Source organism: Sarcophilus harrisii, chromosome 2, assembly GCF_902635505.1.
Source record: "Sarcophilus harrisii chromosome 2, mSarHar1.11, whole genome shotgun sequence".
NCBI lineage: Eukaryota > Metazoa > Chordata > Mammalia > Dasyuromorphia > Dasyuridae > Sarcophilus > Sarcophilus harrisii.
This window is the reverse complement of record NC_045427.1, coordinates 661896120-661968208: the sequence shown is the minus strand read 5'-3', so window position 1 is coordinate 661968208 and position 72089 is coordinate 661896120. Positions and strand designations below refer to the sequence as shown.

Here is a 72089-nt window from a genome sequence, read left to right as displayed (position 1 = left end):
TAATAGTTTTAGGTACATTTATAGTACATTCCTTTGCATTTTTTTTTCATTAATTCCCTTGATATTTGTGACTTTTCGTTCTTCCAGATGAATTTTGTTAGTATTTTTTCATCTCTATAAAGTAATTTCTTGGCAGTTTGATTGGTATGGCACTGAATAAGTAGATTGATTTTAGATAGAATTATTGTTTTTATTATACACGTTGGCTACCCATGAGCACTTGACACTCTTCCAATTTCTTATATATAATTATATTTCTGTGAAAAGTATTTTTTAATTGTGTGGATATAATTCCTGGATTTGTCTTGGCAGGGAGACACCCAAATATTTTATATTGTCTCCAGGAATTTTGAATAGGATTCTCTTTCTAGTTCTTTCTGCTGATGATTTATATCGGTTTATTTTATGTCCTTCCATTATGCTAAAGTTGTTAAGTGTTTCTTGTAGTTTTTCAGTTGATTCTCTAGAATTCTGTAGGTCAGCATATCATCTTCAAAGCATGGTAGTTTTGTTTCCTAGTTGTTTTCTCTAATTACTTCAATTTCTTTTCTTTTTACTAAAGCTATCATTTTTAGTACAATGTTGCATTATAGTGATGAAAATGGCAACATTGTTTCACCCCTGATCTTTTTTTTTTTTTTTTTTTATTTAATAGCCTTTTATTTACAGGACACATACATGGGTAACTTTACAGCATTAACAATTGCCAAACCTCTTGTTCCAATTTTTCACCTCTTACCCCCACCTCCCTAGATGGCAGGATGACCAGTAGATGTTAAATATATTAAAATATAACTTAGATACACAATAAGTATACATGACCAAAACATTATTTTGCTGTACAAAAAGAATCAGACTCTGAATTATTGTACAATTAGCTTGTGAAGGAAATCAAAAATGCATGTGTGCATAAATATAGGGATTGGGAATTCAATGTAATGGTTTTAGTCATCTCCCAGCGTTCTTTCTCTGGGCGTAGCTAGTTCAGTTCATTACTGCTCCATTAGAAATGATTTGATTGATCTCGTTGCTGAGGATGGCCTGATCCATCAGAACTGGTCATCATCTAGTATTGTTGTTGAAGTATATAATGATCTCCTGGTCCTGCTCATTTCACTCAGCATCAGTTCGTGTAAGTCTCTCCAGGCCTTTCTGAAATCATCCTGTTGGTCATTTCTTACAGAACAGCAATATTCCATAATTTTCATATACCACAATTTATTCAGCCATTCTCCAACTGATGGGCATCCATTCAGTTTCCAGTTTCTAGCCACTACAAAGAGGGCTGCCACAAACATTCGTGCACATACAGGTCCCTTTCCCTTCTTTATAATCTCTTTGGGATATAATCCCAGTAGTAACACTGCTGGATCAAAGGGTATGCACAGTTTGATAACTTTTTGAGCATAGTTCCAAACTACTCTCCAAAATTCACCCCTGATCTTAATGGGAATTAGGCTATCTTAATAACCCAGGCAGAGGTGATCTAGACCATAGAAACACTAAGGAACTACCAATTGTATATAGCCCCCAAAAAATTCTGAAGGAAGTATATGTGATTGTTATTTATATACCTTCTTCCAGGACTCATGGAAATTGTTAGGATTCTTACAAAGTGATAAGTTGCTTGTCTAATTTAGCATGGTACTTAATAAGTTTTGTAGCTCACTAATGTATTCAGCATCTTTGGAGTTCACACTTTTGGGAGATTCACAAGTTCAGTGGAGGAGATTCATAACCCACAATCCCACTCTCTTGGAGGAGGAATCAACCTTTGAGTTCACACCTCTAAAGAGCATATAAAAGGACAAGCACTAGAGCTCTTGAGGAGATTAAGAAAGCAGGAATCAGAGGAGGAGATAGAAAAAGCAGGAGTCAGTAGATGAGATTGAGAGCCAGAAATCAGTTGGGAGATTCAGAGCCAGGATTCAGAGGGAGTTGGAGACTGAAGCTGGCATAGGTAAAGGACTAGCAATAAGAGCTCTCGGAACCTAAGAAAACTTACCAGGCTATTTTAAAGGAGACAATAAAGGACTGAACTTTTAACACCTGGCTGCATTTTGAGGTGATTATTACATGGAACCGAAACTAAGGCTGCCTCCAGAAGCCCCTTCCCCTCCCCCCGAGAAATGTGCTCCCAGAGAACAGTTATATTTTAGAAAAGAACACTACAGGAAATCTTTTACATTACTACTTGCTTGTGTTCCCATGCTATTGGATTTATGTATACTTGTTTCTTTTTTTTTTTTTTAAATTTAATAGCCTTTTATTTACAGGATATATGCATGGGTAACTTTACAGCATTAACAATTGCCAAACCTCTTGTTCCAATTTTTCACCTCTTACCCCCCCCCCCTCCCCTAGATGGCAGGATGACCAGTAGATGTTAAATATATTAAAATATAAATTAGATACACAATAAGTATGTATACCTGTTTCAACTAAAACAAAAGAAAGGGGGAGATGTAGAGGGCCACAGATAGTGGGGGAACTCTGGGTAAGGTATAAGATCCTTTAGCACAGAGGGAACCCACTGATAGTGTCTGGTTTGGTTCCCCACCTTCTTTTGCTATTCTCACCCTTCCTGAGAAGTGAAGGAAGGCTTGACCACCTGTGTTCTGAAATAAGGGATATTTACAATGAGAGGCATATATATTACATATATTGTATTTAACATGTACTTTAACATACTTAACATGTATGGGACTGCCTGCCATCCAAGGGAGGAGGTGGAGGGAAGGAGGAGAAAAGTTGAAACAGAGGTTTTTGCAAGGGTCAATATTGAAAAATTACCAATGCATATGTTTTGTATATAAAAAGGTATAATTTTTTAAAAAGGAGACATTTTCATACCAATAGCAGGGTGCTTATAGTTAGCACTTGCACTGTGTGCTGTGGTGATGTAATGGTTCTCTAGTTGGTTGGCACATGCTGAGTGTGCTATAATGATGTAATCATACTTAGGTATTTAAGGGCTGAGAGGAGTTGAAATAAGAGAACTCCATGTTTGACCATCCTGGTGGGTCTCCTGCCTTCTACACTCCTCCACTAAACCCAAAGACTCGCCTGGTCCCAAGATCCTCCAGAGAGATAGTCCGGATGGTGTATTTTGTCACCCCACTGTGGGGGCTCTGAGATGCATAGTATATTTTGGTACAACAATTTGGGGGCTCTAGAAAGCACAGCAGAGGCTCTGACCTACGTTATTCAGACCTTTAGTAGCTGGTCCTTTTGTGGGGCCATAAAGGCTGGAGACAGCAGGACTCTGGGATAGATAGAGACGAGGAGCCAGTCAGAGCAACTTTACAACATGGAGTCACCTTGATTAATTTTCTGTGTACAGAGAGAACCTGGAGCCAGAGAGAATGAACCCTGGGAGCCTGAGACCTGGTAAGGTGAGTGCCCTCCATCCAGACCTGACTCATATCAGCAATCAAAATCACCATCCCTGAAGTCAGGAGGACCTGAGTTCAAATCTGACCTCAGACACTTAACACTTCTTATCTGTGTAACCCTAGGCAAGTCCCTTAACCCCAATTGCCTCAGCAAAAGAGAAAAAAAAAATGTATGGAAGGATTTTATTTATTTTTTCTTTTTGAAGCTTTTTATTTTGAAAACATTCAAAGGTAAATTTTCACACTAACCAATAGAAAGCTTTGTGTTGCAATTTTCCATCCTTTTCTCCTCACCTTCTCCCCTAGATAGGAAGTAATCAATATATGTTAAATCATATATTTATTGCAATAAACCTAAATAAAATAAAATATTTTTGCAAATATTATTGCAAATATTAAATAAAATAAATTTATTGTAATAAACCATACATATTTATACCATTATCGTTCTGCACAAGAAAAGTCAGATCATAAAGGGAAAAAAAAGAGAAAAGAAAATGAAGTTCAAGCAAACACCAACAAAAGAGAAAATGCTATGGCATAATCCGCACTCGGTCCCCATGCTCTTTTCCCTGGGTGTAGACTTCTCTCTCCATCACAAGATCACTGGAACTGGCCTGAATCACCTCATTATCGAAAAGAGCCACATCCATTGAGAATTCATCTTCTTATAATTTTGCTTGTTTCTATGTACAATGATGTCCTGGTTTCTGCTCCTTTTACTCAGCATCAGTTCATGAAAGACTCTTCAGGCCTTTCTGAAATTGTCCTGCTGATTGTTTCTTACAGATTGTTTCTTCCATCACCTTCATGTACCATTACTTGTCCAGTGTTCTCCAATTGATGGACATCCCCTCAGTTCCCAGTTTCTTGAACTGCAACGGCTGCCACAAACATTTTTGCACATGTGGGACTTTTGCATCCTTTAATATAAGATAGCTGCTTTTATGTGGAAAGGATGTTCTTTTGACTGTGTAAGGTTGTGATTGGAACCCCGGAAAGCACATTTGTTGGGAACAACTCAGGGTCTGTCTCATCAGAGTGACCTGTGGTTTCTTTATTTCTCCTTAAACATTTCTTGAAATCTTGCATCTATGCTGCTGTTGTTGGTATTCTGATAGTCTGGTGATACCTGTAATACAACTTTTGCCTTGCTCTCTTTTCTGTCTGATTTGTTTCTGATGTCTTACATTCACTCCCCTTTTTTAAGTCTCCTGCATTGGCTTTAATATTTGCCATTTCCTTGTGGCTTCGATTTGGTCTGTACAAATGTTGAGAGAATTGGTTGTGTAGGCAAGGTATTTAATGACTCTTGATTCTTTCTGCCACTGCCCTTTTTCTTCTCCATTGAGTTTTGCCTAGAGGATCTCATTCATTAGTGCGTCTACCTCTTGCTCTTCGTTTTCCCAGAATCCTGCTTGGATTTGTGCGCAAAGACCCCAGCTGAGGCAGTGCTTGGAGACAGGAGACACTCTTCGGCCTGGCTGCCCTGAGTGTCTCAGATGAGGATATTGCTTATTTTAGGGAGGGCCTGTTTTGTTTGTCTGTCCAGCAGACTTCCTGAGTTCACACCTAAAGACAGAGCTGGGCTCTGCAGCCCTCCTGGAGGGAAGGTATGGGCTGGTCCTGTTGCTGCTTTCCTGGTGATATGGATTGTTTTACTCCAGCATCTCAGGGGCAGGAAAGGGGCCTGTGCTGAAAGTGGTCTCATCCTGGGCCTCCTGCTAAGAGCTCTGTGAGTTTCTGGATGTGAGTGTGTAGCATTTGGCTCTGTTTTTCTTTTCCAGGTTGGGTTGGGTTTTTCTGTGGGCGACTAAGGGATTCTTTCCATTGGATTTTCATTTTCTCTGTACAGACCATTTCCTTTACGATGGTGCCCATTTTTTAAACTAGTGTTCATTCCATGACATCTCCCATCATTATTAGCTTGTCTATGTTCAAGCTGTGATTGCCATCAATATACTTCCCTTCAGCAAGGGCAGATGTTTTTCACTGTTAATTGTTGTTTACTTCATTTCCTCTGGGCTCTCCTTCACTTTTGTATATTTTTATTCCCTGTCTCTTCTTTGTTTTGTTTCTTTGGGAAGAATTACCATGGCAGAATTTAATTTCTGCATTTTGGCAATGATCAAAAGAAATCCCGAGGTCCAAGAAATATGGAAAGAGGTCTGGGTGGGAAGGAGCCACTGATTCAGGGACTTGTGGAGAGCCCAGTCAGAAAAGTCCCAAAGGAGGAAAGCCAGTGAATGATGAGGAGTAGCTGGGCTTTCTCTTTAAGAGAAGGTTTGAATGCATTAACACCCCCCACTCATGTTGGTAAAGGCGGGTTGTGGGAGGCTTGGGAAGGAAAGATTTGCAATATCTTCTCCTGGGTGTGAGTTAAGGAATCAATCAGAGATGAGTCTTCCATCAGGAAAAGGACTATCTGCCTTTACTGAGAATGGAGGAAGAAGGAACCAAGGGACCCAAGAGAAAAGGAAAGATTTAGTAATCCATGGGAATCTCAAAATTGTAAAAGAGCAATAAATTCCTCAGTTGTTCAGAAGTGAAAAAAAGAAAAAAGAAATGAAAAGATGAAATGTGCATTACACAAAGGCAATAAGGAGGTCAGGGTTAGAAACCTAGAAACAAACATGTCCCAAGTTCACAAAGGCCATTCTCTTTGCCCAAAGGTAGGTTTATTTAGAAGAGGCTGAGAGAAAATGAAGAGATAAAATAAGAACTTGCAGGGGAGACTACCGAAAAAGCAATAGGGTTACCAGGAGAAGAATTTGTAAGAATCCATTAAAGCAACATTGAATGGCAGCCTAGAAGCATAATAAAGTTTAACAAACTAACCAGAGTTACTTATACTTGGCTATACTATCTACTATATATAACCGTATAGGGTTAGCTATCATAAGGACAAAGTCACAGTAAATTGAAGGCACTATGAAAACAGTGGGAGAGAGTACTCCTAGTGGGTTTTATCCTGAAAAGGACTCAGCAAAGCTTTTGACCATGGGGACATCTTTGATGGGTGAGATACAAGGTTGGAGGTTTCTTAGGGCAGGATGGGGAAGTACCAGGCAAGCATTTGGGAGCTCACAGGGAGGGATTAAAGAGAAACCGATTGGATCCACCTGGCAAACCGGTTCACATACCCAAAACATGGTAATCAGAATCTCAAATGTTGTTCACAGATGCCCAGAAGTTTGAGGGATAGATTTCCATTCTCCCAGTCACTCTATGCTGACAGGCTAGTTGTGACTTGGTTATACCTGATAATGGCAGGTTGGGTTCTTGCTGACAAAGGGAATGAAAAAGCTCAAAGTTCACATCAGAACAAAAACAAATGTTTCAAAGAAGAAATCTAAAATGATGTACTTGTAGCAGATGGGAAATAGAGAAGGCCCTTCCCAAGTATAGGGTATTCCCACTCCTGGCCACTTTCTCCTATATAGGGTCCATCTATTGGCTTTAAATTTTATGATTCCTATTCTCCCCAGTTTGTACTTTGCCAGGCATTTTGTAAAGCATTTATTTCTCATTAAAAAAATGGCAATATTTTCTCTATGAATTTTTCTAATTAATGAAGGAAGCCTCTTTTCTAGTTTCTTTTGTTTCCCTGTAATGAAATATAAAAACTGAGGAATATTTGCCTTTAAACAAAAGGAAAGCAATGGCCAATAAAGGCATGAGTTGTTTTGCCTATACCAACATCCTCCCCAGGAGGACCTCACAGAAGAAATAACACTTTTTCCCCAGAGCATGCTGTACTTGCTAACTTCTCAGACTCTTTACAGAATTGGCTTTAGAATACATTACTTAAATCACTTCTGCTGAGGAAATATTTCCCATCACTCTCTTGTCTCCACAGATCCATCTACTTCACAAATAAAACACAAACTCTTCCTCATTCCACAAGGAAATGCATTCAATAATAAGACATTTCTCGCTTTACTCCAGCAGATTCTATAAAATGCTTTTCCTCAAAATTCAATAAGACTCTTAATGACCATTCTTGCAGGAGCTGACTGACACTCACAAATGGCATGAGCTTTGAGCAAATCCTTTCTCTGCTTGACTTTCCTCCTGTAAATTGGGGAGGGTTGGTTGGATTCTTGAATTCTGAAGTGACTTTCAGCTCTATGTCTCATGACTTTGATGCTTTAGGACTTGGTGACATTCAAGGATGTGGCTGTGGACTTCACCCAGGAGGAGTGGGGCCTCTTGGATCCTCCACAGAGGGAGTTGTACAAGGAGGTCATGGTGGAGAATGCCTGGAACCTGCTGTCCCTGGGTAAGGACATTTCCTGGTTAACTCTGAATCTGCAATCTAGGGATGGATCATCATTTCCTCAAATACAAGGTTGGGGGGTATACCAATGGGAAAGCAGAAAGTTCTTGTCTGCTGTGTCCAAGCACCAGAGTCCTCTTGTATAAATTTGGCTGGTATCATAGAAAACTGAGGGTGTCCTTTGTTGTTCCTGAAACTGTCACTTAATAGTTCTAGGTAGCTTCAAGTCAGAGATCAAACCAGTGTGGAAGCATCTCACACAAGAATCTAATAAGCTGATTTTGGCTGACCTCTACCTGGACACAGACTGGTCTACCAAAGTTCTGAAAATTGCTCCGAAAGATCTATTGGTTATAACCTGTCCCTCTTTGGCACGGGGCTAGGATTGGGAATACTCTTATTTTCAGCAAGCATTACTTCGTTACCCAAAGCCCATGGTTGTTTCTAATATAGGAAATGTGTTGTGAAGCTTCTTTCCTCTTGCTTTCAAATTTCAGCACCAGTGGTGGGAAAGGAAGGGAAGGGAATGAGCATTCATTTTCATCTACTGTTTCCCATGGGCTTTGCCTTATGCCTTCTTTACAATACATTAGGAACAACATTCTTGAGGAAAAATTTCTGGCAATTAAGTTACTTTGATTATTTTAAATACCCAAATTAAGAAAAAGCTGAAATGAAGAAACATGTGACTTGCATCCAGATAAAGAACTAATAGAAATATGTACAGAATAATTTTACAATTACACTTTTTATCCAGGAATGGGGTTAGAAGTTTCTTCCATAAACGAAGCTAATAATAGGTGGGGAAGGGGAGAAGATGATTTGACTCTTATCTGCAAATAAAAGTTGTACAACAGGATGATGTCACCAACCCCATTATGACTTTCTTGCATGACAAGCACTAGTGGGTGACTATAGGCTCATGTGTTTAAATATAATGGGCTGAATCTCAAAGGGCAGCTCTGTATTTTCACCCCATTCCCTAAATAGAACTAAATTTCAAGCTTCTCTCCTTGATACCTACCTTATTTCCATACTCAGGCATTCCAGTTCCCAGAGACGATGTGATCTCTTATTTTAAGCAAAAGCAAGCACCCTGGGTGCTGGACCAAGAAGCCCTGAGGAGCTGCTTCCAAGTGAGTGAGGTGAAAGCAGGGATGTGAGAGTTGTGGTTTAAGGGGCTCCTGGGAGCTACCATGAAGTAAATGCTCGGTTCTGGGGGAAAGACCAGCCTTGGAATTCTTTCTCAGATACTTTTTAGGCAGATCTCTTTTTTCATTATTCCTGGTCCAGTCACTGAATCTCAAGTCTCAGCAACACAGCTGGGCCTGGAGTTTCTAATCTGTGAAGGTTCCCTTGGTTTTCCCAATCTCTTCTTCTCACAGTTACTCCAGTAGGCAAAAGTCTCTGGTTCCTGCTAAGGCTGCAACCACACCCAGCTTTCCCAAGGGGTCCCCACAGGATGTTTCTGCAGAGGTAGCACACTTCTCACAAGTTAATCCTCTGATGTCTTCAGATCCCCTCAGATGAAATCAAGAGACCCCCCTTTTTAAATATATATATTTTTATTATAATAACTTTTATTGACGAACCCATGCCAGGATAATTTTTACAACATTATCCCTTGCACTCACTTCTGTTCCAATTTTTCCCCTCTCTCCACCCCTCCCTAGATGGCAAGCAGTCCTATATATGTTGAATATGGCACAGTGTATCCTAGATACAATATATGTGTGCAGAACCAAACAGTTCTCTTGTTGCACAGGAAGAATTGGATTCAGAAGGTAAAAATATCCTGGGAAAAAAAAAAACAACAACAAAAAAAAATAAATAAAAAATTAAAAAAAAAAAATAAAAATAAAAATATCCTGGGAAGAAAGACAAAATGCAAACAGTTTACATTCATTTCCCAGTTTTCTTTCTTTGGGTGTAGCTGCTTATGTTCATCTTGATAAATTGAAATTGAATTTGGTCTCTTTGTCAAAGAAATCCACTTCCATCAGAATACATCTTCATACAGTGTCATTGTTGATGTACATAATGATCTCCTGGTTCTGCTCATTTCACTCAGCATCAGTTCATGTAAGTCTTGCCAATCCTCTCTATATTCATCCTGCTGATCATTTCTTGCAGAACAATAACATTCCTTAACATTCATATACCACAATTTGCCCAAGCATTCTCCAATGGATGGGCATCCCTTCAGTTTCCAGTTTCTAGCTACTACAAACAGGGCTGCCACAAACATTTTGGCACATACGGGTCCCTTTCCCTTCTATTGGTATCTCTTTGGGTATAAGCCCAGTAGTAGTACTGCTGGGTCAAAGGGTATGCACAGTTTGATAACTTTTGGGCATAATTCCAGATTTCTCTCCAGAATGATTGGATTCGTTCACAACTCCACCAACAAGGCATCAGTGTCCCAGTTCTCCCACATCCCTCCAACATTCGTCGTTATTTTTCCTGTCATTCTAGTCAATCTGACAGGTGGGTAGTGGTATCTCAGAGTTGTCTTAATTTGTATTTCTCTGATTAATAGTGATTTGGAACACTCTTTCATATGAGTGGTAATAGTTTCAATTTCATCATCTGAAAATTGTCTGTTCATATCCTTTGACCATTTATCAATTAGAGAATGGCTTGGTTTCTTAAAATTAGAGTCAATAAGAGAACCCCTTTTCTGCCCGAGATCTTGACTTTTCACTCTCTTTACCCTGAGACACAAATTGGTTCTATTTTGAGGTAAATAGGGAGAGCTTGATATTTCACAACATACTTCACCATCTTCCCAGAATCCTCTCCCAAGATAATATCTTGATCTGGAGATTACAGGTTTAATGAGATGTGATTATCTCATTAGGTAATTCAGGAAGGGGAGAACTGTTCTGGAGCAGCAAAAGAGCCACTGAGGGTCTTTGCAGGCCTGTGGCCCTTTATTCATGAATGTCCATCCTTCCTGGAATTTTGGAAGTGATGTGTTGTCAAGTTGAGAATCTGAAAGAATCTGTTGCACTTAGGTGTTGGAATCTTTATAAAGTGTTAAGACATTGGAGTTGATTTGATCTTAGAAGAAGATATTTTGGGCCAGAACTTGAACTAGGTACTAAGTACAACTGATGGAAACAATGCTTGTGTTCACACCTTTAGAGAGCTCATAAGTATCTAAGTACTCAATGGAGTTCACAGTTTGGGAGATTCAGGGTCTAGAAAGAGATATCTGAATTCACACCTTCCTTAGGGCCAGAGAGCATGCTGGGAGATATCCCACAATCCCACTCTCGAGAAGTAGCATAAATAGAGTACTCTGGGAGATACAGGAGACTACTCGCCTCATTTGGAGATTGAGAAGCCACGAGTCAGAGTTGAGCTGGAGGCTGAAGAAAGCAGAGGCAGAAGCCAAGAACAAAGCTGCAAGAGCTCAAGCAGAGAGATAGGTCTCTGAACTAACCGGGCTAATTTGGAAGGAGAAATGCATTTTTACCAGCTGGCTGTGATTTTGGAGTAATTATTTATTTCAACTGATACTAAGGCTGCTTCCAGAAAAACTTCCACACTTAGGAACCATCAGAGTTTGAGGGAAGGATTCCATGAACCCCAAAAGCTATGCATTCCTGATTATCATCATTTTAAGTTACTGAGAAAGATAATTGTTAAGGTATATATATGCACATATTTGTTGTCCAAGTGGACAATTTGCTACTTCATACAGTCTCTGTACTGACAAATTTTGGGTCAAATCCTTGGATTATTGTCTCCCTCCTTCAAGCTTGTGAACTTCAAAGGAAGAAAGAAGTGCAATAGCAAGCTCTGCCCTTCCATGCCACAGGATGATTAACTCAGTTTCCTACATGAGACACATACTTTCAGATGTGGGTGATTTCCAAGCATTTTAAAACACTGTGTTTGTTAAAAGGATAGGCAGGGGAAATGACGATGAGCAGTAGCTATCAATTAAAAAACAAGTATTGCATCAGAACAAAATCTCATGTCTCAGGTTAAAAAAAAACCAAACACATTCTGAATGTGACTTCAGATAATGTAACAGACAAAAATAAAATTGAGGTGATACCAGAAAATACGCACTAATGAAAGGAAAAGGGAAAAATGAGAGTTGAACTAATTTGTCAAATACTGAAAGGCAGAAGCCTGCCCATTCACTAGGTGTAATTTCCTGTCTCAGCTACAGGGCTTTGGCTCAAGATCCCTCTATCCTCGGAAGTGGTGGCCTGAATTGTGAAAGTAGTGACAATGAAAGTATTCTGTGTTGTCACAAGTTTATTATGAGGATTCAATTTATTTGTGCTTGAAGCCCATTAAAAATTAGAGTCATGTTTGGAATGTCAGCTAATGGGATCATTAAAGGGACTGATGCTGCCCTGTAAGAGTTTTTTCTTTGCCTGGGGAAATAGATTTTAATTGAGCTTCTATTCTGTTGATGGAGGGAAGTGTGTGTGTATGTATGTATGTGGGAGGGGTCTCTTTTCCTGTTTGTTGTTGCCCTTTTTTTTGAACTTTTTTTTTTTATCGTTACAGGACATGAGGTCAGACTTGAAGAAATGAAGAAAAGTATTCAGAACCAAAACTTCACTTGCAGAAGACTCCGTGCAGCACATGAGAAAATACACACTATAAAAACCTTATGAATGTAACCAGTGTGGAAAGAGTTTTGAGAACCAAGCAATCTCTTACTCTACATCAGAGTATCCACAATGGAGAAAAACCGTATGAATGTAACCAGTGTGGAAAGCTTTTTAGATACAAGCGAATCTTACTCTACATCAAAGAATCCACACTGATGCAAATCTTATGAATGTAACCAGTGTGGAAAGACTTTTAGAAATAAGGAGTTCTTACTGAACATCAGAGAATTCATACTGGGGAGAAACCTTATGAATGTAACCAGTGTGGAAAGACTTTTAGATATAAGGGAGTTCTTACTGAACATCAGAGAATCCACACTGGGGAGAAACCTTATGAATGTAACCAGTGTGGAAAGGGTTTTAGACACCAACAATCTCTCCGTAGCATCAGAGATTCCACAGTGGAGAAAACCTTACAAATGTAACCAGTGTGGAAAAGGGTTTTACATGCAAAAATCTCTCACATACCATCAGAACATCCACACTGGTAAGAAACCCTATGAATGTAACCAGTGTGGAAAGAGTTTTAGAGGTAAGACAACTCTTACTGAACATCAGAAAATCCACACTGGGCAGAAACCTTATGAGTGTAGCCAGTGTGGAAAGGGTTTTAGAAAAAGGATATATCTTACTGCACATCAGAGAATACACACTGGAGAGAAACCTTATGAATGTAACCAGTGTGGAAAGACTTTTAGAGACAAGGGATATCTTACTGCACATCAGAGCACCCACACTGGTAAGAAACCTCATGAATGTAACCAGTGTGGAAAGGCTTTCAGGAATAAGGGGCATCTTAATGTACATCGAAGAATCCACACTGACGAGAAACCTTATGAATGTAACCAATGTGGAAAGACTTTTAGAGATAAGGCAACTCTTATTGTACATCAGAGACTCCACACTGGGGAGAAGCCTTATGAATGTAACCAATGTGGAAAGCTTTTAGACAACGGCAATATCTCACTGTACATCTGCTATTCCACAGTGGAGAGAAACCTTACAAGTGCAACCAGTGTGGAAGGGTTTTACATGGAAAATATCTCTACTTTCCATCAGAAACTCCACACTGGAAGAAACCTTATGAATGTAACCAGTGTGGAAAGACTTTTGAGACATAAGGAAAATCTTAATGTACATCATAGAATCCCACACTGGAGAGAAACCTTATGTATGTAACCAGTGTGGAAAGGCTTTTATACAAAGAGAGATCTTACTGAACATCAGAGAATGCACACAGGAGAAAACCTTACAAATGTAACCAGTGTGGAAGGGGTTTTACATGTAAACAATCTCTCATTCCACATCAGAGAATCCACACTGGTGAGAGACCTTATGAATGTAACCAGTGTGGAAAGACTTTTAGAACTAAAGGAAATCTTACTCTACATCAGAGTGTTCACACTGGAGAGAAACCTTATAGAATAACCAGTGTGGAAAACCTTTTAGAACTAAAGGATATCTTACTAAACATCAAAGTATCCACACTGGAGAGAAACCTTATGAATGTAACCAGTGTGGAAAGGCTTTTAGACAAAAGGGAGATCTTAATGTACATCAAAGAACCCACACTGGAAAGAAGCCTTATAAATGTAATTAATATGGAAAAAGTTGCATAAAAACCTGACTGATTCTCACCAGCTCTGTGAGGAAATGTCAAGGCGTTAGAATAAGGAGAGAAAGTGGATTTGGTGGAGATCACTGGGAGAAGATTGGTAGTGAGACCGCCTTCCGTGATTAACTTTCTTTACATTTAACCCTATGGGAGGATGAGGAAGGTAAAGTAAATGGTGACTAGGGATAGGAGATACCTTTAGAAGCATACTGGATCCTTCTTCCTCCCTGGTCCCCTACCTGAAAAGGCAGTACAGTGGGATTGAAACAACTAGATCAGGACTCAGTACAAGGGTTGAAATTCTGGGTTCTGAACTTCTGTGGCCTTGTGAACTTTCACTCCACAGGTCTTCATGCTTTTAGATTAGGGTTTGGATCTCTTCCAACTCTGACTGCTTTGAGGACCCAAAGTGGAGCTTGAAGTTGAACCCTACTCATTGCCACTTGTTTCTGGATCCTCTCAGCTTGAGATTCAACTGAATAACTCCACAAAAACTTTCTGGCTATGATTGGCTGTTTGGAGAGATAGAAAGATATGAGAAATTCTAAAACCACATCCTGTTGAGTCAGGAAACTCACACATTCCTATACAAGTGCTGTGCAGTTAGTGCAATAGGTCTCTTGTCATATTGTTCAGGAAGAAAATGTTTCCTGAAGATACTTCATAGAAAGGTTTCCACTCTTGAGGTTTTCAGCTTTCATCCATCAAATTGGAGGAATGACCCCAAGGCTGGACATAGTTTTGGGAGCTATAGAAAAGAGGCACAGCAGTGCAATGTATATGCTATGAGATGGGTCCAACTTTTCTCCAAAACCATTTGTTTAGGATTTATGAAAAGGTGATCAGATGCCCATGCTTTGTGACACAGAGAACCCAAAGGCCAAGGGGTCTACTGTAGGACATGAGGAAGCAAGGTTCTGGCTACACTAAAATATTAATTGCAATGTTTTGGTTTCTATATTTTGTGGGATTAGTGAAAAATAATATAGATGCAAAGTAGAAAATGGGAGCTCTTCAGTTGGAGAAAGTCTGAACCCATTTTGGTTCATGAACATATTGGAATATTGTGCCATAAGAAGCAGTGGCTAGGAAGAATGTGGAGAAGCAAGGGGATTTGTAAATGTAAAAGGGGAAAATGTAAACGTGAGATGGAAGTGAGCAAAAGCTAGAAAATCTCCATATCCATGACTTTGAAAAAGGAATTTGAATTTCCTTCCAGCAATGTAGAAGCATGTCTGTATTTGACATGTATTGGACTACCTGCCAGATCGTCGAGGACTGAGGAGCAGGGGAAATTTTGGAACAAAAGGTTTTGTAAGGGTCAATGCTGGAAAAATTACCCATGCATTTGCTCTGTAAGTAAAAAGCTTTTAATAAAAAAATGAAGCAGCACATCTGTGCATCAAATGTGACTCTTGCCTATGTCTCACATAAGTTCAGCGAGGATCCATCCACATGAGGTTCTTCCTTTCTCCTGACATCTCAGGGAGCTTGTAGAGTGTTCTGGCTGTCCAACAGTGCTCTTCTTCTTGTGGAAGCCGGCTCATGTCTTCTACAATTCTCTCATGAGAGCATGAACAATGTAAGTTATACCAGCAGAGGAGCTTCAGAAAATGCTTTATCAGAATCTCTTGACTCCCTGGTCAAATGGAGAGGCAGCCAGCTGCCTGAGGTCCATTAGCTTGTAAAATCCTTTCATTTTGAAAGCTGCTTGTGGTGACAATAGGAAAACCACTACTCTGAGACCCTACAGTTTGTCCGTTATTGAAGGGCTTATACCTTGGGCAGAAATGGGGGTACTGAGGGAATGTAGGGAGAACCATCACCACTGGTTGTCTGGACCTATGTCTTGTCCCTGACTCAAATACTCCAGAAGAAAGGGTGAGGCTGATGACTGAGCAGTCCTACCTTACTTACATCCAATTCACCTGCAGGTCAAGCTTATCACTTTCTGATGGCCTCAGTCCTCTTCAAGAGCTAAGGGTGAAACAGCTCATGACATCAGATGTTCAGTTTTCCCATCAGGCACTTTTAAATGAAGAAAAAAGTGGGTTCTGGTTCTTTCACAGTGTGATTAATGTGGCATAGTGTGGCCCTATGATTGCATATGTAAATTCTATATCACATGGCTTGTCATTTTGGGAGCCGGAGCTGGAGAGAGAGAAGTCAAATAATTTGGAACTTGAAACTGTATCAAGATGAAAGTTAAAAAGTAGCTTTACTAGTAAATGTTTAAATAAAACACTAAAATAAAAATAATTAGAGGCTAATTAGGTCCAAGAGCAAAGTGTGAAGTGTATTTTAGAATCAGCCGGAGCCAGGAATTCAGATTAAGGAAAATCCTTGATGTTTATTCTTTGGGGAGGTGAACGTGAATAGCCATAGGAAGGAGAGCAGTCACCACATGAACCCTGCCAACAATCCTCTGCTCCTCTCACCCCACCCACTAAATCCTCTCCACAGTCTCCTATACACATCCAATATGCACTGAGAGTGGGCGGGGCCATTCTTTCTCCAAACATATATTAATGAGTATTGTCAATTGCTAATTAGCCTCAAGTGCTAAGAGACCTCAGTGCCAAGAGAGCTTCAAGAACTTCAGCCTATTACACAAACCACAGGAAGCGTAATTTTATTTAGAGCAATTACAGCCTAATATCCTATTGCACACATCAAATAGCTACCAGACATTTTGAATTACATAGCTAACGGGCATCTCCAACTCACCATATCCACAACAAAACCTATTACCTTTCCCCAGATCATCCCCCTCTCCATATTTCCTTCCTTGAGGGTACCATCACTCCTCCAGTCACCAATATTAATAATCCCAATTTTATTCTTAACTGCATTATCTCTCAATTCTCAAGTGGAATCGATTGCCCAATTTGCCATTCCTTTAACCACTATATTTTACTCTATGACCCCTTAATTCGACAACAACTGAATTACAATCCAAGTTCTTATCCCGTCTTCCTCAGCCATTCATTTGAATGAAGCCTCTCTCCCATCTTTCCAGGAAGCTGCCACACCGGTATTCCCTTCCATATAAGAACAAATGTCAGTCCCTCCTCAGTCACTCCAATAACTCTCTGTTGCCTCTGAGGTCAGATTCAAAGTCCTCTTGTTTGCCATTGAAAAACTTAATGGAGATAACAGCAGAATCAGGTGAAGGTCTGTGTAGAGAAGGGAGAGTAAGAAGAAACAAAGAAAAATAATTGGATATTTTCAGAAGAGATTTTGCATACTTTTGCACAATCCCAGTAATTGTGTTTATAGAAAAATCCCTGTGATTGGATTGGTTTCAAATCAGGGATACAAGGGGAAAGTCACAGGTTGTTTTGTTCAACAGGGTCACGAGGATTTGGGAGCCTGAACAGCAGCTAAGATTCCATTCTCTCCCCTCACAGAGAAGTGGGATCCAAATTCATTTGTAGCTAGAGATGAAGGCCTGTCTTCCCTAACTGGTTCAGGCTGATAAGGGGCTTAGAGCTGATCCTCCCTAAAAGTCTACCCCTGAGAGAGTACAGGAGGGTGTGATTTGAAACTAAGGATCCTCCAGGGATGACAAGTGCAGATTTTCAAGACTTTTATCAACCAAACCAGAGCTCAGTGGGAAATTTAACATATCAAAGCCAAGATCCAAGATTCCTTTTAAGGAACTTAAAGTGAACCAAATTGTTCTGAAAATAAAAGGTTTTTTTAATTAGCTAAATTAGCCCTCCTAGTTTATTCCTCCAAGGTCTTGTATTAATCCATGCTTCATCTGATTTCTTAATGAGAACATGTAATTAAAATTATCCATTTTGTATTTCATAATGTTCTCTAGTTCTTTTAGCCATAAATTCTTTTCCTTCTCTAAAATCTGATAGGTAAACTATCCTTTGCTCTCTAATTTGTTTACAGTGTCACTCTTTACACTTTATTATATACCCATTTTCACCTTATTGAGGGTTGAAGTGTGAGATGAGTTCTCTGTAGAATTTGTGACATCTATTTTCCTCAGTTTCCAGCAATTTTTGGCAAATGGTGAACTCTTATTCTATAAGCTGGAGTCTTTGGGTTTATCAAATAATAGATTAATATAGTCATTGAATATTTTGCCTTATATATTTAACTTATTCCACTGAATGATCACCATTCTATTTCTCAGTCAGAATTAGACAGTTTTATTGATTGCTTCTTTAAAATATAATTTTATGTCTGGTATTGTTAGGCTATTTTTGCATTAGTTTTCATTAACCCCTTGATAGTCTTCTTTTTATTATTCTTTTTTTGAGGAATTGGGGTTAAGTGACTTGCCCAGGAAGTGTTAAGTGTCTGGAGGCCATATTTGAACTCAGGTCTTCTTGACTTCAGGTCTGGTGCTCTATCCACTGCGCCACCTAGCTAATGTTTTTTTTTTATTTATTTATCTTTGCATCAATATTTATTAGGGAAATTGGTCTATAATTTTCTTTCTGTTTTAGCTCTTCCTATTTTCTAGCACCATATTTGTGTCATAAAATGAATTAGCTAACAATCATTCTTCACCTATCTTTTCAAGTAGTTTACATTATATCCAGAATTAATTGTTCCCTAAATATTTGGTAGAATGTCCTTGCAAATTCATCTCACCCTGGAGATTTTTTCTTTGGGAATTCATTGACTTGTTTAATTTCTATTTTTAAAATGGGGTTATTTTAGCATTTTACTTTTTCTTCTGTTAATATGGGCAATTTATGTTTCTGCAAATATTCATCCATTTCAATTAAATGGTCTGATTTGTTGGCAAACAGTTGAGCAAAATAGGTCCTACTTCATGCTTTAATTTCTTCTTCATTGCTGGTAACTTTACCCTTTTCATTTTGATACTAGTAATTTGCTTTCCTTCTTTTTCTAATCAAATTAAAAACTTCATCTGCTTTATTAATTTTTCATAATCAAGTTTTAATTTTACTTATTAGTTTAATAGTTTCCTTACTTTCCATTTTCTTCAAAGGAAGAAGAGAATTTATCCCTTCTTAGATTTTTAAAATATCTAATTTACTATTTAATTGGGATTTTAAAAATTTGTTCTCTTTTCTAGCTTTTTAGTTGTATAATCAATTCATTGATCTCTATTTTATTTATGTAAATATTCAGAGGTGTAAAATTTCTTCTACTTTAGTGTATTCCGTAAGTTTTTGTTATATGTGTCATTATTGTCATTCTCTTGTTTCTAAGATTTGTTTGGTCCACACATTCTTTCAGATTACAGCATTCAATTTCCAATTGGTTTTTAGTTGATCTTTCTCTGGCCCTTTATTGAAAGTAATTTTTAATTGTATTATGGTTTGAAAAAATGCATTTACTTTTTAGGGCCTAATGCATGGCCAATTTTTGTGTAGATTCTATGTACCACTGAGAAAAATTCCTTTCTATCTTCAATCTCTTTTCTCCAGAGTCCCATTATATTCAAGTTTTTTAAAACATTCTATTAATTTTCATAATTTCTTTCTTATTTATTTTGTGGTTGTCTATCTAATTCTTAGAGGGGCAGGTCAAGGTCTCCCACTAATATAATTTTTTAAAAAGCATCCATATTTAGTTTTATTTGCGACTTCTGTTTTTTTCTCCAATTTATCTATGTCCTTTTTAATTTTTATATCTTCTCTTTTGTGCTTATTTTAAGTTTGTTTTCCTAAAGTTCTTAAAGTATACATTCCTTTTATTAATCTTTTCTGTTTCAATATTCTGAATGTATGATTATAAAGATATGTTGTCTCACTGCGAACTTCTACAACTGAATCATAGAAATTTTGATATATTGTCTCTTTGTTATCATTTTCTTTTACATAGTTATTTCTATGATTTGTTCTTTGACTCAGGTCTCTTCTAGGATGTCATTAAGTCTCCATTTGGGTTTGTATCTTTTTGTTTTATGGACCCTGAGACAATTTCCATTCTCATTTCATTATGATGAAAGGATGTATCATTACTGCCTTTTTACATTTATCTGCAGTATCTCTATGCCCAAGTGATTAATTTTATATTGCAAAGAAATATCCATATTCCTTTGTTGTCCCATTGAGATGTCACATCTTTTAACTCTAGTTTCTCCAGAACATTTGCTTATTTCTTCTTTTTCATTGTTCTCTCTGATTTTTCCTCTTAGTTAATCATATACAATTTTCCTGCTCTCTTTCCCTTCAACTAGTCCTATTAACTAGTTTTGTTTTCATTTCATCCACTTTTTTTCCCTTTCCAACAAGGCTTTCTCTTCCTCTCTTCATTCTCCATTTTCTCTTTTTGTTTTACCTAGATTCTCATTCTGTCATTCATATGCCCTATAGGCATAAAATGTGTTTAGGACAGATTAATCATCTGATTGGTGATGGTCAGTTGAAAACATTACAGAAATGTTCAGCTCATCTATCTAGGATCAAGAAATCGGCACTAATCAAAGTGCCTCTATCAGCATACCATATACCTTTGGGCCACAAATAACCTATAAGGAATCATAAAGGAACTTTGAATTTTTACTGTCATTGTAAAGTTGAATTGTACATGGCTGTATACTGACCCAAAATCCTGCATCTCTGTAAGCTTTCCTTGTGCCTTACTTTTGATGGTATAAAATATGGCCTTCTTAGCAATGGATGTACCATCCTGCAGGTAAGCCATGCAGAATTTACTTTTTTTTTTTTCCATTTAGCAGCGTCTGAATTTATCGTTTTTTCATTTTTAAAAAGTCTTGATGTTAGCAACTGTTCTGATCTAGATGAACAAACTCAGTGTAGTTATCCTATCTAGGAAAACTGCCCAATCCTTTTCAATGTCACCATTCCCAACTATGTGTTGGCTCAACTTTCCCTCCAATTTAGTGTTCTTCTCTGACCTTAGAAGTCATTATAACATTAACTCTTCTAGTAGCTTTGGAGCTTCTGCTTTTGTTGAATGAGAATATCAACCTTGGAAAGGAGAAGTCTCATCAGTCCATCATTCTGCCTCACATATGGCCTTTGTCATTCTCTATCCTGTTTCTTATAATTATATAGTCTACTAAATGACAGTGTTTGCTGTAAAAGTGCACCCATGAAGTTCTGTTGCTTTTAAGTTAGCAGAAGACCGCGTTGGTGATGGAGTCTTAGTGTAGTGTTCTTTTCTTTTCTAAATTATGATGGTTCTCTGGGAGCAGGTTTCTTGGGGAAGTTTCTGCAGGCAGCCTTAGTTTCAGTTCCAAGTAATAATCATTTCAAATGCAGCCAGCTGATCAAAGTTCAAATCCTTTTATTGCCTTCTGAATCCCCAGTTCTGCCTGACTGCAGTCTCTAGATTCAGGTTTGCTGCATTATCCATAATGGTGCACACATTCCAAGGACTGATGGTGAATGACATCTTTATAGAAGTTTTTATATATGTGTGTGTGTGTGTTTGTGTGTGTCTGTATTTCTGTCACTGGCTGGGTCCACCAACCATGGTAGACAGGCCAGGGCTGATTAAGCAGATTTTTAGTGCACCTTTTCTGGTCTCTTCCTCATACCAGGGGGATTTTTTTTTTCAGAGCTCATACATCTAAGGGGCTGCTAGATCCCACCGCTGTGTCCAGTGAGAAGATGGCTGCATGACTCTGGTACTTGTGTGTAGGTGGGTGACTACAGCTCCCAGTGCATTCCCTCCTGTTGCTTCATCACTTACCTGTCACTACAGGGCTTTGGAATAGGAAGGATGGCAAAATAGCCTTTTGTCTCAGGCCCAAACTGGATTTCAGCAAGGCAGAGTTGCACAAAGTCCTTTCTCCTCCATAATGTTCACAGTGCAGTGGCAGGAGAGAGTGAGGAGTGGGGATGGTTGCAGTGGATGATGTTTTTGATGTCTAAGGAAGCTCTGAGCACTCCACAGAGGTACTTCAGCGGCCTTTATTCTCACCCATCCATTCCACTAGGGACAGTCTTCACATGTTTGGGGTAGATCCCGCACGTTTGGGTCACCCTCACCCCGGGATAGCCCGTCTGCCACAAGGGCTTACTGGGCTGTGGCCACGGAACATGCTGGAGCTTCTTGGAGTCCCAGATGAGTCCCTGGGACTAGTCTTCTCTGAACACACCCTGTAGCCCAGTAAGAGAGAGCCAGGCCGACTGGATCACCTTTCATGCGCACTGTTACTGCTCCCGATCACATGACCTAAAAGCCCAATGTGAAGGGTATTTTGCTTCAAGTCCCGTCTGCTTGTCAAGGGAGACCCAAAAGGGGCAAAGATCCCAGTCCTAGTGGGAGAGCTCCGTGCAATCCAATCCCCATTTACCACCGCAAGTAGTAACCGTGGGTAGCGCCCCGATTTCCCCGCGAGCCATTTGGGGCAAGTTCCTCAAAGAATAAGATCCATCGCTTTGGCTTAATGTGGGGCTGCCGGGGTAGCTGGATAGTCTTTCTGCTGGGGAGGAGGAGGAGGGGATGGGAGGCGGCTTTGGGAAAGAGGAGCTCTCAGAGGGGCGCAGCCTGGCAGGCGGTGGCCCAGGGGGAGTGTGAGCCCGGAGGCGGAGTTTGGGAGCCTGGGAGGGGTCTCGGGCAGGAGAGGGGGGTCATTGTTTGGTGGGGGAGGGGATCAGGGAGCAAAGGCAGGAGGAGTCCTAAGTGTGGACACAGGGTGTGATGAGAAGAAGCTGCGGGACAGAGTCTCGGTCTTGAGACTAGGAGGACCCACACCCTCCCCTCCCCACTCCCCTCCGCAGTAATCCGGAAGCAGGGAGTGTTTGAGCTGAGGCCGGAAGCAGGAAGTGTTTGAGCTGAGATCACTCAGAGTTCCCTGCATCTGAGACCCTTCCCCCTTCCCTGAGAGATGGGAGCCCCTCCCTATCCTTGGAACTGAGATCCCCCTGCCCTCCGTGAAGCTGAGATCCCTCTGCTTTCCCTCCATTCTCTGGGCGCTGGGATCCCCCTCTCCTCCCCGCAGTTGAGATTTCTGTGCCTTCCCTTGAATCTGAGGTCCCCCTGCCTTTCTTGCAGCTATGGTCCCCCTGCCCTCCGTGAAGCTGAGATCACTCCCTTGAGTCAGAGATCCCTCTCCCTTCCCCGGGCGCTGAGATCATCCTCCCTCGCCTGCAGCTGAGCTCTCTCTGCCTTCTGGAAGCCCGCTCTGTGCTCGAAGGTCCCAGGTAGGTCTGAGCCCGAGACACTGAGCTCTCTCCCTCCCCCCACCCCCTGCCCCTCAATTTCCTGGCTTCAGCTAGCTCTCTTTGACATGGGGGGGGAGGGGGAGAAGGGGGTCTCATTCTTCTCACATGACCTCATGGAGCGTGTCCTCCAGGTGTGCCAGAAGCAGCTGCATTTCGGGTTCCTCTCCGCCTGCTGAATGTCCTTCCCAGCCCTGAGTCTTTTCCAGACGCCCAACTCCTTCCCAAACTTCCCGACTTATGCTCCCCAGATTTGCATCCCAGACTTCCAACTTTGCCTAGAGGAGTCTGGGAGTTCTACTTTCAGCCTTGTGATCAGGACCCTGGGGTCTTGCCTCCCTGGCCCCATCTCTTGGTTACAGGGTCAGTTTCCTGCCTTCAGATCCAATCCCTTTAAGGATCCAGTTGTCTTGCCTTCCTATCCCCATTACCCCCCACTGGACACAGTTACCCCCTCTCGTTACCTGAACCCGTGTCTCTTGAGCTGGTTCTCAGATTTCGGGCTGTCTGTCTCCACTTTCTCTCTAAGGATTCCAAGGCTCTATCAGAAGGTCCCAAAGTCCTCCCCAGCTCCTAGTCAGACCTCAAGGCAGAAACTTCTGCTTTCCCAGGCTCAGCTGTCCTCACGGAGCACTTCTGTCACTCTTGTGTCCCTAAGGTATCTGTTAGAGCTGTGTCTTGCCTCCCAGACCCCACTCTTCCTCCCCTTCCCCAAGCCTCCTGTTTCCCTGGCCCCTCTACTTTCAAAGTAAAGAGCAATCTTTGGTTGAATCCGAGACTGAACCTTGTCTTCCAATCCCAGGCTTCCCCTGATCCTTCCCTGGTGGTTCCCTTCCAGTCTTCCCCATCCTCAGTCCTCCTAGATCACACAGTCAGTCAGTTATTCAGATAGTATGGGGAGGGGGATGCAGGGAGAGCAGAGAACCATTTGGAAGAAGAGTTCTGATTGGTCTCATCCCATCTGGGATCCCAAACCCTTATACCTCTGGGATCTCTGTAGGAGGAGAGGGCAGAAGAGTAGGAGTAAAAGAGGAAGGAAAGTAGCTTTCCTGTTGAGACCATCTTCAGTTCCAAGTCTGACCCTTCCTGCTTCCTCTCTCTCTCTGCAGGTGAGAGTCTCTCTCCTGAGATCAGGACCAGGGCCTTTCTTACTGCTGTGGGGCCTCACCCTCTGGACATCCTGGTAGGTCAGCCTCCTGCATGGAAAGAGACTAGAGATCCCTCTCTGGGATCCTTCTTCCCCAGTTCAGTCTGCAGAAGACCAAAGCCTGGCCCAATCAGGGATTCTGGAGCCAGATGGAATGGCCCCTGGGAGCCCCAGACCCCCAGCCCAGGTGAGTACGGTCTGTCCAGAGCCTGACCCACAGCAGCCAAAGAGATCGTTTCCATAAGTCTAGAGAACAGTCTATGAAGCTGACTAACCTCTACTCACAGACTGGTTCTTCACAAAAGCAGGCTTCAAATGGAATAAGGTAGTCACAGCACTGCCCTGCTTTCTTCCATGTTTTAAACGGATTCACTGGAACTTGGGTACCTGCAGCACTAACTCCCCTGCTGGTTTTTAATTTTCCCTCATCAGAAGAAGTCCCGTATGTCTTCTCCCATCTTCCCCAATCCTCCCAGTTATCATTTCCTGGGTCCACTCAGTGCTTGTTGAATGGTTTTTTAGTTATGTTCAACTCTTGAATCTTTGTGATGCCATTTGGGTTGTTCTTGGCAGAGAAGCTTTGTTGTTTCCTTCTCTAGTTCATTTTCCAGATGAGGACACTGGGGACAAAAGGGCTGGAGTGGCTTTCTCCGGGTCACACAGCTGGGAACTCTAGCTTTTAGGAAATGGATGTGCCTGCCATCTAGGGGAGGGGGTGGGGGGGGGGTAAGAGGTGAAAAATTGGAACAAGAGGTTTGGCAATTGTTAATGCTGTAAAGTTACCCATGTATATATCCTGTAAATTAAAGGCTATTAAAAAAAAAAAAAAAAAAAAAATTAAAAAAAAATTAAAAAAAAAAAAAAAGGAAATGGATGTGTTGTGCCAGGCACTGTTCAAAACTGCCCTGGACCCAATGAAGGAAAAAACAATATGGCGGCTTGTTCAGTTAGTTGAGTGACATCTGAATCTCTATGATTCCTTATGGAATTTTCTTGGCAGACCATGGAGGCCTGTGGCATTTTTTAAGATGTCATATAGCTATATTGTCATTTTGATAGGATTTGGTTTACAATTTTTGAGGCAATATTCACTAATGATACTGGCTCAAAGTTTCTTTTCTTTCTTTTTTTTTTTTTTTTTTTGAACTTTGTCCTCTTCATGAATGGATTCTGGTAGGATATTTTGTTCTTAATTTAATATTTTATATTTTCCCAAACTACATGTAAAAATATTTTAAACATTAATTATTTTAAAATATTGCATTCCAAATTCTCTCCCTCCCTCCCTTTTACCTCTCATTAAGAAGGCACACAATTTGATAAAGATTAAATGTCTGCGGTCATGCAAAACATTTCCCTGTTAGTCATACTGTGATAGGAAACAGAAAAATAAAGAAAGTATCCTTCAGTATGCATCCAGATTCCATCAGTTCTCAGAAGATAATATTTTTCATAATAATTCTTTCAGAATTTTTTTGGATCACTGTATTGCTGAAATAGCTAAGGATTCACAGTCAATCATCATACAATAATGCTGTTTCTGTGTACAGTCTTTTGGTTCTGTTCCTCTCACTTTGCATCACTTCATAAAATTCTTCCCAGATAGTTCACATTGTCTTCTATTTTTTCAGGATTTTTTGTTTGTTTGTTTGTTTGTTTCTTGGTGTCTCGTAGAGTAATGAGTTTCTCATTGCTCAATTTTAATTTTTAAGGAATTACTTTCTTCAGCGAGATTTTGTGCCTGTTTTATTTGGCCAATTCTAATTTTTTAAGGAATTCTTCGGTGAAATTTTGTGCCTCTTCTCCATTTGGCCAATTCTGTTTCTTAAAATTCTGTTACTTATTTTCTTCAGAAAATTTTTTGTCCTTCCTGACCCAATCTATTAACTCTTTTTTCATGATTTTCTTGAATCATTTCTTTTCCCTTTTCCTCCATCTCTCTTAAAAATTTTTTTTTAATTCTTTCATGGCCTGAAAGTAATTAACATATTTTCTTTAAGGCTTTGGATGTAAGTGTTTTGACTCTTTTCTTCCAAGTATGTGTTTTTATTGTCCTTGTTAGTAACTTTCTATAATCAGATTTTCTTTTCTGTTTGCTCATTTTCCCGGACTGTTTTTTCATTTCATTCATTCATTTCATTTCATTTTTCATTTCATTGCTCATTCCCGGACTGCTTCGTTAAGGCAGATCTCTGCTTTCAGGGTGGAAGGTGCACTGTAACTTTTTCGTTCTGCTAAGGTGATATGAGCTAAAGAGACTTGTCTATGTATCTTGTAATTTGGTCTGTGAACAGCAACAAGCCCTCTTTTCCGTGGTAGAACTGTGAGGAGAGTCCTTGCTCCCCAGTGGCCACAAGCTATAATCCTGGCACTACCTGCTACCTAGATCCAAATATGAGCAAAGCAGCAGAGACCTGCTCCCAGTGGTAGTACAGGGCCCTTATAATCTCTCTGCAATTGTCTGAGCACTTCACCAAGAAGCTTCCAGAGCCATCCATGATTTTTTTTTTTTACTGGGACCCAGTGTGCACTAGGGGCAGCCTGCAATGGACAAAGCAATGTTTCCTTTCTTTTTCCACCTTTACCAGTTCTCTCTCCTGTTTGCACTGCTCTTTTTGAGGCCATAGAGGTCACTTTCTCCATCCTCATTCTCCTTTGACTTTTATTCAGGCTTTGATACTCTTCCCTTTATGATCCTCTCTGTTCTCTAGGATTTTAGGACACCCCTCTCTCTTGATTTCCCTTCTTCCTATTCTCTGACCACTTCTTTTCTATCTTTTTTGGATATTCCTGAGATCAAAACTTCCAGCCATATGGGTCCCTTGGTGTTCTATCCTTGTTCCTCTTCTCTTTTCCCTCATTATTTCTTTTCTTGGTGATTTCATCAACTACCATGGATTTAATTGCTATCTATATTTTGATGATTTTCAAATGTCCCTTTTGTGCCCAATTTCTCTGCTGACCTCTAGTTTTATATCTTCAATTTCCTTATAGATGTCTCACATTGAATATCCAGTAGTCTAGAAACGCAAATTCAATACATCAGAACAGAACTTATTATTTCTACCCCAGATATTCTCATACATACACACTCACACTCTCCCTATTATTGAAGAGGCATCACTATCTTCCCATTTCTTCAAGATCACCATCTAGGATTTTTCAAGTTCTGAGATAAATCAAAGCCATGACTTGAGAGTAAAGGCTTCTTTAATTGAGGTAATAGGTAGCAAACCTACTAACCTGGGGAATGTTAACTGATTTTCCCAAGCAAAGAGACCCATGGGGAAAGGTTTTTATACTTTTTGGAAGCAGAGGGAGAAGGCAGTGTGAAATAGGAAGGCCTGGTCATGAGACCCCAGTGACTCTCACCAGTCAAGATAAGAAAGGCCACTTTATTCTTGCTGCTCTACTCTTCATGCCATGAATGCCAAGGGAACGGGGTCAATACACTAGCAGCTGAGATCTGGCTGGAGCGCTCAGTCATCCTGGGCTCCTCAGTATTTCTTTATACATCTATCTATCCATCCAATATGATGCAAATGACCATCAGTTTTACCATTGCAGCCTCTCTAGACACTGCCCCATTCTACCTCCGTTCATGTCCCTGTCTAGATCACCTCTGCCTGGGTTATTAAGAGAGCCTAATTCCCAGTAAGATCAGGGGTGAAACAATGTTGCCATTTTCATCACTATAATGCAACATTGTACTAGAAATGTTAGCTTTAGTAAAAAGAAAAGAAACTGAAGTAATTAGAGTAAACAACTAGGAAACAAAACTACCATGCTTTGCAGATGATATGCTGACATACAGAATTCTAGAGAATCAACGGAAAAACCTCAAGAAACAAACACTTAACAACTTTAGCAAAATGGAAGGACATAAAATAAACTGATATAAATCATCAGCAGAAAGAACTAGAAAGAGAAATCCCATTCAAAATTCCTGGAGACAATATAAAATATTTGGGTGTCTCCCTGCCAAGACAAATCCAGGAATTATATCCACACAATTAAAAAACTCTTTTCACAGAAATAAAATTATATATAAGAAATTGGAAGAGTGTCAAGTGCTCATGGGTAGCCAACGTGTATAATAAAAACAATAATTCTATCTAAAATCAGTCTACTTATTCAGTGCCATACCAATCAAACTGCCAAGAAATTACTTTGTAGAGTTGAAAAAATACTAACAAAATTCACCTGGAAAAACAAAAAATTGTGAATTGGCTAATGCCCAACATCTAACACACTATACCAAGATAAGGTTGAAATGGGTAGATCTTGTCTACTACAAGTAGATTTGGAGAGTAAAGGATATTCTACTTGCCAGATCTGCACAGAAGGGAGGAATTTATGGACAAAAAAGAAGTAAGGCACATTATGTTAAAAATGTTTTGAACAAACAAAGCCATTGTAACCAAGAGTAGAAGGGAAGCAGAAAGCTGAGGGGGAAAAAATTTTCAGCCAGTATTTATGATAAAGGCCTCATTTCTAAAATTTCTAGAGAAGTGAGTCAAATTTATAACAATACAAGTCATTCTTCAATTGATAAATGGTCAAACGTTATGAACAGACACTTATCAGATAAAGAAATTAAAGCCATTTCTAATAGCATGAAAAAAATGCTCTAAATCATTATAAATGCAAATTAAGATAACACTGAGGTACCACTTCATACCTCTCAGATTGGCCAAGATGACACAAAAAGATAATGACAAATGTTGGAAGGGATGTGGAGAAACTGTGACACTAATGTATTGTTGCTGGAATTGTGAATTTATCCAACCATTCTGAAGAGTAATTTGGAACTGTGCCCAAAGGACTATAAAATTGTGCATATTCTTTGTCCAACAATCTCACCACTGGGTCTAGGTTCCAAAGAGATAGGACATGATAAAGGATCCACATGTGGAAAAATGTAGCATTTTGTACTGGCAAGGAATTGTAAATTGAGTAGATGCCCATAACTTGGAGAATGGTCAAATAAATTGTGTTATATGAAAATAAAAGAATATTTTTGGTCTCTAAGAAATGATGAACAAGCTGATTTCAGAAAAGTCTGGGAAACCTTAAATGAACTAATGCTAAGTGAAGTGAACAGAATCAGGAGAACATTGTATACAATAAAAACAAGATGTGGTGCTCAACTGTGATGGATTTGACTCTTCTCAACAATGCAGTGATCCAAGGCAATCCCAATAGACTTGTGATGGAAAACACCAAACGCATCCAAAGAGAGAACTATGGACATTGAATGTAAATCAAAACAATATTTTTATTTTTTTGTTTCTTTGTTTCTATTTAACTTATATATGATTGCTTACTATCTTGGGAAGGGGGGAGGTAACAGAGGGAGGGAGAAAAATTTGGAACACAAAGTCTTACAAAAATAAATGTTGAAAACTATCTTTACATGTATTCGGGAAAATAAAATGCTATTTAAAAAAAAAAATAGTCTACTGCTACATCTGCCTCCCTCAAAGCTCTCTTTCCTCTAAGCCATTACCCAGTCAGCCAGTAGAGTGATTTCCTACAATGCAGTTCTTATCCTGTCACTGCCCTACTCAATAAATTGAAGTGCCTTCCCATTTATTTCCCACAGGATCAAATGAAAATTCTCTGAGGGAGAAATTGGGAAGATAGTGAAATATGTCAGAAAATTCCCAGCTCTCCAGATTTCTCCCTCCCCCTCTCACCCACAAAACAAGAAAAGTACCTCAGGGTGCAAAACAAATAAGAGTTGGGCAGAATAGTGGTCCTCCTGGGACAACCCGAGAAGACCTGAAGAAAGACCATAGGATAGAGATTTGGCCAGTGTGAAATAAAAACACATCCAGGTTAAGTCCTCTGGAACAGCACCTGGGGAAGCACGGGGCTAGCAGGATTCAGAGGTGGCCTCAATCCCAATCACAGGAACTTTCACCTCCCAGGTAGTGTGGGGAATTGGGGTTTGTGTCCAGGAAGATTGAGAGAACCTCTGCTGCTAAGGAACCCCAGCTGATGTTGTGGCCCTGAGTAAGAAAGAACCAGACATGCCCAGTGAGTGCAAAAGCAGTGGGACAGGCTAGTTGCTGCATGCAGGCACTTACAGGGAGGTGAAGTTCTGGGTTGGGAGTAGAGGGGTGAACTGAAGTAAAGCCATAAGCTTCTTTCCCTCTGCCCCAGAACTAGAATTGAATATACCAATAAGCTTATTTAAAAGAAATTAGCAAGCAAAGGAAAAAGAACCCAAGTATAGAAACTTAGGATAAGAATGTGGAAGATTAGGGTCCATCTTCAGAGGATACTGAAGTAATTTTTTAAAATTCTCTTCTACCCCAAAGAGTAACATTAAATGGTTGGTTCCCTGCCCAGAATGAATTTATAGACTGTACATTAAATGAGATGGGTTGAGAAAAAACTGAAAAAGGGGGGAGGGAAAAGCAATAAAAAAAAAAAAATTATTGAAAGAAAGCTATCCAACTAGAAAAAGAGATTCAGAATCTTAAGGAAGAATATGATTCTTTGAACATTAGAATTGGGTAAGGAGAAGCCTGTAAAGCCATAAGAAAAAGAACAGAAATGGAGAACAGATCAAAAAGAGAAAACAGAAGAATAATTGGACTACCTGAAAACTATGATCAAAAAAATAAAATCTAGTATAATATGACAAGAAAGAAATAAAATTTGTCTGAAGTATAGAACAAGAATGGAAAGTTGAAAGAGAAAAAAAAAATCTTCTGATCATCACATTCAAGATCTTACAATGAAAACATACAGGACCACCATTGCTAAATTTTGAAACCCCAAAATCAAAGAGAAAATGTTTTAAGGAGCACCAACATCAACCAAAAATTCAAATATGCTGAAGTTCTGAAATACCATATACTGACAGTCAAAAGAACTATAGGGTTGTGAGCAAAAATATTATATCCTGCAAAATTATGTATAACATTGAGTGAAAAAATGAACCTTCAATGAATTGTTAGATTTTCAGGATTTTGTTCCAAAGCTGAACTCAAGAAAATTTAACACATAAGAGCCAATATCAAAGGTTAATTTCAAGGGACCTCAAAAGAACAAATTTTTTTATTTTTTTAATGTGGAAATATAAATCTTATGTCTGAGGTTGTCATTAATAATTGGGTAGTCTAAAAGAAAGACTGGAATAGAGCTCAGTATGATGTGACTAATAAACCTAGGAAATAGAGGGGCAGCTAGATGGTTCAGTGGATAGAGTGCCAACCCTGAAGTCAAGAGGACTAGGTGTTCAAATTTGGTCTCAGACACTTAACACTTCCTAGCTGTGTGACCCGGGGCAAGGCACTTGACCCTAACTGCCCAATCAATCAATCAGTTTAGGAAATAGTAAATATGGTAATTATGCTATACAAATGAGGTCTGAGACCAAGGACCATAACAAAAGAATTAGATAGGAGAGGAGGACTGCTAGTTCTGAAATTATATATATATGTATCCACTATGTATGTGTGTGTGTGTGTGTGTGTGTGTGTGTGTATGGAGAAAGGTATAAAACTCTCCAAAATCTATAAAGAAGAAATATAATAAGGCAGGGGTGGTGGTGAGAAGGGAAAAGGTAGGAAGGATCCTTAGAATGGTGGGGGGGAGGAGGTTTAGCAAGGGAACTTAATAGGTAGAAATAAAATAGGAGAATTAGCAAGGATAGCAGATGGGATACACATAAACACAATAACAGTGATCAGGAGTAGAATTTATTAGGGAAAAAAGTAGGGTAAAAAAAAGAGTAATCATTGATATCAGACATTGTTTTTAATGTATGTGTATCTGTATCATTATATTTGTGTATATATATGTGTGTGTGTGTCTATATAAATGTATGTTTACATAAATATATCTTGGGGGGGGAATGGAGGGGGTTGGAACAGAAGTGGGAGAAAAGAATAAAGTAAAAAGGGCACAGCATAGAACAAAAAAAAAAACCTACAAGGAAACAAAAAAAAAAAAAAAAAAAAAGGAAGAGATATAAATAAAAAAAAAAAAATATATTTTAAAAAAAAAAAAAAAAAAAAAAACATGGATAGTTATGAATACAACGACTTATATATGTTTTCTTGAAATGGAAATTTATTTTTATATATTTTGAATTCTCCCCTATGTTCTGCTGGGCACATGATAATGTATTGTTTTTTCCTTTTTCTAATTTTTTTTCTTTTATTTTGTATTTAATTTTTAAATAATGAAATTAAAAAGTGAAAAAAAAAAAGTTTTTTTTTTTTTTTTTTATAATGGAGAAAAAAGAAATTGCCTCTCCACACCCTTTTCAGTCTCCTTAGAGCTTACTGTCTAACACATGTCCTTTAATTCAGTGGCAGTAGCTTCCTGGCTTATCTCAGTTCCAGGCATTTTCAATGGCTATTCCTTATTCCTGTAATACTTTTCCCTTGAAGTTTAGATTGCCAACCTCATTATTTTCCTTTATGGACCAACTGAAAACTAAATACCTACAGCAAGTATTCACTAATCCCTCTTAATTCTTGTTCCTTCCCTCTTCCAATTAAATCCTATTTGTTCTGGATTTAGCTTACTTTGTCCATATTTGTGTATTGTTTCCCACATTGGATTGTATATTCCTTGAAGTAATTGTCTTTTGCCTCTTTTTTTTTTAAATCCTCAATTTTTATCATTGTGACTGGCACTCAATAGGTGTTTAATAAATGTAAACAGAATTGAATGGAAAAATTTTAGTTCTTGATAAAATAAATGATAAATAAAACAAATGTCATATCATTTTCCCTGTCCTTTGTTCCCCCTCCTTTCATGAATCTTCTCATGTTGTAATGTAATCCCACAAAAGGAGATCAGAAGATTCTGTCCATAATACCCTTTGCCCTCCTCCACACTGTTACCTCCCCCAGATTTCTTCATTCACCCCTTTTCCCTTGTGTACTTTTAGAAAAAAGTCTCTTACTGGTCTTTCTCTTGTTACTTTTTTACTGTTGTCTATCTTCAGTTTTGTACTTCTTTAGTTCAGGGTATTTAATAAATAAATAATCTTCCATTCTGGTTTTCTTTTTCCAAATGTTTTGGGCTCCCCTTCATTATTAAACATATACTTTTTGTCCCATATTGTTAAACTCCCATCTGCAGGATAGGTCACATTGACTGCATCCTGAGCTCCAGTGCTCTGTGGAGCACTTCCTTCCATGCTCATTTCTAGAAGATTTGCATCAATCTGGCGTTATTTCAAAGTCCTTTCCATTATATTTGAAAATCTTTCTCTTAGTGGCTTGTGGGGCTTTTTGTTCCTAAACTGAATTGTTAAATAAATGTAACTACTACTGAAGAGTGGATCTGGGAACTCTGAAAATCCTTAAAGAAAATCTCCTTCAACTCTGCCTCAGTGAAGGACCCTGCCCTAAGAACAAATAGTTTCATCTTTGTTATCTGGATGGGGTCAGCTCATTGAATTCAATTCAGATTCTAGCCCTAACTGAAACCCAACAGAAGAGCCAACTTGGGACTCCACCCACGGACCCCCTTTAGCTAAATATCTCATTATATAAAAAGAGCCAAATTAAAATCCTCTCTTTGCAGAGGCTCCAAACATCCCAGCTATGCCATGTTTGCTATGCCGAGGGCCTCTGTCCACTGGAATACTCTTTCCTGTGCTGTCCTTTCTTTACCCTCACCTATCTCCCTAACCAGACTTTAGTCTTACTTCCAATTCCATAATAAACCTCTTTTATCAATCTAGGTTTTTGGGTGTGTAAATTCCTTTACAGAGAGCCTCTGTACCGCCAGAAGGGAGTCCCTAAAACTCCCTACCCTTGCACTGAATCCTAAGACGTTGCAGGGGAGGCAAACCTCTCCATTTTGTTCCTGATCCCTGAACCTGCCACTAGACCTCATTTAAACTTCCTGACCACCAGAAACCCTAATTTCATTTGGGTTCCCCAATTCTAAGTCTCATCACTGTCAGTTTCAGAGGTTGCTGTTTTATTTTTTAAATCATTATTACATTTTAATATGTAGAATAAAACAAGCATTTCCATAAGATAATATGATACAAAAATTATTGCACATGAAACTGCAAATTTATTATTCATAATTTACTATTTTTTTTCAAATATACAAGAAAATTTGTAAACTTCAGCCAGTCCTCAATTGATGGGCATCCTTGCAATTTCCATGGCACCATGAAGAAACCTACTATAAACATTTTAGAATATATTTTCCCCTAATGAATATTCTTCCATTTCACTTAAATTATTAAATTTATTTGTATAAAATTGGGCAAAATTACTTTCATCTTCATTAGTGATATATTCACCTATTAATTTTTTTATATTAACAATTTGGTTTTTGTCTCTTTTTAAAATCAAATTAACCAATTTTTATCTATTTTGTTTTTTTTAATAAAACCAACTCCTTTTGTTTTATAATTCAATATTTTTTCCTCAGTTTTATTAACCTTACCTTTAATTTATAGAATTTCCAATTTAGTATTCAATTGGGGATTTAATTTTTTTTTTTTTTTGCAGCTTTTTAAGTTGTATACCCATTTCATTAAGCTGTTCTTCCTTTGTTTTATTGATCTAAGCCTTGAGAGAGAGAAATTTTCCTCTCACTGCTTTTATTGTATTTCTCAGGTTTTTAATATGTTGTTTCAATTTCATTCTCTTTAATCAAATCATTAATTGTTTTTATCATTTGTTCTTTAACACACATTTTTTTAAGATTAATTTCAATTATCTTTAAAGTTTCCTTGATCCCCTTGTTAAATATACTTTTTTTTTTTTTTTGCCTTATGGTCTGAAAAGGATAATTTTAATATTTCTGCTTTGAAATAGAAAACTTATATACTAATATACGGTCAGTCCTTGGAAGGGCACCATAAACCACTAAGAAAAAGCTATATTCAAGGGTAGAACCAAGATCATGGAGAGGAACCAGGATGTTGCTTGAGTTCTTCCTAGTTTCCCTCAGAAACAATACTAAATCAAACCTCTAAATAGATTCTGGAATGACAAAAGCTAGAAAAGTGTCACAATTTTCCAGCTTAAGATAACTGAGAAGGATTTCAGGTGAGGTCTGTTTCACTTGGGCAAAAAGGGTTGCACAGCCTAATGCAGGCAGAAGCCAGCAGGAGGCTCTTAGCCATAGCACAGGTCAGCAATTGAGGACCCTCAGCCGTGGTTCAGCAGACCAGTGACATACTGGCTGTGGGCCTCCAGCCCCACATAGAAGGCACATAGAAGGAGCACAAGAACTCTAGCACAATAGGTATGACTGTACCAGGCCATCCTGGGCCAGTGAGCAAGCCACCAGCACCTAAGCCCCAGAGCTTAAAAGCTAGTGATCAGGCCTTGTCCCCTAACACAAGAAGCTTGGGACAGTATCCCCAGTACCTTAGTAGCAGGATGCAACTGTTAAAAATGAGCAAAAAACTAAAAAGAACTCTTCTTGTTGGCAAAAGAAAAGATCAAAGCAAACTCAAAAAAGGACAACAATGACAAAATGCCTCTGAATGAAACCTCAAAGGAAGTTCCAATTGTTGTCAAGCTCAAAAAGAATTTTAAAAATCAAGTTAAACACAGCACCAAGATGATACAATAGTCAGTTCTGACAGATGTGGGTCTTTTCAACAGTGAGATGATTCAGGCCAGTTCCAATGCTCTTGTGATGAAGAAAGCCATTTGCACCCAGAGAGGGATTGAGTGTGGATCACAACATAATATTTTCACTTTTGTTGTTGTTGTTTGCTTGTATTTTGTTTTGTTTCTCATTCTTTTCCTTTTTTATCTGATTTTTCTTGTGCAGCATGATAATTATGAAAATATATATAAGAATTGCACATGTTTAACAAAAAAATCAAGTAAAAGAGATGGAAGAAAAATTGAGAAAAGAAATAAGAGCTATGCAGGAGAATTATGGGGGAGGAGGAAGAGGGAAGTCAACAGGTTAGAAAAGGTAACTCAAAAATTAACTGAAGAAAACACCTTTCCACTGCTTTAAAAGTAAAATTGGCCAAATGAAAACAGATTAAAAAAGCTAACTGAAGAAAATAATTCCTTAAAAGTTAGAACTGAGGACTGGAAGCTAATGTAAGAGAGCAAGAATCAGTCAAACAAAATCAAAAGAATGAACAAATAAAAGAAAATGTAAAATGCCTCGTTGAAAAAACAACTGATTTAGAAAATATATACAGGAGAGAGAATTTAAGAATTATTGGATTACTTGAAAGACATGAGTATATAAAAAAAAAAAGCCTAGCCAACATCTTTCAAGAAATAATCAAGGAAAACTTCCCTGACATCTTAGAACCAAAGGGCAAAATAGCCATTGACAGAATCCACCACAGAGATCCCAAAATGAAAATCCAAGGAACATTGTAGCCAAATACAAGAATCATTTATGTTATCCTATAAAGAGGTAAAAGATGAAAAAGAAAAGAAAAGGGGGAGGGACTGATACAAAGGCAGCTTGAGGAAAGTGTGCCTGTGGGGGGAAATCAGAAGCAAAACACTGTTGAAGAGAGAGGGTGCCAAAACAGGCCAAAGTATAGACCAATTTCCCGAATGAATATTGATGCAAAATTTTAAAATAAAAACATTAGCAAATATATCACTGTAATTTATCACCAGAATAGTACACTATGAGCAGGTAGGATTAATACCAGAAATGGAAGACTGGTTCATTATTAGGAAAACTATCAACATAATTGAACATGTCAATAATAAAACTAACAGAAATCATATATTATTTACAAGGCAGAAAAAGCCTTTGAGAAAATGTAGCACTCATTCCTAGGAAAAACACTAGAAGCCATAGTAGTAAATGAAATTTTCATTTAAATGAGAAGCAGTATCTATCTAAAACCATGAATAAGCATTATATGTAATGGGGATAAACTAGACACATTCATAAATAAGATTGGGGTGAAACGAGCATGGCCATTATCACCATTATTCAACATTGTACTAGAAACGTTAGCCCTGGCAATAAGAGAAGAGAAACATATTGAAGGAATTGGAATAGGCAATGAAAAAACCAAACTCACTCTTTGCTGATGATATAATGGTATACATAGAGAATCCTAGAAAATCAAATAAAAAACTACTTTGTTATTGTTGAGGACCGTGCCTAAGTGAAGGGGCAGGTCAATTCTCCGAAAGCCTCCATAGCTGTGAATCGTAACATCTGAGGAAAGTGCTCTCAGCCCTTAAATACCTTAGTACAATTACATCTCTACAGCATGCTGAGCATGTGCCAACTGTAGAACCACTATATCACCATACTAAATACCTAGTATATGTGAACTAGAGAACCATTATCTCATCAATCACACTGAGTAAACACCTTGTTATAAGTATCCTTGTTTCAAGTATACTTTTCTAGAGTTCTGCCCTCTAAACCACTTGAAACAATTAACTGTAACAAAGTTGCAGAATATAAAATAAGTTCACACAAATCATGAGTATTTCCATATATTACCAACAAAGTCTTGCAGTGAAAAATAGAAATTTCACTTAAAATAATAACAAAATTCATCTGGAAGAACAAAAATAAGGAATATCAAGGGAATTAATGAAAAAAATGCAAAGGAAGGTGGCCTAACCATACTGGATCTAAAACAGTATTATAAAGTGGCAATCATCAAAACCACTTGGCTAAGAAATGAAGTGATGATCTTTGGAATAGGTTAAGTACACAAGACACGGTAGTAAAAGACTGTAATTATTTTTTAATAAACTCAGTGACTCCAGCTTCTGGAATAAGAACTCACTAATTGAAAATAATTACTGAGAAAATTGGAAAATGGTATTACAGAAACTAGGCATAAATTTATATCTCACACCCTCTACCAAGATAAGGGTTATGCTTTAAGCAAACTCGGAGAGCATGGAATACTTTACTGTCAGATCTTTGGAGAAAGGAGGAATTTATGACCAAACAAGAAATAGAGAACATTATGAAATACAAATTCTTGGATCTTTCTTTGGGTCTTCTCAATTTTTCCCAGAAGAACCTTGTTCTGTCCAAAGTCTTTATTTTCTTTTTCACTAGTCTACATTTGCCCTGAGGTGCAATTTTGCTTTCTTTGTGGAGGAATTTTGGAGAACTTGGCATGGCATTTTCTGATCTATTTTGCTACCTTCCCAGCATCCTCCCTTCTATTGCTTTTTAAAGCAACTGAGATACTACCTCTGCTATCATCACTGTTGCTATTCATTGATTTCAGTCATATTCCACATTTTAGTAAACCAAATGAGGTTTTCTTGACAAAAGGTACTAAATTGCCAATAATTTCTCCAGTTCTTCTTACAAATGAGGAAACTGAGGTAAAGGAGTTTAATTGTATTATTCAGGTTCACACAGCTAGTAATTTTCAGAGCCCAGATTTGAACTCATGAAGATAAGTCTTCCTGATTGCAAGTTCAGTGCGCTATCCATTGTGGCACCTAGCTTGTCCTCCATCATAGTTACTCTTATTTTTAGCTAATTAGTTTTATAATTTTGTAATGAATATATATCATAGACAAATGAAAGTAATCATAAAGCAAAAGCATAATCTGGCTATGACACATCAGAGTAACCTCAAATCCTCAATGTAACAACAAGTAACTTTACTTGGTGGGGAAGCATGTCTTACCACTCACCACAGTCCAGATTCCCAAGAATAGCTTTTTATGTTTTATATTTTCCTCTTCATGTTTTCATTCCAAATAAAACTTTATTTCAGTCATTCACAATGCAACCTAGATCTATCTTTAACTTCATTCTGTTCTAAATGATCACATTAAAGGATTTTCCCCCAGAAACCTGCCAGATTCTCACATATTGTTCACATGATTTTCTTTAGAATTTATCACATTAATTAAAAATTATTAAGGAAAATGGCCCTGAAGTTCTAGAACAAGAGGGTAAAGTAAGGGGCGGAGGGGGCCTCTACCAATCTATCTGAAAGATATCCCAGGAAAAAAAACTTAGAAGAATTCCATAGCCAAGGTTCAAAACTACCTGATTAAGGAGAAAATATTTCAAGGAACAAAGAGGAAAAAAGCCAATTTAAATAATGCAGAAATACAATCAGGATTCTGTAAGATCTAGCAATGTCTTAGGACATTATATTTCAAAGAGCAAAAGAGCTTTGGTTGCATCCAGACACAATTTAATCAGCAAAATTGAGTATAATCCTGAATGAAAAATAAAATGGTTATTTGACAGACTAAAAGACTTTCAGGTATTTTTAACCATAACAAAAAAAACAAAACAAAAAAAAGAGCAGAATTCATTGGAAAGTTTGCTATAAAAGATCCAGAAGAAATATAAGGAAAACATTAAAGACTAATTATAAAGCACTCATTAAGGTCAAACTATTTATGTATATATAGTATCAGTATGTCATTAAAACCATCAGTAGTATGAAAAAAAGATGGTTGAGTTATATATGATGGGGTACTTCTTAAAAACAAAATTGAATTGGAAAAGGCAAAGGGAAGAAATTATATTATAACATGTGACATGAAAAGAACTAATATAGAGGAAGAAAGTAAGGGTGGTGAGCTGGTAATGTCATCTGGGTTGAAAAAAGAAACAATATATACATCTGAAAGGGTATAGAATTTCTCTGAATATGTAGAGTGTGATGTGTGTTTATGTATATATGTATGTGTATATATATATATATATAATATAAATTTGGTCTAGGACTTTCCCTTCCTCTGACACATAAGTTTTCTACTTTGCTCTTTATATTCCTTGTATTTAAGTAAAACTTCTTATAACTCCATTCAATATTAAAGAAAACAAATTCCAGATTTTATGGGCACAAACACATAAGAAATTTTAAAAAGGAATTATTTTTTTTTAAAGTGAACATATCACTTGTATCAGTTCTGATGAGGAAGACTCTCATTCTTTCCCACAGATCCATCTACCTCATAGATAGAACACAGGCTTTCTCTACTGAGTCTTCCTGATGCATTCCATAAGACATTTCTCAGCTTTATTCCAACTCTTCATACAAAATGCTTTTCTCAAAATTCAAACCACATGACTGTGTTTTAAGAGCTGACTCCAACATGCATAAAGGGTATGACTTTTGGGCAAATCCCTTTTCTGTATTTCAGTTTTGTTCTGTAAATTAATGACGGTTGGATTATTTAAATCTGAAGTGTCTTTCAGCTCTAAACCGTATAACTTTTGATAATTTAGGACTTGGTAACATTCAGGGATGTAGCTGTGGATTTCACTCAGGAGGAATGGGAGCTCTTGGACCCTCCTCAGAAGGAGTTGTACAAGAAGGTCATGCTGGAGAATGCCCGGAACCTGCTCTCTCTGGGTAAGGACACTTCTAGTTTCACTGAGACTGCAATCAAAGGAGACATCTTTATTTCCTAGTGTGCAAAGTTTGGAGCATTTTATCCATTACTAGAGAGAGAAAAATGCTGGTATCCTATCTCCAAGACACAGGGTTCTCCTACTGTTTGGTTTTCCTATAGAAAGTCCTTGCATTGTGTGATAGGAACCTGAGGGTTTCCTTTATTGGTCCTGAAGCTGTCTCTTACTAAGCTTCAGGTGACAGATGCAATCAATAAGGAAGCATCTCAACAAATAATCTCAGCGGTCCTTTGGTCTAACTTCTATCTGGACATGATTATTTCTGCCAGATCTCTGAAAACTGCTCAGGCAGCTTTTCCTTGCAACACCGTCCTCTTTGGGATGGCCCTAAAATGTTCTTTTTTAACAAGTATCAATTTCTAGCTGACGGCTCCCAGATGTGTTCAGTGTAGGAGCTTTGCCCTTTAACCTTCCTTCATGTTGCCCTAAAATTCCAGCACAGGTGGTGGGAAAGGAAGAGAAGGGAATAAGCATTTGTTTTGAACTACTTTTTGCCAGATGCTGTGCCAAGTAGTTTCTTTACATTATTATGTCACTTCATCCCATAGCAATCTTCTTGGTTAGGTGATGTAATGTTCTCTGTTGAGGTTTTCTTGGGGTCTCTGGGAGCAGCCTTCCTTTCAGTTCAGTAATCATCACCTGAGCAGCCAGGGATTAAAGTCCAAATCCTTTATTGTCTCCTTCAAAGTCCTATCTCCTTCACTTGGGGCTCAGCTAGTTTTCTGGAGGCCTTCGGAGTCTTGGTTTCAGTGGAGAAGTAAAGGAGGAGAGCCTGCCACCAAGGCGGTGTGAGATGAAGTGAATGAATAGTCCAGGGGCTTGTGCTTCAGCCTCCAGCCATCTGTCTTCTCTGGCCTCTGTCTCTCGCTAAGTTTGTTAGAGCTTATATGCTCTCTTATCATAGGAATGAATCTTGTGAAACTGTATTAAGTACTTAGTACCTGTACTGAGCTAGAGAACTATTAAGCACCAGGCTAAACAACCATTGTCTCTTATCAATTCCACTGACTTAGCACCTTGTAAGAATCCTTTATTTCAGGTTCAGAGTTCTGGCCCATAACAAGGTGATAGTATTATACCCATTTGACAGTTGAGGAAACTGAGACAAATGAAAGTTAAGTGATTTTTCCAGGAACACAAAGTTCATAACTGTCTGAGGCTAGATTTAGACCCTAGCATTCCTGACTCTAGATCCAGGGTTCTTTACGCTACACTATCAGTTGCTTCTATATAATGGAGAATGTGCAATGAGTCCATCCTCCTGTGAAGAAGGTACAATGAGATCAACTTTTCTGCATGATGATCTTCTTTCCTAGCCTCCCAAACTCAGAAAATAAATGTTATGAGACTATAGTTGAGGAGTCCCAGGAACCTGGGGTCTTAGCCATGCTCCTGGCATTTCCTGGAATAACAGACTGGCCAATAACAGACAGTAGAATTTGGAACAAATGGGATTTATTGAGTTTTCCAGCAGAAGAATCTCATCTAAAGAGGTGACTTCCCAAGACTACCAAATAAACAGCATACAAGGTTTAAATAGGTTTCAGAGAGTAAGAAACATGATAGGGGAACAGGGAAAAAGCTGGTTCATCCAATTCCCTGTTTGGGGGGCTCTAGCTACGTCTTGTACAATAATTCATTTTAGCCAGTTTTGAAATTTTGAATTTTGAAATTAGATGTTTCTACCAGAATGGACCTTGACAGGATGGGGAGCAGAGGATTTGATGTTTTCTCCGAACATCACAACAGGATGTTCTGAGTTGCACAACAGGATAATGTAGTTTGTCCTATTTTGGGTTACTTGCATTACAAGTACTATTAAAGATTCATGTATGTGAACATGATGGAGAGAATTCAAAATGGAGCAACTCTGGGTTTGACGGCCTTTCCTTAAAAAGAACTCAATTACAAGTTTCTTTGCATGCTCATCTCTCAGTGTCTCCCCATGTCCAGGGCTTCCAGTTCCCAGAGAAGTAATCTCTTATTTTGAAAAAAGAGAAGCATCATGGATGCAGGAACAAAAGAGCTCGAGGAGCTGCTGTCCAGGTGAGTGAGGTGAAACCAGATAATTAAGAGTTGTGACGATGAGGCTGTTAAGTGTCATAGTGATGAAGGAAGTACTAGTTTTGGGGGTGGGAAGACCCAACTTGGAATTCTGTTCAGGTAGGACCCAGGTGAGACTACAAAGCTTAAATTTGTAGTGGACTAGTATCCTGGTTTCATGATTTTCTCTCTCTCCATTTAGCAACATTTGAGGAGGAGAGAAGATGACATGGAAATCAACCCAAGGCCTTTCCCTGATCCCTGTGGCTTAATCTCCATCCCATTCCTGGAGGATCATTGGTTAGATTTTTGTAGGTGACCACCATATCAGGTTAGGGAACTGGGGATAGAGATAGGACCCTGGGGTCCTTATATTATGAGACCTTTCAGGAGCCTACAAAGAAGCCCGTATGATTTTCAGTATTGGGTATGTTCAGAGTCCATCAGGAGTAGAACTTGACAAAGGTGATTACTTCCAAGTGATTGAGTACGAGGAAGGGACAGAAACAGGACTGAGGCCTGACCATGCATTCAACAATTAAGAGGGAGTAGAATGCGGGAAGTAGAGGTAGAGGCTGTGGTCAGTTATCAGCAAAGGGCCCAGCCAGGGAATCAAGAAGTACTGATGGAGCACCTTCTGTTTTAGGCACTGGGCTAAGCCATGAAGATTGCAAGGAGAGTAAGTCTCTGCTGTCAGGAAACTCAAAATCTTATAGACAAATGAGATCTGAAACTGGGAAAAAAAGAATGTTTTGGAATAGAAATAAATTAATTCAGCAGGGAAATAAAAGAATATAAGGAATGAGGATAATAATGGTTTAAGGAGAGCAGAATTGGAGAGGAAGTATTCAAAATCAAATAAAAGTGATAACTAGCATTTATACTGTACCTACTATACGTCATGTCCGGTGTAAATATTGTCTTATTTTGTCCTCATCAAAACCCTAAGAGTTAGGTGTTATTATTATACCTATTTACAGATAAAGAAACAAGGAAATAGAGGTCTTGTGACTTGCCTCCTTTCTAAAGAGGGATTAAAACTCAGTTCTTTGTGATTTGAGACTCAGTGTTTTATCCAGTGCATCACCTGTATTCAGATTTTTAAAAAGAATATGGTAAAAATGGTCATGCATGTATGAGGTAGAAAATGGAAGGAGAATTGGACAAGACAATACTGAGGGATGAAGATTCATTTCTGTAAACTCTAACCAGTCAAAATGTGAATTGCTGATTACTATTAAAAAGATTTGTTTTTCTATTGGCTCATGACAAGAGTTGCATTAAATGATAAATATACTTGAAGGTCAATTGCAAATATTACTTTGGTTTTTAAAATAATGTTTATAAGCAAAACCTTTGAAATAATAGAATTTCCTCAGACATAACTTTATATTTTCTATCACTTGGTAAACTGACTACACTTTCACTGAAACTCTACTTACTAAATGACTAATCCATGTTGTCCATCAGTTTCTCTGAGAACCTTCCAGGTAGAAGAGGAGTAACATAAACAAAGGATAAATTGAAATTAGAAAACAACCTTAGTATTTCAATGAATGGCATTTGAAGGATTTTTTTGTAGAAAGGTGGTGGTCTTCCATAATGATTTCATGATGGCCTAGACTGTACGTTCCTAGTAACCATGGTTTTTTCAAGTAGGCTGCCAGCACTGCTGCAAGAATACAAACCCAAATAATGTCTTGATCTGGTGATTACAGGTTTGATCAGATGTGATTACTAGCTAATCCAGGAATGAGAGAACTGCTCTGGTGCAGTGACAGAGTCACTGAGGGGCTTTGCAGGCCTGTAATCTTCTGCAAAAGAATGGCCAACATTCCTAGAACTTTGGGAACAATTTGATGTCAAATTGAGAATCTGAAAGACTATGTTTCTCTTAGAAGCAGTCAGAGGCTGATATAGTTATTGCATAATCCCCCCAAAACAATGTATTCCTGATGCTGATAATATGGACTCATCACAAAAAGACAGTTGTTATGGTTGAAATGTGCATGTACTTGTAGTCCTAGATAAATATCTTTGTAATCATATTGGACAAGCTGATGATCATTTTTAGGGGATTCCTTTTAGGTGAAATTCCTTGGACCATTGTTTCAATCCTTTAAGGGATTTGTGAACCTCTAAAGGGGAAAGGGTACAATAAAATCAATAGTGAAACATGCCGTCCACTTCCATCCCAAAGGATGATGAACTCAGGTTCCTGTATAAGACACACATTTTCTTTTTTTTTCTTTTTTTGATTGAAACTTCAGATTTATTAACTTCTGTGTAGTGTCCTGCTTTCTAGAACCCCATTTTGTGCACCAAAATGTAGTATCCAGGCTAGCTCTCTGGAGGATCTTGGGACCAGCCTTGGTCTTAGTGAAGGCTGGAGGAGTGAAGGAGGCAGGAGAGCCACCAGGAAGATAGTCAAAGATGGAGAGTCTTTATTGCCAGTCCTCTTCAGCTCTTAGATACTTTAGTATGCTTACATCATTACAGCACACTAAGCATGTGCCAACTACAGAACCATTACATTATCACATCACACTGAACAAGTGCTAACTATAAGCACCCTGCTATTGATATGGAAATACCTCTTTACTGTAAGTATCTCTTGCTTCAAGTAGAACATAGGTGGTCACACCCTCCTTGACTTCTCAGGAAAGGTGAGAACACCAAAGGGAGGTGGGAAGCCACTCCAGATATTGTCAGCAGGTTCCTTCTGGGCTAAAAAGTTTTATATCTTACCCAGAGTTCCCCCACTATCTGTGGCCCTCTATACTGCAGGACTTTGGAAAACTCCCCCTCTTTTCTTGGGGGGGGGGAACTGCAGATAAGCAAACTCTTCAGCAGAGTCAATAGGGTAGTAGAAAAGAAGAATTAGCAATACATGATAAAGGCTAATTCAAACAACATCCATCTACAGTTGAAGAGATTACCTAAAAATACATCAGTAGTATCAATGACTCAATACCCCCTGAATTATCCTCACTGAGGAAAAACCTAGCAGAATTGTGGTTCAAAAGGGAAAAACCATGGGAGGATTAAAAAAAAAAAAAAAAACAGAAAAAAAGAAGTGAACATAGCATATGTTGATTTACATTCATTCTCCTTAGTTCTTTTTCTGGTTGCAGATGGCATTTTCTGTACAAAGAGACACACATTTTCAGACATGGGAAATTCCATGCTTTCTTTGCAAAATGTATTTGTTAGAAAATTTTTAATTTTATTTTCGTGAGTATAGGCATTTGAAGATAATTTTTAAAAAGAAATAAATAATAGCTATGTCAAAAAAGTAATGGATCACAACAAAATCACTTATGTCTCAGGTAAATAAAAAAAAACAGTATAAAGATTGAAAATGTAGATAGTGAAAGGGGAAGATTGGAAGTTGAGACAAATTTTCAAGTACTATGGACATGGATCTGAATTGTAGTCTCAGTTGTGATATTTGGGTCAAGTCCCTCAACCATTTTTAGCTCACAGCCTGAGTTGTGAATGTGATGAGAATGATGGTCCTGCCTATGTCACAGACTAGTGAGAATCAATTGTCATCATGGGTAAAGCTCTTGGTAAATAAAATTATCCTTGTGATGTGAGTAAATAACATTTTAAAATGATGGGTTCTGCTCATTGTAGATTTTTCTTTTCCTGGAGAAGTAGAAAGTAAGTAAGTTCCTGTTCTGCTAATGGTGGGAAGGGGATATAAATGTGCATGGGTGTATGTATTCATCTCTGTGTGTTTGTGTGTGTGTGTGATCTGTATGTGTTATATTGTTTATTTGTTTTCTCAGAAGGAAAAATCAGACTTGAAAGGAAGGACATTACTGCAGAGTTAAGCCTTTCTGTGGAAGAAACTCACAAGCAAAGATTCATGAGTGATGGACCCTGTGATTTCAATTGGAGAAAAATCTGTGCTATACCTGAGAGAACCTACACTGGAGAGAAGCATCATGACAACAAAAAACATCAAAAGACTTTTACACAAAGGGCTCACCTTTTTGAACATCAGAGAATCCACACTGGAGAGAAACTTTATGACTGTAATCAATGTGGAAAAACTTTCAAATATAAGAGGAGTCTTACTGTACATAAGAGAATCCACTCTGAAGAGAAACCTTATGAATGTAATCAATGTGGAAAGGCTTTTAAAGAGAAGAGATATCTTATTAAACATCAGAGAATTCATACTGGAGAAAAACCTTATAAATGTAATCAATGTGGAAAGGCTTTTACACAAAAGCCTGGTTTTACTGCACATCAGAGAATCCATACTGGAGAGAAACCTTATGACTGTAATCAATGTGGAAAGGCTTTCAGATGCAGCTCCAGACTTGCTAAGCATCAGAGAATCCACACTGGACAGAAACCATATGAATGTAGTCAATGTGGAAAGACTTTTACATGGAAGTATGGTCTTGTTCAACATCAGAGAATCCACACTGGAGAGAAACCTTATGAGTGCAGTCAATGTGCAAAGACTTTTACTTGGAAGGAGAGTCTTGTTCAACATCAGAGAATCCATACTGGAGAGAAAACATATAATTGTGATCAATGTGGGAAGACTTTTACGGAGAGGAGATATTTTATTGTACATCAAAGGATCCACACTGGAGAGAAACCTTATGAGTGCAGCCACTGTGGAAAGACTTTTACATGGAGGGCTGGTTTTATTGCGCATCAGAGAATCCACACTGGAGAGAAACCTTATGAATGTAACCAGTGTGGAAAGGCTTTTACACAGATGTACAGTCTTATTGCACATCAGAGAATCCACACTGGAGAGAAACCTTATGAATGTAACCAATGTGGAAAGGCTTTTACACGTACGTACAGTCTTATTGAACATCAGAGAATCCACACTGGAGAGAAACCTTATGAATGTAATCAATGTGGAAAGGCTTTTACACGTATGTACAGTCTTATTGTACATCAGAGAATCCACACTGGAGAGGGACGATATGAATAAGTCAGAAGAGCTTTCCTTTGCCAGAAAAGGCAAACACTGGGAGGAAGAAAGATTTCATTAGAAAGGCAGTCCATTATTAAGATACTGTTCATCACATCCAACTGAAATCTACCTCTGGCATCTTGTTCTTGTAGATCCCAGATATTGCCTCTGGGATCAAGCACAATGAGTGTGATACATCCTAAACATGACGACCTTTCAGATATTTGAACAGTATTTCATCTTGCTCCCCTAGTTTTCTCTTTTTCAGGATAAGTAACCTCAGATCTTTCCATTTCTCTTCATTTGGCTGGTCTCCATTATATTCATAGCCATTCTTTGGGCCTATTCCAATTTGTCAATGTCTCTTCTTGATTATAGCCAATTTAACATAGATAGAAATAGTTACCTTATTTTTCCAAATTCATTTCCTTGTTGTCTCCTCCATTAGATTGTGAGCTCCTTCAGAGCAGGGACTTTCTTTTGCCATTCTTTGTGTCCCCAATGCTTAGCTCATTGCCTAGAAAACAGTATGTGCTTAATAAAGGCTTGTTAACAGAATCTCATAAACTCCAGTGCCTAGAGATGAACATGATAGTTCAGATGTGATCTGAAGGTAGAAAGGGAGCGGGGAGCATCCTCAGTTGCCTTGACCTATATTTTGCCATTTGACTTTGATTAATCTAGAGGAATGAGTGAGGTTAATAACTTTGCACAGCTCTGCCTTGCCTTTTTAACTATTCTGGTTCAATTCTAGAACATCTGTTGTCATCTCTACTAGTCAGGATGACGCTTTAAGGTGTCATATTATCTCTAGATGTTTTTGTACATTTAGAGGAAATTTATTATCTAACATTAGTTATTTCTGCAAGATCCAGGTGGATGATATCAGTATTTTCAAGATGAAAAGAATTGTTATCAGCCCATGTTTCAAACTTGCACCCAATTATATTGTTTTCATCACCTACCAATGTCTGTTCTTTGATCTATCTTTAAAATTAGGGGAGGGTGCCTTTAATGATTCAGGTCTTTGAACTCGATGGGAAAGTCATTTTCTTTCTTTATTAGTAAATTCATGCTTACCTAATAAACTGCTAATGCTCCGAGTTTTGCATCTCACTTAACTTGATTTTATTTGTGACAATTAGGCCTGGTGGTCTTCAGACCATTCATGCAGTCTCTCCTGAAGAACTCTTTAGCTTATAGAATCTATGCATGGAAACCATTGTAATTCAGTGACACCTGATTGTCTTGAGAACATCATAGCAGTCTTACATGACTTGTTCAGCCATTTCTGTCATGTATGACTCTGAGCAAACCCATGTGTGGGTCAAGGGAGGATGTGAAGCTGAATCTTCCTGATTCTAAACTCCAGGCTCTAGCTGCCCTTAGTTTCATCTTAAAGGAGCCTGTAAGCTTATAGAACATTAGTTATGTATTCAGTCAGTCATGGTTTTGGGGACCTCATGAACCATGCCATGACACCCTTCTATTCTCCAGTTTCTCTGTCTTCCAAGTTCATGTTCATTGTTTTCATGGTATTATCCATCTCATCTTCTGCCTTCCCTTTTCCTTTTTCCTTCTGCCTTTTCCAGCATCAGCGTCTTTTCTAATGAATCTTATCTTTTCTTTATGTAGCCAAAAATGTTTCAGTTTCACTCTTTGACCCTACAGTGAATCATCTGAATTAATGTCTTTAAATATTGCCTGATTTCACCTTTTTTTTTCTGTTCAAGGAACTTTCAAAAGACTTCTCCAGCACAACAGTTTTAAAGTATTGCTTCTATGGCCGTCAACTTTCTTTATGCTGCAGCTCTCATAGTCATGCTTCTGGAAGACCTATAACTTTGAATATTTGAGTTTTGTTGGCAAGGTGATGTCTCTACCTTTTAGTATGCTGTCCAAAGTTGCCATAGTTTTCCTTCAAAGAAGCAAGCATCTTTTAATTTCATCACTGTATTTGTATAGTTATCTCTTAGACCAAGATATGAAATTTGACACTGCTTCTGTTTCTTTCCCTTCTGTTTGCCAGGAAGTGATGGGACCAGTTGCCAAGATCTTTATTGTTATTTAATGTATTAAGTGACAATCCAGCTTTTGAATATTCTTTTTAATTTGTGACTAAAACAAGCATTTTCATAACATAGTACAATAAAAGATGATTATACATGAAACTCCAACTCTACTGTCAAAACTTACTATTCCTTTCAAATCTACTTGATGATTACAAAATCATCAAGTAAATTTTCTTCCATTCTCCTACTGTGGATATGGCTATCATTAAGGACAAATAGGTATATATCTGGAAAATTATTCTATACATGTTTCTATTTGTCAACTCTTTCTCTGGATACAGATAAAATCTTTTTTTTTTTAATGTGGCCTTTATAGTTAATCTGGATATGTATAGCAGACAAAATAACATATTTGCTCAAAGTTATGCTTAAAATAATATTGCTGTTGCTGTATACAGTATTTTCTTGGCTCTGTTCATTTCACTCTTCAGTATTTTGTGCAAATCTTTCTGTGTTTTTCTAAAATCTTGAGCTCATCATTTCTTGTAGCAGTTTTATTCTGTCACAATCATATACCACAATTTGTTCAGCCATTCCCAATTGATGGGAATCTCTTCCATTTCTCATTCTTTGTCATCACAAAGAAAGCTGCTATAAATTTTTTTTTTGGCTGAGCCAATTGGGGTTAAATAACTTGCCCAGGGCCACACAGCTAAGAAGTGTTAAATGTTTGAAACCAGATTCTAACCTGACTCTAACCCAACTCCTGACTCTAACCCTCCTAACTTCAGGGCTGGTGCTCTATCCATTGTACTACCTAGTTGCCCCTACTATAAATATTCTAGAACATATTTGTCCCTAATCATGCCCAATCATTGGGACATAATTCCAAATTTCTCTCTAAAATAGTTGTTTCATTTTACAATTGTACCAGTGAATTAATGCCCCAATTTTTGCACACCTCTTCAACATTTGTCACTTTCCCTTTCTATCTTTTTAGCCAATCTGGTAGTTGTAATATATCAAGGTTATTTTCATCTGCATCTTTCTATTTTTTTAAATAGCCTTTTATTTACAGGTTATATGTATGGGTAACTTTACAGCATTGACAATTGCCAAACCTCTTGTTCCAATTTTCCCCTCCATCCCTCCCCTCCCCAGATGGCAGGATGACCAGTAGATGTTAAATATATTAAAATATAAATTAGATACACAATAAGTATACATGACCAAACCGCTATTTTGCTGTACAAAAAGAATCGGACTCTGAAATATTGTACAATTAGCCTGTGAAGGAAATCAAAAATGTAGATGGGCGCGATTGGAATTTAATGTAATGGTTTTAGTCATCTCCCAGAATTCTTTCACTGGGGTTCATTTCATTACTGCTCCATTGGAACTGATTTGGTTCATCTCAATCCTGAGGAAGGCCAGGTCCATCAGAATTGGTCATCATATAGTATTGTTGTTGAAGTATATAATATCTCTTGACCCTGCTTGTTTCATTCAGCATCAGTTTGTGTAAGTCTCTCCAGGCTTTTCTGAAATCATCCTGTTGGTCATTTCTTACCAAACAATAATATTCCATAATATTCATATACCACAATTTATTCAGCCATTCTGCAATTAATGGGCATCCACTCAGTTTCCAGCTTCTGGCCACTACAAGAGGGCTGCCACAAACATTCTTGTACATACAGGTCCCTTTCCCTTCTTTATGATCTCTTTGGGATATAAGTCCAGTAGTAACACCATCTGCATCTTTCTAATCAGTAATGATTTAGAAAATTTTATATTACTATAAATTGTTTTGATTTCTTCACTGTAAAACTGACTGTTCATATCATTTATTGAGTTACAGTTGAGGAATGATTCATTCTTCTAGATTTGACAAAGTTCTAATTATTCTGTAATTTCCTTCTATCTTATTTTATTATTTTCCTTCTTAACCCTTTTTTTCCTATCCCTCTGCTTTATATTTTCCTCTTGCCCTCTTATTCTTTCTTTTAGCCACACCTCTAAAATCCTCACCCTTATCTTCTCTTCAGGTCTCCTGAACTTATTCTATACAAAGACCTTGCAAAGACCTTTCCCAACTCTATCCCTTCAGTTTCCTTACTTTTCTGGAAGTTCAGAAGGCTTCTAGAATCCTTCAGCTGTAAATGTTGTTTCCTCTTCAACTCAGATAGAAAAAGACCAACATTATGAGATCTTAATTTAATAAATCATATCAAAATTCTATATATAAGGCCCCAGAACTGTAGAGCTGCACATTGTAAGTTTACGTGCTTAGTTATGGAAGTTAACTCCACCTTTGTTTTTCTTCATCATGGTGTCGAAGCTCAGTCAGGCAGAGATGATGATTGCATAGAAAGTTCCCCAAAATATTTTGTATCTCCAAATCAATCCCTTGCTCATTAAGAGCAAGTGACCATTTTGTGACTACTTAGATCACTGTTTTTGATAGCTTATACCATTTCCTCCTAGTCAACCTAATATTCTCTAATTCAATCAATCATGAGATTGACTTAATCTTACAACAAATAATGGTTCTCTAGTGATATAATGATTGGTTTATACTCAGTGTACTGCATATAAGCTGGGACAAACTCAGCCAGAGAGGTCAGAGAACAGCAACTGCTTCTCAGTCTCCTTGTATCATCCTCTCTCAAGAGGAGATCCATTCTGAGGTTGGATCTCTAGCAGCCACTGTCAGGTGGCTCCCGTGTACTCAGCAGCTCTCCCGTGTGTTCCAACACTACCTAATAAGTTAGTCATGCTCAGAACCTTGTCTCTCACTTTAATTTTCAAAACAACACTGGCAATGTCTTTCTCATAAGTCAGCTTCAAAACTAACCTCAGGTAATAAAATTGTTTTTGTTGTTCTGTTCAATTGTATTGAACTCTTTTTGATCCATGGACCATAGCATGCTAGGCCCTTCTATCCTCCACTCTCTTTCAAAATCTGACCAAGTTTATGTTCATTCTTTTTATGACACCATCTCATCATCTGCCATCACTTTTTCCTGCTGCCTTCAAATTTTTCCAACATCATGGTCTTTCCCAGTGAGTCCCATCTCCTTAACATGTGACCAAAGAATTTCTTCAATTTTTCTTGGTATTTGGTATTTGACCTTCCAGTGAACAGCTTGAATCATTTCTTTAAAATATTGACTAATGTGATCTCCTTGATGTTCAAGGGGCTCTCAAACATCTCCTTCACCACAATTCCAAAGCACTGATTTTGTGACTCTCATCTTTCTTTATAGTCCAATTATTACAGCCATAAATTGGTACTGGAAAGATCATAGTTTTATCTATGTGGACTTTTGTCATCAAGGTAATGCCTCTGTTTTTAGTCTGCAGTCCAGATTTGCCATAGATTTCCTTCCAGAAAGCAAGCAATTGAGTTCATTCTCTAGGATGTCTGATTCTAGGTCAGTAACCACATTATGGTTGTTGGTGATGTTAAGATCTTTCTTGTATAGTTCTTTTGTGTATTCTTGCCACCTCTTCTTAATGTCTTCTATTTTTGTTAAGTCCCTACCATTTTTGTCTTTTGTCATGCCCATTTTTTGCATGAAACTTTCCCTTGATATGTTTAATTTTCTTGAAGACATTTTCTGTCTTTTCCATTCTATTGTTTTCTTCTATTTCTTTGCCTTGCTCATTTAAGAAAACTTTGATGTTTTTCTTTGCTGTTCTCTGGAATTCTGCATTCAATTGGGTATATCTTTCCCTTTTACTTTCCTCCTTTCATCAGCTATTTGTAAAGTCTCATAAGAGAATCATTTTGCTTTCTTGCTCTTCTTTTTCTTTTAGATGTTTTTCATTTCTGCCTTCTATACAATATAGTTCTTTAGGCACTCTTTTTGCCAGATCTAATCCCTGAAATCTATTCATTACTTCTTCATATTCATGAAGGATGTTGTTTAGGTCATACCCATGTGATCTGATGGTTTACCCTGCTTTCTTCAAGTTAAGTCTGAATTTTATAATAAGAAATTTATGATCTGAGCAAGATGTTGAATAGTTTGCCTTGAATGAAAAAAAGATGCCATTCAGTCTTTTTTGAGATTATACCCAAGTACTACTTTTCTTACCCTGAAGATTACGCTATTTCTTTTGAGCAATTCTTGCCCAAAGTAATTTATATAATGATCACTTGAATCAAATTCTTACATTATTTTCCATTTAAGTTCATGGATACTCAAGATGCCATTTTTAATCTTTCCATCTCCTTTTTGACTACATCCATCTTACCTTGGTAAGATAAGATCTTATATTTATAGATCTTACATTCAAGGTTCTTATGCACTATTGATCATTACAGCACATCAGACTTTCCTTTGGACACTGAGCACATCTGGAGCTGAGCTTCCTTTAAACTTTGGTCCAGTTATTTTATTAGTTTTGGAACTATTTGCAGTTATTCTCCACTCTTCCCCAATAGCATCTTGGGGACCTTCAAATCTGAGGGCTCATCTTCAAATGTCATATCTTTTATGATTTTAATACTGTCCATGGGTGGTGGTGTGTGATGGGTTGTGGGTTTTTTTTTTTTTGTTGTTGTTGTTGTTGTTTTGGCAAAGAAACCAGAGTAGTGTGCTATTTGCTTCTTCAGTTGATCACCTTTTGTCAGAAATCTCCATTATGATCTGTCTGTCTTGGGTCCCTCTAAATAGCATAGTTCATAATTTCATTGAGCTATTCATGTTCCTCCACCACAACAAGACAGTGATCCTGGAGGAGACCATTCACAGTCATGTTGTGAATATTTTGGTTTACGTGGGGCTTTTCTTAGGGCTTTTTAAAATCTCATTTGAGTTTATGCCTTAATGGGATCTCTAGATCAAAGTGTATAAGAACTTTTAGTCACTTAAAAAGAAGCATCTATGCTTCTACTATGTAGAAACTTCCATTAAAGTTGTGTGGTTTGAATCAGAAAGACCTGATCTTTGATACTAATTATATGATCTAAGTCATTTAACTCCTCAAATTTCATTTTCTTTTTAAAATGATGACAGCTTTTTTCAAAATACATGCAAAAATAGTTTTCAACATTCATCTTTGCAAAACCTTGTATTCCACATTTTCTCCCTTCCTCTCCCTCTCTCCCTCCCTAGAAAATAAGTAATCCAATATAGGTTAAACATGTGCAATTCTTCAAAACTTATTTCCACATTCACAAGAAAAATTGGATCAAAAGAGAAAAATGAAAAAGAAAATGCAAACAACCACAAAGGTGAAAGTACTATGTTATGATCCACATTCAGTCCCCATAGTTCTCATTTTTCTTTTTCAGTAAAATGGGGGGACTAATACTTAAGGAGTCCAATAAGCATTTGTACAAGATAGTTTTGGGTACTGGAGATACAAAATGAAGAATAGGAAGGAAATTAATTACTTTTATTCTTATAGTTATTCAACTCACTGTGACGACCACGCTAGCAACCCAGATACCCCAGAATCAGCTGGAGTCAGGATAAGCAAAAGTCCTTAGCCTTTATTCTTGGTCTTTATGAGTAGAAGTGAAGGGGGTGGAAGAGAATCTCCACAACCTCCTTCTTCCTTGTCCACTGCTAAAGTGACCCTTGCTCATCTTATTCCATCCCCTAGTCCCTCCTACAATCCTCTGTATACACCAGTCATTGAGCCAGCACAGGATAGGGGAAGGAGCATTTCCCAAGCATATGCCCATAAAGTATTGTCCAATCAGTAGTTAGCCTCAAGTGCTCACGGCTGTCCTGACCTCAGTGCAGTTTCAGCCCTCTACAACTCACAGGATAAAATAATACATATGTTAAGTGCTTTTTACCATTTCTTCCTACCCAAATTAAAGAGAATCCTGTCCATCTTATGTGGAGTTATTCCTTATTTACCCAACTTGTGACTCTGCTGACATATTATTTTGCTTGTTCAATGAAATTATTCTTTATTTGGCATAGCTGTTCTGGAATGACTGGACATCTAGCCTATATAATTAGGGCCCTGGGAGGAGGAAGCATCTCAGATTGTGAGGAAGATCTGAGGTCCACTTTATTCGAGGGGACAATGGACCCTTTAATAAAGTGCCATTGATCAGACCTTTGCTTCAGTCTCTCTTATTGTAGGTGGGATAATTTTAATCTCCACATTTCAAAGACCAAAAGAAGGAGAAAGAGGAAGAAGAGGAGGAAAAATAAGCACAATAGAACAGCACTTTTGAAAATATTTGCAAAACACTAGGATCTTTCCATCTCTGTGAAGGAATGGGCTGTGAAAGGGAGAATTCTCCCAGGTCTTTTCTGTTGAGCCATGCTTGTTCTTTATAATTTTGCAACATTTACTTTTTTTATAATAATTTTTTTATTTTTCAAAATACATGTAAAGATAGTTTTCAGCATTCATCCTTGCAAAAACTTGTGCTTCATATTTTTCTCCCTCCCTTTCCACATCTCTTCCTTAGACAGCAAGTAATCCAATATAGGCTAAACATGTGCAATTCTAAACAAGTTTCTACATTTATCATGCTGCACAAGAAAAATCATATCAAAAGGGGAGAAATTAGAGAGAAAAGCAAGCAAGCAAACAACAACAACCAAAAAAAAAAAAAAAAAAGGTGAAAACACCATGTTGTGATCCATATTCAGTAACCATAGTCTTCTCTCTGGATACAGGTGCTTCTCCATCACAAGTCTATTGAAATTGGCCTGAGACCTCATTGTAACATTTACTCCTGACTTTTAATTATTACAAATCTTTGTGCTGACTTTACTCTGCATCAGTCCATACAGATCCTTCCATGTTTTCCTGTTCATCTCATTTATCATTTCCACAGTTAATATTCCATTACAGTCATGTATTAGAAGCATTTAACCATTCCTCAATTGAGGGACATCTCTTTGCTTCCAATTCTTTGCTATCACAAAAAGTGCTGGTATCAATATTTTATTGTATGCGGTTGGGGACTTCAATGGGGAATCAACAGGGATAAGAACAGTATTGGAATCTCTACATCAAAGAATATGGATATTTTAAGGACTCACATATGCAAAAATGTTTGCAGCAGCTCTTTTTGTGATAGAACGGGAAAATGAGTAGATACCCATCAGTTGGGGAATGATGAACAAGTAGTGGTATATGAAGGTAATGGAATATCATTGTTTTATAAAACATGATGAACAACTGATTTTAGAAAGGTCTGGAAAAGATTTACACGAACCGATGTTGAGCAAAACAAGCAGAATCAGGAATACAGTGTGCACAATAACAACAGGAATGTGCAATGATCAATTCAGAAACATTCAGTTCTTCTCAGTGGTTCAGGAATCCAAAGCAATCCCAACCAGACTTTGGACAGAAAATGCCATTTGCATCCAAAAAGAACTGTGGAGATTGAATGTAAATCAATGTATGTTATGTTTACTTTTTTTCTGTTATTTTATCTCTCCCATGGGTTTCCCTTTACTCTGATTTTTCTCTTCCAATATGATTCATAAAGAAATGTTGTGTTCAAAATAAAGAAAAGAAAAAGGATATAGATATTTTAGGCAGTGTATTTGTGTAATTCCAAGTGGCTTTTAAAGCAATATCTGAATGTCAGTGATGATGTGGTGATAGTTTTGGTGATTGTGGCAATGATTGTGAAGATGATGATGATGAAACAGAGTTCCTGAATCCTTTGCTTTTGGAGCACATGCCTTAGAAAGTTCTGCTTTTGTGATCACTGTGAGTGTTTGTATTGGAGGATCATAATATCTGAGATCAGATCCTTAAGCAAAGGGTTGTTGAGATTTGGGCATTACTTCATAGGAGGGAATCAGTTGGAGCACTGAAAGGACAGTGGATTTGGACCTGGATTCCAATCCTGGCTCTACTCTATATGACCTAACCAAGTGTGCTTGAGCAAGTCACTTAATCTTTCTTTCATTTCAGTTTCTTCATTCTTAAAATGAGGTCAGACTAGACAAGCTGTCAAAGAACTCTGCCAAGTCTACACCTGCGGAATCAGAGTAAAGGGGAAACCCATGGGAGAGATAAAATAATAGAAAAAGAAGTAAACATAACATGTATTAGAATCAAGTGGGATATTATAAAGTGTTTACAAACCCTAAATGTGCTATATGGATGTTGACTGTTTATTATATGATAAAGGACTGCTGTCTAGTGGAAGAAGCAGACTGCCTCTTCCCTCTGCCTCACAGAACTAGAGTACACCGAATATCACTTTTGTCAATATGCCCATTAATTAGCCTTATTGAGCTGTGGTTTTCTTCCTTTTTTTCTTGTTTCAGGCAGTGACTCTCTCGGAAGAGGTGAGAAGAGGATCACAGTGAGGACAGTGTACCAAGGTGACATAAAAGTAAAGGTTATAATACAAAATTATTTCAATAAATACAATGTTTTTGGAATAAATGAATCTTTTGTGCATCTGAAGCAATGGTAATACAATGATCAAGTAGGATCGTCCTTGTTTTCAAAGAGCTTCTAATCTAATAATAAGGTGTGAAACCAGAGAAACTGAGGCAAATAGATTGGTTTTTAATCTTTAATGTGGAGTTTAAGCTGACCAGATGGAACTCTTATCCAAGATATTCGGTGCAGATAAACTGAGGCAGGGGACTTATATAGGGTTTTAGCTAATTAGGGTTTACAAACAGAACACATAACCTGAGTATACAAACTTATAAGGAAACAAAGGCAGATAAGGGGGAGAAGGTCACTGGGAGGATGGACAAGCCATGATACCAGGAAAGGATCATAACTTAATCCTGACAAGATAGGGATCAACATAAGAAGACTGAGGACAGGAGATAGCAAGGCAAAGGACAATACTCAAAAGAAGGGGGAATTATCCTAGCAAGGATCCAGATAAAACATCTGGAGGTTATGACTCAGTGATATATAAAGGCGATCAGAGCTTCAAGTTTTTCCTGAGCTTTTCTTTAAACTCAATTTTTTTTTTTATTAAAGCCTTTTATTTACAAAACATATGCATGGGTAATTTTTCAACATTTACCCTTGCAATACTTTCTCTTCCAAATTTTTCCTTCCTTCCCCCCACCTCCTCCCCTTGATGTCAGGTAGTCCAATACATTAAACTCAATTTTTCTGTCCTAATGGCAAGGGAGGAGTGTAGCTATGGGTTATTATTCAGGGTTCCACAAGGGAAATGAACACAAATTCAGAACAGTCAGAAATAACAACTAGAAAAAGTCCTTTGAGATTTAGGCTTAAAATTCCCCTGATAGTCATCCAAAGGTGTGGTGTTCTCTTCTTTTTTATAATATAATGATTCTCTGGGAGCAGGTTTCTTGGGGAGATTTTCTGGAGGCAGCCTTAGTTTTGGTTCAAATTAATAATCACCTCAAAATGCAGCCAGCTGATAAAATCCAAATGTTTATTTTCTCCTTCCAAGTCTTGTCTCTTTCCTTGGGCCCGGTTAGCTTTCTTAGAGGCCTCTCTCCCTCCTTGGTTCCAAGAAGTCTTGCAGCTTGTCTTTTGGCTCTTCCAGCTTTTGCCTCTAGCTCAACTCCAACTCAATCTCCTCCACTGATTGACTGAAGCTCTAAGAGCTTCTTATATATCATCTCTTTAAGGTGTGAACCCAAAGGTTGACTCCTCCTCTGAGAGTGGGATTATGAGAGGTGTGAATTCACAAAGTTACAAAGTTTTGTGTATCTCCTGTACTTGTGAACATCAATGTGTGAGCCAATGTGTGAATTCTCAAAGGTGTAAACTCAAGCATTGTTTTTACCAATACTAGTGACTTCACACCTTGTAAGGATTTGCTCTAATGTGTGAACCAATAAGCATTGTATCAATTCCATTGAGTTAACACTAGGATTCTAACACAAAGGAGTTGTCCCTTAGTGGAGGGATTGATTCTGGGGCATACCTATGTTCTATGCAGTAAACATTTCAGTGGGTAAAAACCAACATTGCAGCTTATTAGCTCTATTTGCCTAATACTTAGTAACCTTTATTAGTGCTACTATGAAAAGAGATATAGTTCTTATCTTAGAGAAATGTTGTTATAATTTCAATTACTTTGAACCTATCACATTTCTTGAACTTGGATGATGATGTTAAGAGGTCTTGTTTTTCTCCAAGTTTTCCCTACCAGTGAATCTTTGGCAGAACCATTTAAAAAATGAAATCTATTTGGTTTTTGAAAGTCAAAATGCTTATTCCCATTTGGGAATATATATACAAACATCAATAATATTAATTCTAGTGAGATTATGAAAGGGAATTGATCCCCATTAAACTTTAGCTGAGAAAATGTAAAATACTTTCTCTAAAATGTTCTATTTTTCTTTCAGCAGTTGGAAGCATTTAGGGCTAATTTTGCTGTATTGTTTTCAAGTGCATTCTCTTCCAGTGTAAAGTTTTCACTAGAAATGAACCTGTTAACTTCGATGGAGGGAGGAATGATGAAGCTCTCGTTTGATCTTTCATTTTGTAACTTTTTTAGCACACATGCAGATCTTTCTACCTTAAGATCTGTGTCCTCATAGAGCCAAGTGTTGACTGAGAAGAGGCATGTACTTAAAAAGTATTGGGGCCTTGATGGAAAACTACAATTCATTGAGGTGAAATTCAACAATAACTCCTTTTAAGTATTGTTTCTGCAGGGAGCTTTCAATAATAGTTATTGGAAAGCACCTCTTCTTAGGTGGTGAGTTAAGAATATACTAAGGGAGCAATTAATATTCTTCTTATTCAGTTATAGAAATTTAGAAAAAAAATTAGCCATACTTTTTAGCAGAATGCTACTGCTAGCAGGCACCTTCCTTCTTTGGCCCTCTTGTGTTCTCTTTTCTCCATCTTCATCTAGTGGTATTGGGATAGCCACAATATAGTTTCAACTCTTCTGCCTGCTTCCTCCTTCCTTGCTGTGGTGAACTCTGCTTACTTTTTTCTGCTTCCTCTTTAGACCAGTCTTTAAGGAAAATAATGAATGAATGGAGTCATTTGTCATGATTATCAAAGCATTTGTGCTGGGAGAGTTCTTAGAAGTCCTTTAGTTAAATCCTCATTATACAAGGGAAGAAAGAGAAGTCTCAAGAGGTTGTGTGATTCTCTCTCTAAGTAATGCTCCTAGTAAACCTCTATATTAAAACTCCAAATGATAAAAATATATCTGAAGTATCTGAAAATAGATTAGGGATTGTTGCTACATGTAGAGCCATGCTATCAAAGGTTCTAAAACCCATCCATGGATGTTTTCATTTCCTTAAAATGTATGACATGCAAGCCTGTTTATACATGATATTGGTCTTATTTTTCAACCACCGGTATGATTCAGGATTTCAGGTTTAGTATTTTTGAGCCAGGCAAAATATTTTTATTCTAATTAATAAACACTTTGATATCAGCCACGGTTAATACTTGAAAATGTCTACAGTAGTAGAGGATACCCTCAGCATGTTTATGATTTCAGAAAGTTCATTTTATTGTGATCTTTTTCCATTTCTGAGATAGAAATAAATTCCTTTTCTAACTTGCACATTTTAGACCTTTAGACATAATTATAGGTATAGGTATAGGTAGTGAGAAATATAAAAGAAAACCAATGTCAATGATGAAAAAAGAACTAACTCTCTTGTCATAATCTCTATCCCAAATGCAGATTTTGCCTAACTCAGATGTTTCCGAATACATCCCCTTCTATCCAGAGAGTCATTCCTTATAGTAAAGAAAAAGAGAAAGGGAACACTTCAGCAAAACTAATCAACAAATTAGTTAAGTCTAATAGAACACATCTTTACTCCTCTCACCTTTTCAGACAAAAAGAGGGGGGAGACATATTTTGTCATCTATACTTTATTATTATAATTACACAATATTCATTTTTTATTTTGTTATTTATGTTGTTTCTATTAGCATTGTAGTCATGATGATTGTTTTCTTGGTTCTACTTACTTTATTTTGTATAAGTTCACATGGATCTTCTCATGCTTCTGAAGCACCCACAGTGTGGGTAATATGAATTGTTTATATTTATATTTTCTTATCATACCAAAAGATTCCATTTCATTCATGCACTTAACACAGTATCTGACACATAGCAGATTTTAATAAATGTTTGTTGATTAATTGATATACAACTTGTTTAGCTATTTTCCTGTCAATGAGGATCTACTTTATATTTCAGTTTCTTTGTTACTACCAAAAAAAACAAAAACAAACAAAAAAACAACCCTTGATCATTTGAATAATTTAATGCTCTTAATTTTATTGCTGGTATTGTTTCTTTCTGATTGTATTATCTCTCTTTCAGTTAATATTTGGAACCTGATGATGGGTTCTGATCCTGTCCATTGTTACCAACCCAACTTAAGAATGCAGATATCAGCCCTCAGACTACTTGGTGCTAATGACATAAACTGAGATCTTTGGCCTTCAAACTCCCAGTTAATTGGTTTCATTCAATTGAAGATCTTGGTCAATCACGCTCCATTGAATTGCCACAAATGACTCTCAGTGGCTCAAACTCCCAGTTAAGTAATCTCATTCAATTTTAAATTGAATTGAAAATCAGTCTGTCAGGAGTTGGCCCCAGAATTCTGGGCCAAAGATCAAAGCAAGCCCCAATATATCTAGGGCTATATGCCCTGATATCTTTGCAGATGTCCTAAATAGGACCTTGCCCTTTGTTAAGATATCCTCTTCTCAACGTAACCCACCTTGGCAGATGTTTTAACAGACGTTGCCCACTTATGAAGATATTCTCTTCTCATTGTTAACCTTTGCTATCTTCCTAACAGGACCTTTTGCTCACTAAGAAATCTGTCTTCCTACTAAGCTGGCTTCTCAGTGCCACTAAATCCTTATTTGCCACACAGTTTTCGGTTTTTGAATTTGCTTCTAACCAGAGGGGATTTCCCACTCCAATTCTCGCACCTCATCACAACTACCACTAACCTCATCATTTGCATCTCATCACTCCAATTGCTACAGCATCTGACTTTGAGGGCAGAGTGGAACATCCCAAAGAGAAAAAAATATTGGCAAATAGCTCATTTTCAAGTTCAAAAGTTAGTGAGTTTCTAGTTCCCTTTTGCCTTAATAATTGGTAGGTGAAATTAAACCTAGAGGAGACCTCCTAGACAGAAGGAAAATGTTGAGCAGACTGATGGTAATCACAGTCAGTGAAGACCTGAATGCTATCTGCACCTTGATCTAAGATCAATTTTTGGCCCCACATTCAAGAGGAAACCAGTGCTATAATGTCATTCAAGTCTATATGGTGAGGGCAGTTTCCCTTCCACTCTAATTCAAAATTAGACTGAAAATTGGTTTTATTCATCCCAAGATTTTCTCACATGGAATTAGTGATGACTCCAGTGAAGATAGATTTAAGCCAGCATTAACTGGTTAATTTGTTGTCATAGGATGTCACATCTGAAAACTGTTTCCTTTTGATTGTGACTTATTTCAGACTAGTTCAGAATGTAGTTTTCTTCCTTTTTTAAAGAATAATCTACACATTATTATGATTGAAGATATTTAGATGTCAGTGAAGAGTTGAACATGGTTTGATCTGCTTTATGATGAATTTGAATCTAAAGAAACAATCTGATTTTAGCATTAGAAAGAATGAGCAGAAAAAAATCGACAATAATTCATTGGTCAGAATTGGAACAAGCTCTGATTCCTATACCCTTTCCTCATGGCAGAGATCTTGTTAGATTTGTGTATCTTTAAGATCACACACATATATTTCTTACTCTTTCATGATCAAACCTGGACACTTAAATGATATGGAGTCAGAGGTATTTAGGATTAAGACCAAAATGTTCTCAGAAGTCTTAGAGATCCACCTCGTTTGGTCTTGGTATGAAAGTGAAGATCTGGTTGTTTCTAGCTACTAAAAGGCATATCCTTTGTGTCTGGTGGGAAAAAACCACAGTAAAATTTGTCATGCTACTAAGGCAAGAAATTCTTTACTCCATATAGAACAGGTTGCTACCAAGATAGCATTTTAGCACAAAGTACAAGGTTGTTTGAAAGTGGTGTACCTCACTGCCCATAAATTTCCCAACCAACTCACTGATCATTTGGACATACTTTAAGATTTCAACAAAATTTAAAGTACCAACAGAGTATCAAGTTTTCTGTCTTCATTCTGTCATGGAAGAAGTAGTTTAGTTGAAGCAATATTCTAACTAGGAAAAGAAAACAAGTTGCTCTATTATAATAGCTTTTAAAATCTACTTTATTTCTATTCCAGAATGGGGATCACCAAATACTATACTTTCTGCATCCCTCCATCATCATGCTGTGCCATTTTGCTTTTCCCAGTAGGCATGGTGATAAACATGCCAGCATTTCAGTGTGGATAATGTGAGTTCAAAAAGTAAATCCTTTGTGCTAGTTTCATAAGCTGGATGTTAGGGTGATAGTCATACTGTTGAATTGGAGGATTAACAAGGTCACCAAAGTATTGGTTATCTTTCAATTTTTCTTGCATGGCCTTCAGAATTGAGACTTTGGGGCACACTGTCAGAGTGATGCCATTTATACTGTTTAAATGGAATGATTTGTATCCAGAATTTTTACTATAGCTCTTTATGTAGTGAAAACTTCATGTTAGGAAAAAGGTATAAATATTTTGCTGGCTACGTAGGATCAAAAATAGTAAAATGAAAATACTCTTTACCTGTAAAAAAGGAAAATGATTTTTTCATCTTAGTGCTACTTATATATCCTTACAGATTAGAGTCAGATGTAGAATTTTAAAAGACCGTGTCCATTGCCATAACTGTCAGTGAGATGCTGCTTGGGGGTGTTGGACAGATCACTTAATAATTTTTCATCTACAAATGGGACTTGAGCACAAGTACGATATAAAGATGAAACATATTTTCTATCATCTGAGTAAAATTCAAGGTAATACATATGAAATATTAAGGGCCAAAGAGATGGGTTCGAAGCTTTTAAGTACTAATTTGGGTTACTTGAAAAAAATACTTTTTTTGTAAGCATGGACCTTGCTGAAATTTTCAATTTTAAATTTCTGATAGACCTGGCCATCTTCAGCAATGAGATGAACCAAACCAGCTCTAACGGAGCGCTAATGAACTGAACCAGCTACACCCAGCGAAAGAACTCTGGGAGATGACCAAGAACTATTACATTGAATTCCCAATCCCTCTATTTTTGTCCGCCTGCATTTTTTGATTTCCTTCACAGGTTAATTGTACAATATCCCAGAGTCCGATTCTTTTTGTACAGCAAAATAACGGTTTGGACATGTAGACTTATTTTGTATTTAATTTATACTTTAATATATTTAACATGTATTGATCATCCTGCCATCTAGGGGAGGGGGTGGGGAAAAGGAGGGGAAAAATTGGAACAAAAGCTTGGCAATTGTCAATGCTGTAAAATTATCCATGCATATAACTTGTAAATAAAAAGCTATTAAAAATTTTTAAAAAGCTAATGGAAAAACTGAATTATTCTGATAATACTTAGACCAGAAAGAGTTTGGGTTTTTGAAATTCAAAGGATCTTAGATTGAGAAGAGACATCAGAAACTTTTACTTAACTTTTGATACCATGAAAATTCCATCTATAGTACTGGTCAGCCAAGTTGCCACTGGGATAAATAGCTTGGGATGTTAATAAATTCTGGTCACTACTCGATAATTTGCCATCTTTGGCAGTAAAAAGAAAATACTTGAATAGTAGCAGTGGGGTACAATAGGACAACCGCTAGCTTTTGAATTAAAGAGCTAGTATTTGAATTCTATTTTTTTTTCTGCTTGTGTATTGCGGAGTGAGACTCATCCATTTCTTCCACTGTCTAGTGAGGCGGTTGGATTAAATCAGAAGTTCCTGAACTTTTTTTAGTCCTTGTACCTCTTGGCTTTCAGGAGATGGAGCTGGCAAGAGAAAGTCAAAGATAACCAGAAAGTTTTCTTTCTCTGAGGTAATATTTGTAAAAAGAGAAGGATCAGAAAGCTGATGAGGCTGCTTAAAGTGCTGCTCATGATATGTAAGTATATGAATACAGAAAGAAAATACACGCAGTTTCTCGGTTCTTACTTTGCTTCTCTTATACCTACCTAGGAGAATGGTATTTGAACTGGGCAAGAGAGCTCAAAATGGCAAATGGAAACTCAAGAAATGTCATAACATCTTCATTTATCTGTTCTTTGTATTCTAGACGGGTTCAGGAAGACAGAATACAAAAGAATATAGTTTTTAGGTCACTGGTTTTGAATGGGCTTGTTATCTAGATCTACATTGGGGGGTTAGTTTGGCACTTCCAGAAGCATTCTTTAGAGTATGTTGGGGAAAACGGGACAATCTGCTTAGATTAGAGGGAAAGTGAGACACGAGGTTGATTTCCACACAGAACCCTGGAAAAGTACAAAGTAGGTCTCTCAAGAAATGCTGGTTGAATTAGACATAGAAAGTATGGGGAGTTCCCACCTTAATTTTGCTGCTGGCCCTCTCTCTCTTAGCTATGACCTCATTTCTCCCAGCCACTGACAAGAACTAACAACGGCGGTCATTTCTCTTTTATGCCGTTGAAATGGACATTTCTTCAGGTCCTAGCCTGGTTCAGAAGGCAATTACATTAATGGAGAACACACAGTGGCCTTCTTAGCCCATGTTGCCTCTTGAATTGGCACTGATTTCTCTAGTGGTTTCCCCGATCGTCACTTGCTTGTCCAGAATACGTAGGATCTCATGGCAGTGCCTCACGATGCTTATAAGTTCTCCTTGGTGTCAGTTGGGAGACTGAGAAAGGAAAGTCTCTTCCTGCAAGTCCGTTTCTCGGGTGATTATCAGAAGCCAGGGCGGGCCAGGGATTGCTTCCACCATCCGGTAAAAGCACGAGACTCGCAGTGGGCAGGCTCAGGCGGTGTCTTCCTGGGACAGCTCCGGGACAGCGGCAGCTTTTTGCTAATTCTCGTCCTTGCATGGGAATGTGAGACAAGCGGCTCCAGGAGAACCTGGGCTGCGTGACCCGAACGGGGTCGCCTCTTCACTGTCGGAGCGCTCAAGGGCGCAGGTGTCCCACGGGGCCCTTATCTTAACGGACTTCTCTGGGCCAGTGGGGGAAGGGATGTTCACGAGGACGCCAGAAGCCCCGGTTCTCTACGTTGTATCGCCTGCTTTATGTATCTCGTTAAGCACTTACTTCCTAAGCACATTTTAATCCGCTCGGGTCAGCACTAGCTGCTGCCTGCGGGGGGAGGGGGGCTTTGGACACCTCTCTTCCCTTCGGCTCCAAGAGACTCTCAGATCTCGCAGAAAGCGCCAGCGCGCGCAGAGCAAAGTTCCCACACGCGGGAAGTCACAGCTCCAGGCCCCTCCAAAATGGGGCTGACACGGACTTGGGGAGAAGCCCAAGCGAGCCAGTGTTTGAATGATCCTTGTCCCCCCTCTTACTGCTGGTGTGCGAGCAGCCGCCCGGCCGATACTAACACTCAGGACTTGGGACTGACCCAAGTTCGGACCGTGTCCCAGGACCTGACCCTGGGATAAAAGAGCGAGGTTCGCTTCGGGCCAGGAACGCTGGGGCCGCTAGAGGGCTCCAGAGCCCGCAGGACGCCGGCGGGTCCCGAGTGCGGCTCCTTCCCGGCCGCAGCGGCCCGGGCGCGTCCCTCCTCCTCTGGCCCGTTCCCTCAGAGCGGCAGCTTCCCCCCGGCGCGTCGCCAGGAGCCCAAAGCATCAAGGGCCAGCCCGGCACCTTCTTGTCCTGGCTCCCGCCCCGTTATTACTGCTCTGATCGCTCCGCCCCGAGACGTCGGGAGGACCTGGGGAGCCTCGCCCGGGCCGATGCTCCTGGACCAAGAAAGCCGCTCAAAGGCTGCGCCAGGCAGATGGATGAGGGGCCGGGGGCGAAAAGGGCGGTCTCCGGCTCCCCCTGGCGACCTCCCTGGCGTGTTACTGGCCAGCCGGGCTCCCCCGGGACAGAGAAGGGCGCTCTCTGGCTCCCCCCGGGACAGAGAAGGGCGCTCTCTGGCTCCCCCCGGGACAGAGAAGGGCGCTCTCTGGCTCCCCCTGGCGACCTCCCTGGCGTGTTACTGGCCAGCCGGGCTCCCCCGGGACAGAGAAGGGCGGTCTCTGGCTCCCCCCGGGACAGAGAAGGGTGCTCTCTGGCTCCCCCTGGCGACCACACTGGCGTGTTACTGGTCAGCCGGGCTCCCCCGGGACAGAGAAGGGCGCTCTCTGGCTCCCCCTGGCGACCACACTGGCGTGTTACTGGTCAGCCGGGCTCCCCCGGGACAGAGCAGGGCGGTCTCCGGCTCCCCCTGGCGACCTCCCTGGCGTGTTACTGGCCAGCCGGGCTCCCCCGGGACAGAGAAGGGCGCTCTCTGGCTCCCCCCGGGACAGAGAAGGGCGCTCTCTGGCTCCCCCCGGGACAGAGAAGGGCGCTCTCTGGCTCCCCCTGGCGACCTCCCTGGCGTGTTACTGGCCAGCCGGGCTCCCCCGGGACAGAGAAGGGCGGTCTCTGGCTCCCCCCGGGACAGAGAAGGGTGCTCTCTGGCTCCCCCTGGCGACCACACTGGCGTGTTACTGGTCAGCCGGGCTCCCCCGGGACAGAGAAGGGCGCTCTCTGGCTCCCCCTGGCGACCACACTGGCGTGTTACTGGTCAGCCGGGCTCCCCCGGGACAGAGCAGGGCGGTCTCTGGCTCCCCCTGGTGACCTCCCTGGCGTGTTACTGGCCAGCCGGGCTTCCTACCTTGGGAGAGATGCGAGTGGGTCATTTAGCGCCGAGATCCCGCCTGTAAATAGCATAATAAACAACTTCCAAATCACAGACCTAGTTTAGCCAGAGTTTGGTTTTTAAAAGAAGACAATAAATCCAGTGTGTTCGTTCCTGCCTCCTTTTCACACCGCTTGGTGCACCGTCCCCTCTATCTCGCGCACACAGTTTTGTTTTAAAGAAGCTTGTAACCGAAAGCTCCGCCTGGCAAAAGGAATCAGTCCCTCCGCCCTCACCGGCTGAGGTCCGGGGGCAGTTAGCCAGCTCCATGCCGGGTCCTTGGAACTGTCCGTAGCTGCGAGGCTGTTCGCCCTTCTAAGGCTTTCAAAGCTACACGGACAGAGTTGTAATCAGTGTGTTCTATAAATCGTACATATACATCTATAAATCATCAATCTATAAATCGTCCTCCGGGGACTGCTTATTTCACTCAGTTAGTTCACACAAGGGTTCCCGAACTTGGCCCTCTCTGTCCCTTTGAGTTTTACTGGGGCCACGATACTCTCCTGTTGTTACAGGATGGGGAGGGAGCCTTTTTATCCTTGCGCCGAGCCCAGCAAGCTGCTCCTCTCCTCTCCTGCCAAATAATCTTGGTGGGACAAGTTTGCATTAAACATCTCTTCTTCTTCACTGAATTCTGCGCGCCGCCCTGCTCCTGAGAGTTGCCTTCTCCGAGGGCGCTGAGGATTTTCTAATCCCCACATCCCATAGTCTCTTCGAGTCCTCTCTAGCGCATGACGCCATGACTGTTGTTCTTCCCTCAGCTTGGGAGAAATCGCCCTCTAACAAGCCACCAGCCGCTCCTTGCTTCACTAGTCGGGCATGGAAGCGGGAGGACGGCCGGGGACCAGAAGCGGCTGTTACTAGTGAGACTTGTGGGTCTCGGTTCGAGAGGACCCAAGGATTGGTGGTGATTGTACCATCAAAGCAGTTTATGGAACTAGCGGGTGAATAGAATTGAAGCCAGATCGTCTTGTTCTGCTTCCTTTACATCACTCTTAAGACGCCTGCCGGGTGCATAGGAGCTTTGAAAACAGAGCCCACTGATGTAGAGCATGCTCTTAAATTTCATCATCCTTAAATCTAGACCATTTGTTTTAAATCTATTTTATGAGTGTGTAGAGAGAAAAAAACCCCGAAAGTTCGGATAGATCCCAGCTCACCCGGGATTCCTTATTCTTCAATCAAGCTGGACCACAAGCAGTTGGCCGGACCTTGGCATAGCCCTTTGCACCCATTGTTTGGCAATCCTGAGAGATCAGCCATACCGGCCCAGGAAGGGTCTAGAACTGGTACAGCAGGAGGGCTCCTGGGCCACTGGGCTCATGATGAGGAGGAAGGTGGCCCAGTTCCTGCCTACACCATGCCTGGCTACGCCGAGCGATACTGGGACATCTCAGAAATAGCTTCCCACCAAGTTTTTAGGAAGAAGAAGAACTAGGACAGGATTCTGTGGATCATTCAGGTGACATGGGGAAGCGAGGTGCCGTCACAGTGGATAGAACACCAAACCTAAGTCAGGAAGACCCGAGTTCAAACGTGGCCTCAGACGCTTTGTAGCTCTGTGACCCTAGACAAGTCACTTCATCCTGTTTTTGTGTGCCAATAGAAAGTCAAAGTTCCCCAAATTCATTGTTGTTCAGCGTTTAATCGGAGTTTCACCCTTCAGAGCCTCAGGGCCCTTCTAGTCTTCAATATCCAATATCCCAATGTCTGTCCAGGCTCAGTTTGTGGCTTCCATGACACTCTCTCCATCTCATACTCTTGAGCCAGAAGGGCCGTCCCTCCCACCTTTCCCATATACTGGGCTGGATTTCATCCTTAGACAGGCAGGATGGGAAAGAGTACTACGGTTTTTAAATCTGTAGGGTCATTTTAATGCGGAAATTCTGGCATTAATCAGGATTATTTGTCACACATCATGATTAACATGATTGAATCCATTTCCAGGAAGAATTCGTTTTAAAGGATCACTTGGCCCTCCCATGTGATTCCTTGTGGCAAGTGCGTCGGTCCATTTGGATCAGTCCCCAGAGAACTTGTGTCTATTTCTGTGGGACAGAGATTTTCTGCTGCTTTGGGCATCTCAAGGAAACTAGAGGTTGTTTGCCTATCCCCTTTCTTCCTTATTTTCTTTGATATTCCTTCCAGTTCTAGCTGAATGTTTTTGTCGGGGGGAGGACTCCACCTCCCCCAGCAATGTGACCACAAATTATTTATGGGTGTTCTTTGTGTCTATGAATGAGGGAGTATGTTTAAGGAAGCCTCATCCAGGAAGAGGAGTCCATTACGGGCAAGGGAGAGGAAGGGAGAAGGGAGAGCAAACCTCTATTTATATCTGGCTTTCTTTTTTTTGGATAGGTGAGTTTGTAAAGATGAGTGATTATTTCTTTTATTTTTCTGAATTTGAGGATGTGAGCCTTTCTAGCTGGCACAGGGTTGTCTTTATATGTACCTGTTTTCAAAAAAGTCTCATCTGTTGTTGGCGATACTTTGTTTTCTTTTTTCTTTTTTTTTGATGAGGCAATTGGGGTTAAGTGGCTTGCTTCCGGTCACACAGCTAGAAAGTGCCAACCAGCTGCCCCTGGTCCTTTGTTTTCAAAAAGGACCAATGACATCATGAGGATATCTTGACTTGTTCACAAATTGGCTTTAAGTGAGGTGGAATTCTACAGTTGTCAGCCTTACTCTTTCTTCCAGCATCATCTAAGTTCAGTGGCAAGACAACAGCCAGGGTGACTGGCAATGGCCTGGGGTTCAGTGGATAATCTTGGGATCGTTGATGCTTGACCAAGCTCTAAGTGCCCCCAGCATCAGCTGGCTGCTGGAACAAATTGTTCTCATCTGCCCGTTCTGCTGGGACAAGCCTTCACGTGGTCGAGCTAGGTATCCCCCTAACTCACTGATGGACGCGCAGCCTGTGGGTTACCCTCGGTCTGATTTAGCTCATTAGCCAAGACAGTCTTGCTGGGACGGGACTGCTGTGCTACAGTTTCTCGGAGCTTCAGATGAGACGTGGGGAATAGCTGGACACCAAAAGTGGATGAGCAGCCTCACACAGAAGTGCCATTGCTCCCTGAGCACTCTATAAATCTATTTTATCTGGTACTGATCAACCTATATAAGCTTTTTAAAAAACATATATATATATATTTTTTTTGGTGTGTTGCTATAGTTTTGGAAATAACAACTAATTTAACTGCAATTTTAGAAAGAATGAAAAGTTTTTTCTTTGCTTTGTTTCCTAAATTGAAGGTATCCCAAGTCCACAAAATTTCTATGATTTTATGCTTCCCTAGAGTGAAAATTAATTTCTTCTTCTTCTAAACTTGGCACTTTGAATGAAAAGAGTAGAAAATAGAAGAATTCAGAGAGTGCTTCTCTTTTCTTCTGAGATATTGTTCAAAAAATAGATTTAATAAAAGAAAGAAGACATGTAGTCTATATTAAAACCTGAATCAGTGATAGAAAATACTTGAAAAAACTTAACTAGGTAAAACGAGGTCTAAACAATGTGTGATGTTCAATAATATACTACATATTATACATGTAATATATACATTATGTCTATATATACAGTATACATATAATAACATACATGTGTATTATCTCTGCATACATAAATATGTGTATGTGTGCATGTGTATATGTATCATTGTAGTGTGTATCTGGGTACATTATTATGTGTCAATTAGGTGCCACAATGGATATATACCAAACCTTGAGTCAGGAATGCTTATGTATTGCTGAGTTAAAATCCAAGCTCATACACTTACTAGCTGTATA

The 72089-nt window shown here is 38.9% G+C and overlaps 2 protein-coding genes and 1 long non-coding RNA gene across 3 annotated transcripts in view; all 3 read left to right on the top strand.

Annotated features, from left to right (window-relative positions):
* Positions 1–2977: 2977 nt before the first annotated feature.
* LOC116421053 (zinc finger protein 74-like) lies at positions 2978–8837 on the top strand. Its single transcript, XM_031949408.1, has 3 exons — positions 2978–3395; positions 7551–7677; positions 8716–8837. Exons 1-3 carry the CDS (start codon positions 3366–3368, stop codon positions 8835–8837), a joined length of 279 nt encoding a protein of 92 aa, XP_031805268.1. The 5' UTR covers positions 2978–3365.
* A 13682-nt stretch (positions 8838–22519) lies between these two features.
* Positions 22520–62170, top strand: LOC116422025 (zinc finger protein 583-like). The gene is made up of 6 exons (XM_031957085.1): positions 22520–23045; positions 24173–24397; positions 40393–40519; positions 42532–42624; positions 57861–57917; positions 61853–62170. Exons 2-6 carry the CDS (start codon positions 24365–24367, stop codon positions 61960–61962), a joined length of 420 nt encoding a protein of 139 aa, XP_031812945.1. The 5' UTR covers positions 22520–23045; positions 24173–24364; the 3' UTR covers positions 61963–62170.
* A 6708-nt stretch (positions 62171–68878) lies between these two features.
* LOC116422026 overlaps positions 68879–72089 on the top strand; it is a 5263-nt gene continuing 2052 nt past the window's right edge. The window contains exon 1 of the long non-coding RNA XR_004232626.1: positions 68879–69768. This is a non-coding gene — a long non-coding RNA (uncharacterized LOC116422026). The remainder of the gene's footprint in view (positions 69769–72089) is intronic.

Excerpts from the sequence above, each read along its gene's own strand:
- LOC116421053 (XM_031949408.1), top strand. The coding sequence starts at position 3,366 with ATGAACCCTGGGAGCCTGAGACCTGGTAAG. Across the intron at positions 3,396-7,550 it reads GGAGCCTGAGACCTGGTAAG|GACTTGGTGACATTCAAGGA; the intron begins GTGAGTGCCCTC and ends TTGATGCTTTAG. Across the intron at positions 7,678-8,715 it reads CTGGAACCTGCTGTCCCTGG|GCATTCCAGTTCCCAGAGAC; the intron begins GTAAGGACATTT and ends TTCCATACTCAG.
- LOC116422025 (XM_031957085.1), top strand. The coding sequence starts at position 24,365 with ATGGCCCCTGGGAGCCCCAGACCCCCAGCCCAG. Across the intron at positions 42,625-57,860 it reads CTCGAGGAGCTGCTGTCCAG|GCAGTGACTCTCTCGGAAGA; the intron begins GTGAGTGAGGTG and ends TTCTTGTTTCAG. Across the intron at positions 57,918-61,852 it reads AGTGAGGACAGTGTACCAAG|TTAATATTTGGAACCTGATG; the intron begins GTGACATAAAAG and ends TCTCTCTTTCAG.